Genomic DNA, 72089 nt, shown 5'->3' with positions numbered 1-72089 from the left:
TAGTCCCTGTATTTTCAAAAACACATGGTAAGGTCCCTAACCTTTTTCTCAGTGAATTGTTTAGTCTTTCCGTCTGTTTGTTAGATTTTTTACCGTTTATGATTTCGGAAATGAGTAAATTACCCTTTACTATTTACCTTCAAACTTCAGAAAAGGAAATCTAATTTAGAAGACAAGCTATTTGTATGGAGAACAAGAAAAAGAACAGACTCAATGCTTACGAATTTGCACGATTAAGAAGAAAATCAAGAAAAAGAACACTCAAAGTTGATTTCAGATGCATTAGAGTTTAAAGAAAAGGAAAATAAAGGAAAAGAATAATGCAAATCTAAATTCACTAACAGAATCTTCATAAGAGTCTAACGGCAGGGACTAAACAGTTCACCGACAAAAACGTTAGGGACTAAACTGTTCACCGAAAAAATGTTAGGGACTTTACCGTGTGTTTTTGAAAATACATGGACTAAACAGTATGTTTTGTCAAAATATAGGGACTAATAAATTAATTACCCTAGAAATTATTATAAAGTCCTTAACTTTTTTTTGAAGAGTAAAGTCCTTAATTTTTATTTTATTCAACAGTTTAATCTCACAAATATTTGAATTATTAAACAGTTTAGTCTTCATAAGAGATTAAACTATTGAATAAAATAAAAATTAAAGACCTTATAATAATATATTGTTAAAAAATATGAAGGCTAAATGATATCGTATGAAACGAATCAGGACACGTGGCATTAAAAAGACCATCAGATCAGACACCTCGTATCAAAACACATGCCTTTGGATTTGTCGAAATACTTCCATGGAATGTTTCCTATTAACGGCACGACCGGCCCTCGATATAGGTCAGGAGTGCGGCCGCCTAGGTCCGGGACAAAAGGGTTCAATTTTTTTATTATTATTATGTATATAGTAATTTTTTATTATAAATGAAGTTATAGTACTCATTTAGGTCTAAAATGACTAAATAATATGATATTTCAAATCTAAAATAGGTCCGAATTTTTATTTTAAATTTTTAAGTACAATTTGTTTAATATATTTTTTATTTTATAATTTATTTGTTGATTAATTTAAAAATCTCTATATTAGACATTTTAAATACTAACAGCAACAATTCAGTATAATTTTACCAAACACTAATAATTAAACAGCTAATAACAAACAACCAACAATAACAACAAACAGCTTACTAGAACTGCAAACAACTAACATCAACAGCAACATCTATTAGCTAACAGTTGAATCAAACAAGCCCTTAATACACCTATGTATGAATTGATTTACGGAAGGGCCTAATACACCCATATATGAAAGGTCAAGGGCTCAATGTGTCTAAATGAAAGATCGAGGGCTTAATACACCAAACAATGAAAGATCATGGGCTCAATGTGTCTAAATGAAAGATCGATAGCTTAATGCACAAAACTATGAAAGATCAGGAGCTCAATGTGTCTAAATGAAAGATCGATAGCTTAATGCACCAAACAATGAAAGATCAAGGGCCTTAGGATGCTTTTTGCCATGTAAAAATGTGAAACCACATGTTTTATTTGAAATTAACCCCTATTAGTCTCGGAACCTGATTAATGATTTTGATAGTTTAGAATCCTAATTAATTTTGAAGCTTTAGTTTGACCCAAATATATGTAAGGGTAAATAATTTATTAGTCCCTGAGTTTGTGCATATTAGACTACTTAGTCCATTTGTTTTTCGAAACACACTATAACATCCCTGAGTTTTGACAAAACTAACTACTTAGTCCCTCATCCATAAATTTTATAGAAAATGACAAATTTGCATTTCTACCACTAATTAACTTTCTTTTTTTTGGTAGGAAAAGGAAAGGAAAAGCAACAAAAAAAAAGACCTAACTCGGGATTAGTCTAGGGAAGCTAACCCCTATCACATCCTCCAAATGGAGAGAAGAAAGGAAAGTAGGAGGAGAAGAGAATAAACTTTCTTATATGTTTAATTAAGTTTTATCTAATTTTATTTATTATAATTAATTCAAGAATAAAAATTAATATTAGTAATAAAATTATACTATAATGTATTTTAAATTAAAAATAGATAATCAATTTTATAATAATTTAGTATTATAATTTAAATATATTATTTATATAATAACTATTTTATTATTGAGTTTCTAATTTATTAAATAATAATTGGTTAATTGAAATATAATTAAATAGTTATTAATATTTTTTAATCTAATGAGAAAATTAAAATTTATTGAAATAATTTCTAATCAATTTTATTACATACTATTTTAGTAAAAAATATTTTTATATAAGTTATTTGATTGCTCGGTTCAAGATTTCCTATAGGAAGATTTTCTTCCAATTAATTTTTTTTACGTATACTAAGGCTCGAACTTAAGATCTTTAGTTTACGCGACTTGAGGTTTTTTACCAATCAACTCAATATTAATTGGTTTAATAAAAAATAGTTAAATACTATACATTAATTTTTTAATATATTGATTTATCGAATATTATGAAACACTAAACTAATTTATAGTAGATTAATAAATTTATTATTTTATTTATAATTATTTATTAAAATAATTTTAATTATTGATATAAATAAAATTTGATACAACTTAATTAAATATAGATGAAAATTATAGTGATAGAAGGATAAACTTGTCATTTTTTATATAATTTATGGATGAAGGGACTAAGTAGTTAGTTTTGTCAAAACTTGGTGATGTTATAGTATGCTTTTAAAAACTGAGAGATTAAAAAGTGTAATGTGCACAAATTCAGAGACTAATAAATTATTGAGAAAATTACAAAACTGGGTCAAATGGGAGGCTTATTTACATATTTAACACATTTACTCAACCTATTACATATCTAGACTACAAAAATAACCTAATCTTTCATCTTCCCCTTCCCCTTCCTCTTCCAAATGCACGATTTCTCTTCCCCTTCCCAGTCTTCTTTTGAGATCGATCAAGATAAATCGTTCGATCATGCAGTCCAGAAATTAGAGATGGTCCAGCTTCCACTGGTTCTTATGACGATCTTATTTACTGTGAATGCATTCTCTTTGATTTATAAGTCCCTGGCAGGACGATTTTGCTTAAGACCGGAATGCTACCCCTGCTCTCTCGTTGAAAGAGGAAGATGCGGTGTGATCCGAACGAAGACTACGAAGTTCCACTCGCGAAGCCACCGCTATTTTTTCTGGAACCATCGATGTTCTTCCCGGAGCCATCGCTGCTCTTCTCGGATTTGCGAAGTATGCGAATTAGCGAATTTTTTTAAAAACACATCAAGACTTCGCATATGTTAATTAAAATCATCAACTAAACCAAACATTAGCTTCGCATGCTTCGTATATGCTAACTAAAATCATCAACTAAACCAAACATTAGCTTCGCAGGCTTCGCATATGCTAGAACCTGCAAAGTCAGACGGGAGGGAGACAGCCGCGCCGTAAAATTACAAACATATTAAGGGTATTATGGGAAAGTCACACAAAAACAATCTAGACATGTAGTAGGTTGAGTAAATGGGTTAAATATGTAAATGAGTCTCCCATTTGACCCAATTTTGTAATTTTCTCTAAATTATTTACCCTATCTGTAATGCCTAAAATTAATTATAACATGACATCTCACCAAATCAATAGTTGTAAACAGCATTAAAATTTTGGATTAAATGGAAACATCCATATGTCTGAAAATAATGTCAGAAATGCATAGCTTAGGTTAAGCATAGCTCCCAGTTTCCTGGACCTCAGTTTGTCCCTTAGATGTTGAAAGAAATTAAAGTTTTCCAAACACACAACCAGCTACCTACATACTTAACTGGATTAAACCTTTGAATGGTGTTAATTTAAAAAAAAATTCTTAATTCAAATATAGTTAAAATTGATTTCTTTAGAAGGGGCTGTTCTTAACCTTAGTTAAAAAACAGTTCCATTACGGCACTTTATCCACCGTAATGGTAGAAAAAACATTTTAATTTACCTCATTACGGCGCTGGCGCCGTAATGAGGCGAAAGTAGGAATCCCTTCTAAGGGATTCCTGCAGTCGTTGCAGTGGCATCACGTGATGCCACTGCAACGACTGCAGGAATCCCTTGCTTTTGCCTCATTACGGCGCCGCTGGCGCCGTAATGAGGTAAATTAAAATGCTTTTTCTACTATTACGGTGGATAAAGTGCCGTAATGGGACTGTTTTTTAACTAAGGTTAAAAACAGTCCCTTCTAAAGAAATAAATTTTAACTATATTTGAATTAAGAGTTTTTTTTTTAAATTAACATCATTCAAAGGTTTAATCCGTGGCGTGAAGCCACTGCCCACTAACTGGGATTCCTGTCTAATGCTCATTACGGCGCCTTCTGCGCTGTAATGAGTAATTAATTTGAAAAAAAAACATATTTGTCACCATTACGGCGTATTTTTTGCCGTAATGGTACAATTCTAACCATGGTAAAAAAACAGCCCCTTGTAGAGAATAATTTTTTAACTGTAACTAACTATGAAATTATTTATTATTTTTGTCCCAAACAGAGGTTTAATCCTACTTAACTTATCACTATCCTTTGGTTAGGAATCATCATGGACATTTTTAGAAGGTTAACGTATGAATATTGAATACTCCGATGTATACTGTTTTTGTATTTAGTTGTTACGAAATAAACAAATTTAGGGAGTTGATGAAACAGTTATAAAGTTCTGGAAGCTAATATGTTTTTATGGACAAGTTCAGAGAGTTGGTGATACCATAGTTGTTAGAATCGTAAGAGTCGCGAGTCGACTCATACGATTCGATTCGATTCATGAAGAATTCGAGTTGTATCTATGGTACGACTCAGAAGCTTCATTCATGAATCGGCCAAGTTACCACCGATTCACTGGTCATCCGATTCGATCGATTCAGGCAACCATTTAAAAAAATCAATCTTTAACAACTAAAAAACGTACAGCGGAAGAAGTTTCGAAGAAGATGACTATTCACTTTACCAAAATAAAGAATATACAAAAGTTATGAAATACAAATAAGTTGGGGATGAGAAAACGATGCCGTGTTTCATTTGGAGCAAGAAACCAGAAGGAGATTCTCAATTGGGGATGACGCCGTTTATGCTAAATAACTAAGTTTGTTAGATTAGGGTATAATTGTAGGGTTGTGGAAAATTGAGGGATAATTTTGTGGGTTTATTTGATATAAGAGCATATCTGTTTTTTCGTGATAATACAAGGGCAAATATGTGTATTAACAACTATGGGTGATACAGAATAATCAAGTTCAAGGAACTGGTGAGACATTTGTAAAATTTAGAGAATCAATCTACTTTTATAGACAAGTACAGGAAGCTAGTAATGTATTAGACCTTTTATTTTTATGAATTAATGACTTATTATATATATATATACATATATAGGGTGTCCTGTCATACCCGTGTCTCACATTTTTTAAAAATACCATTTGCAACACCATCATCCGTATGAAATACGTCGTAATTAGACATGTTTATAAGTGTGTTGGTCGATTCAACTCAATAACGATTTATGGTTAGAGAGATATGCGCATCCACTAATCGTCAAAAAAAAAAAAAAAAATTTGAAAAACGTCATACAAGTTATGTACAGAGCTTTAAGTATTTCTACTAAAAAAACATTAAAAAAATGGTAATTAATTTATTAGTCCCTATATTTTGATAAAACACACTGTTTAGTCCTTGTATTTTTAAAAACAGACGGTAAGATCTCTAACCTTTTTCTCAGTGAACTGTTTAGTCCTAACATTTTTCTCGATGAATTGTTTAGTCCCTGCCGTTAGACTCTCATGAAGATTCTGTTAGTCAATTTGGATTTGCGTTCTTCTTTTCCTTTATTTTCCTTTCCTTTAAACTCTAATGCATCTGAAATCAACTTTGAGTGTTCTTCTTCTTGATTTTCTTCTTAATCTTTCAAATTCATAAGTATTGGGTCTGTTCTTTTTCTTGTTCTCCATACAAATAGCTTCTTCTTCTAAATTGGATTTCCTCTTCTGAAGTTTGAAGGTAAATAGTAAAGGGTAATTTAGTTATTTCCGAAGTCATTAACGGTAAAAAATCTAACAAACAGACAGAAGGACTAAACAGTTCACTAGAAAAAAGGTTAGGGATCTTACAATGTGTTTTTGAAAATACAGGGACTAAACAATATGTTTTGTCAAAATATAGAGATTAATAAATTAATTACCCTCAAAAAAACAATTAAGCAAATGTAGATCACCCCAAACACTCCTTATTAGTGAATCCTGATCTGTAATTGTCCAACTGGGGATGACAACGGGTAGGGTACATACGGGTAGTGTTAATACTAAACTCTTACCCATTTACTTTTTCATTACATGTACACGTCTCATTACCTAATGGGTATACTTCATGAATCTCATTCTCGTCTCATTTAAATCGTGGGTACACTTACCCGTTAAAAATCAATAAATAAAATAAAAAATATTACGAATTTAACAAATGATAAATTTAATAAACCATACATAAATAATTCATCTACAAATTTAACAAATATTTCAAATTAAAAAATTCTAAATCACTCCAATTATCAAGAAATTAAAATACACTAATTATGTGAAATACATTAAAAATTCTAAATCACTGGAATTATCAAGAAATCGCGACAGATATTGGATAACGGGTTACCTGTTACCCATCAAATACAGGTACCGAGCAACGGGTACTCGAAAAAGTATTTCCATACTCGTCCCGTATCCATTACAAGTAATTTTTTTTTAAACTCGTACCCGTTTATACAGAGTACGAATGATCCTATTAGAGTCAGATAGTATCAGATATCCACAGGTACAGTGCTCGTTGTCATTCCTGGGTCCAACTTGTTCTTCATTGGATGAGTCTGAACTCTCTCTCTCTCTCTCTCTCTCTCTCTCTCTCTCTATATATATATATATATATATATATATATATATATATATATATATATATATATATATGAGGTATTCCCGTCATACTCGTATCACATATTTTTTAAAAATATTATTTGCCCATCCAGAGGGCGAGCCTTGGCGTAACGGTAAAACGTTGTTGTCGTGTGGCCGAAGGTCATGGGTTCGAGTCTAAGGAGCGGCCTCTTGCCAAAAAAATTGGCTAGGGAAGGCTTGCCCCCAGTACACCCTTGTGGTGGGACCCCTCCCTGGACCCTCGCTTAGCGGTACGCGTAATGCATCGGGCCGCCCTTTTTAATTGTTTGCCCATCCAGTGGCGAATACAGAATTGCTCGCATACAGAAAGTCAAATTCACCATGCTTAGCAGGAACAGGGACACCAGATGACATGGACGGAGGAGATGATGTATTTGATTTTTATTTTTTATTTTAGAGTTTATTTTTAATAATTAGATAATAAAGAGGTTAATTTATAAAATAAAATAAATATAAGGATAAAAGTAACTCTTTTTCCTTTAAATTTTAACTTTTTTTTAACACTGTTAGTTAATTTGGACTGTGTTTGCTAACGGAATTAACCTCAACGTACCTGTTTATCAACTTTTAAACCACACAGTGTATGTTTGAAAATGATCCAAACCATAAGCAACATTTGATTTTATTTGCTACTCTCTTATAAAGAATAGAGAGAGAGAGGCTCCTCCATCTCTCTACCCTTTTTCTTCCCCTTTGCTCCTTTTCTTTTCAAGCTTCCGTCAGCGTCACCGTTTCGCCCCCTTCTTTTGTTCAGATTCTTTTAGAGGAGGAAGGAGGAAGCTTGTTTTCATTCTTCCTCCTCCTATTTATGTTTTTGTTTTTGTTTTTTCAGCTTCAGTTTTATCTTTTCTTCCTAGTTTGAAGTCTATATACTTTCTCGAATCTCTTTTCCGTCAGACCTACACATGTTAGCTATACTTTTATCGTTTATTCTTTTTTCGGTCTTAGCAAGAGCGGAAAAGGTTCATCTTGTCCGCAGATCTATAGATCTGCGTGATTGCAAAAAAAGGAAAGGACTCAGATCCGAATGTCCGGAATAGGCTAGATGATGAAGAATGGATTACAGCTGTTTTTCAATGGGATTCGACTTCCGAGAAGTATATGATTTCTATTTTGTTGTATTTGTACCCTTTGTGGTTTTTTATTGCTCTTTGTAGTCTTTTTCTTACTCTTTGTAGTCTTTTTCTTGCTCTTTGTAGTCTATTTTCTTCCCTTTGTGGATCTTATACTGACTATAGCCTGTATGGATGAGAAGTTTTATTGTGTTGTATTTGTACTTTATGATTCTATGGAATGAAATATAGCACTTTTATATATAAAAAAAAATGATCCAAACCATAAAGTTTATTTTTGTACTTTCTCATATTAATTAATAGGTTAAACAATTTATTAGTTTCTACATTTTTACCTAGCACATTATTTAGTCATCGTATTTTAATAATATATTATAAAATCCTTAAATGTTTCCTATTAAGGGCAAAATCGGCCGTCGGCATAGGCCAGCAGTGCGGCCGTCCAGGCCCATGGTCAAAAGGGCTCAATTTTTTTTATCATGTATATATTAATTTTTTTTATTATAAATGTAGTTATAATATCAATTTAGGTCTAAAAAGGGACCAAATAATATGATATTTTAAACCTAAAATAGACCCGAATTTTTATTTTAAACTTTAAAGTACAATTTTTTTAGTAAAGACTCATTATCTATTATTTCGCTAAGGGCCCATAAAATATTAAGACCGATCCTGATTAAGGTAAACCCCCATACGGCTAGGTCAGAGACTCCATATCATGGAGAACTTCTCCTGAAGCCAGACTCATAATAGAAGAATGAGTCCTAATACAAAAGGGGTTTCTAGAAGAAAATGGGTTCAGTCAAACCTTATAAATAGACAAGTGTGAGCACACCAAAAGATACGTTAATATTACTATCTCACAACTAATCTTTACTACTTAAACCCTTCCTACACTTACTCACTTAAGCATCAGAGCTTGTTTGCTGGACTCCGGCCCCAATCTGATCTCTTGTTTTGTTTTATAAGTTTAACCTTGGAAGACTCAACATGAACTTTGGCCATGCAGTAGTGATTATTACTCTAAATAATGTGATGGATAAAAATGTAAGGATAATTGATATTAATAAAGGTTGATTTCAAATAAATGTCATGTGCTTTTATATTGTTTGCGGATCGATACCTGTGATTGGTAAAATTTTCATTTTTCTGAATTTGACCGCTAACGATCTCAAAATGAAAATTTTCAAGAATTAAAGTTGTCTAGTATCATATTTACTATGGATCCGTATTTTTTATTTTTCAAAATCATCATTTTTTAAAATTTCTCTCTCTAAACATTAACTTTATCTCTCATAAAAAAAACAATACATAAATAACCTCAAACCTAAAAAGTTGAAGAGTTAAAGTTTTTTAAAATATTATTTCATCCTTGAAATTTTTTTATTTTGTGATCGTTATCAATCAAATTTGGAAAAATGAAAATTTTACTAACCACAAATACCGATGTAAAAAAATGTGAAACCACGTGTTTTATTTGAAATTAACCCTATTAATAAACATAGATAAATTTCAATATGATACTCTACATAAAATTAGGGATAAAGTGTAAAAATACCCCTAACGTTTATAACCAGGAGCAATTTTACCTCTAATGTCTAAAATGGTGCAATTTTACCTCTAACGTTGACCGTCAAGAGCAATTTTACCCCTAATGTTGGCAAGTTGGACCAATTTCAGACATTATTATAAAATACAGATATTTTGTTCCTTATTCTGCACCAATTGCACATCAGTTTGTTTTAAAAAATTCATACTTTCTATGATTTAATAATAGAATTAGAGATTAATATTTATGAATTCGGTAATATTTTGATTTTTTTTATCTAATTCGTACAACAGACAATATATTTTTTATTTTAGTTTTTAAATTTTTTTCACGTCTAATCATATGTTTATGATCTGTTATTAATGAGTGATAAAATAACTCACATGTGAAGTGAAAATGACAAGATTCATAACTGAGAATACACTTTCATGAATTATTTCTCAAATTGATCCAACTTGACAATGTTAGGGGCAAAATTGCTCTTGGCTGTCAATCTTAGGAGTAAAATTGCACAATTTTTGACGTTAAAGGTAAAATTGTTCATGACTGTAAACGTTAAGGGTATTTTTGTATCTTATCCCATAAAACTAAGGGTAAATAATTATAAGGTCCTTGTGTTTTTACCTAATACACTACTTAGTCCCTGTGTTTTTAGAAATAATGATATAGTCCTCCAGTTTTTGTCTTTGTTAACTCCTTAGTCCTTATGCTTGGGTCAATGGTCAAACTATACTAAATAAATTTTAAAATACCAAAATTACCCTTTACTTTATATTTTAATAATAAAACATCTATTTTTCTTATTTTATATTTTTTTCTCTTTTTTCCTACATAATCACAATCTCTCCAATATAAACTCGAATATAAAGTAATTGATTTATTAATTTTTATAGGGTAATTAATTTATTAGTCCCTATATTTTGACAAAACACACTGTTTAGTCCCTGTGTTTTCAAAAACACACGGTAAGGTCCCTAATCTTTTTCTCAGTGAACTGTTTAGTCCTTCCGTCTATTTGTTAGATTTTTTGCCGTTTATGAATTCAGAAATGATTAAATTACCCTTTACTAATTATCAGTCAAAAACAATTCACACCTCTATGCATTTCTCTCACAAAAAAAACGAAGAAATAATTGAATCCCTAACCCATAATCGAATCTCTCATGCCCACTCTTCCTGTTTGAATTAAAATTGCTTTTGATTTTGAGGTGTTTGGTTCTATGATTGATATGTGGTAAAGGGTAGTTAAGACATTATATTTTTATTTTAACTAGAGTTTGACTCAAATTCAAATTGACTAACAAAATCTTCATGAGCGTCTAACGACATGGACTAAACAGTTCACCGAGAAAAACGTTAGGGACTAAACAGTTCATCAAGGAAAATGTTAGGAATCTTACCGTGTGTTTTTGAAAATATAGGGACTAAACAGTGTGTTTTGTCAAAATATAGGGACTAATAAATTAATTACCCATTTTTATATAATTATAAAATTTTAATTTAATAACGTAAAATTTATTGATTAAAAAATGACTGAAAAATATTTCAAAAATTATTAAAATAGGAGTAAGACTATCATTGTAAAAAGTTTTTACAATTCTAATAAATTTTACCGAATGAAGAAAAAAATATATGATTTTCAAAAAATTTATAATAATATTTAGGGTAAATTCCAAAAAAAACTCCTGTGGTTTCATGTTCTTCCAAAAAAACCCTTGTGGTTTGTTAATACAAAAAAAGGACTGTGGTTTGCGCCGTTACCTGAAAAACGGAAAATGGCTTAACACCGTTAAAGTGCTGTGGTTTGGAAAATCGAATTTTTTTTTATTTTTTTCCCTCTCTCTCCTCTTCTTCTTCTTCCTTCTTCCTTCTTCCTTCTTCCTCTTCCTCCTTCTCCTTCTTCTTCTTCTCTCTTCTTCTTCCTCCTTCTTCTTCCTTCTTCTTTCTTTCTTCTTCCTTTTTCTTTTTTTTCCTCTATTCTTTTTTTTAAATTTCGGACACTCTGAAATTTTCCATAAATCTGGAAAATTTCCGGATTTCTAGAAATTTCCAGATTTCCGGAAATTTTCTATTCTAGAAAATTTCCAGATTTCTGAAAATTTCCGGAAATCTGGATTGTCATTGTTACGGAAGCCATCATAATAAGCTGAAAATGAAAACAGAACCAATTAAACACGATCTCTCATACTTCTAGAATTTTACAAGTTTCTTGAATTGATAAACTGAAGTTATCATTCATGAGCACTACTTGTTGCTTCTTTCTCTCAGAAAAGATTAAGAAAGCTAAGAGAATTTCACTCACTTGGATCATGCTGAAAATGTAAGCAAATGAGTTTCTCTTCATGAGCAAAAATTCTCTTGCAACACAAGCTTTCAAGAGTTCTTTCTTGCTGACACCATATTTTTTAGTTGTTAGAGCAGCAGGATGTGCTCTGGACTTGTCAAAAGGTGCAGCAAGTTCATCACCTAGTCTTCGTCCAACGTGGAATGATTGAAATGCTTCAGCAAATTCCTTCACAGAAACAAAGCTATAACCCTCATCTTTACGTGTCCAGTACTGTTCTTGATCTTTCTGTTCCAGATTTCCGGAAAATTTCTAGATTTCTGGAAAATCCAGAAATCCAGAAATTTTCCAGATTTCTGGAAATTTCCAGAAATCCGGAAATTTCCCAGATTTCCGGAAACTTAAAAAAAAAAAAAGGAGGAAGAATAAGGAGGAAGAAGGAGAAGGAGGAGAGAAGAAGAAGAAGGAAGAAGAAGAAGGAGAGAAGAAGGAGAGAAGAAGAAGAAGAAGAAAGAGGAAGAAGGAAGAAGAAGAAGGAGGAGAGAGAGGGAAAAAAATTAAAAAAAAAATAAAAATTCGATTTTCCAAAATTACCCATGTGCCACGTCAGCACTTTAACGGTGTTAAGCCATTTTCCGTTTTTCGGGTAACGGCGCAAACCACAGTCTTTTTTTTTGTATTAACAAACCACAAGGGTTTTTTTGGAAGAACATGAAACCACATGGGTTTTTTTTTGGAATTTACCCTAATATTTAATGTTAGTTTAAAAGTATTATATTAAAAAATAAAAAAAACAATTACAATTTAAGAAAATTAATAATATATTTTTGGGAAAAGTACAAAAATAAACCTTGTGGTTACACCCATTTTCGAACAACACCCGTGTGGTTTAAAAGTTTGCAAAGTGGTACCATGTACTTCATTCCGTTAGCAAACACATACCAAATTGACTAACGGTGTTAAAAGTCAAAGGGAAAATAGTTAATTTGGTCCTTATATTTATTTATTTTTATAAATTGACCCCCTTATTATCTAATTATCACAAACAAACCCCAACATAAAAAATAAAAATCAAATATATCATCTTCTCCATCTTTAGCTTGAAGATACTTCTACAAGGACTGTTTTTTAGATTTTTGAAAGGGAGATTAATGAATGTATATATATATATTGAAAGTGTTGATGGTGGTAACCTTATTTTAGAGAGAGAAATTAAGAGAGAGGAGAGAGAAAGAAGAAAAAAAAGTAAGAAATTAAAGAGAGATGGAGAAGATGGTATATTTGATTTTTATTTTTTATTTTAGGGTTTGTTTGTGATAATTAGATAATAAGATGGTCAATTTATAAAAATAAATAAATATAAGGACCAAATTAACTATTTTCCCTTTGACTTTTAACACCGTTAGTCAATTTGGTATGTGTTTGCTAACGGAATGAAGTACATGGTACCACTTTGCAAACTTTTAAACCACATGAGTGTTGTTCGAAAATGGGTGTAACCACAAGGTTTATTTTTGTACTTTTCCCTATATTTTTTCAAGTATATTAATTTCGGTGTATATGTAGTTCAAAAACTTCATTAAAATTAAGGGTAAATTCCAAAAAAAAATCCATGTGGTTTCACCGATTTCCAAATAAACCCCTGTGGTTTGTTTTTACCAAAAAAAAAAGGAGCGTGGTTTACGCCGTTACCCGAAAAACGGAAAATGGGTTAACAGTGTTAAAAATGCTGACGTGGCAAAGGGTAAAGTTGGAAAAACGATTTTTTTTATTTTTTATTTTTTCTTTCTTCTTCTTCTTCTCTTCTTCTTCTTCTTCCTCCTCTTCCTCCTCCTCCTCTTCTTCTTCTTCTTTCTTCTTCTTCTTCCTCCTCCTCCTCTTCTTCTTCCCCTCTCTCTCACTCTTCTCTTTTTCTTCCCCTCTCTCTTCCCTTCTTCTTCATTTTTGTTTTTTTTTTTGTTTCGATTTCAGATTTCCAAAATCGGAAATCTGGGAATTTCAGATTTCCGATTCTGGAAATCTGGAATTTCTGGGTTCTGGAAATTTCAGATTTTCAGAATCGGAAATCTGGAAATTTTCAGATTCCTGGAAATTCCCAGATTTCCGATTTTGGAAATCTGGAATTTCCAGATTTCTGGAATTCCACAAATCTGGAATTTTTAGATTTCCGACCGAAATCGGAAATCTGAGATTTTCGATTAAAAAAAAGAAGAAAAAGAGGAAGGAGAAGAGAGAGAGGAAGAAGAAGAAGGAGAGAAGAAGAAGAAGAAGGAAGGAAGGAAGGAAGGAAGGAGAAGAAAAGGAAAATAAAGAAAGAAGAAGGAAAGAAAAAAAGAAAAAGAAGAAGGAAAGAAAAAAAGAAAAAAGAGAAAATTAAAAAAATTCGGAATTTCCAATTTTACCCCTCATTTTTAACACTGTTAACCCATTTTCCGTTTTTCGGGTAACGGCGTAAACCACGCACTTTTTTTTTTTGGTAAAAACAAACCACAAGGGTTTATTTGGAAATCGGTGAAACCACAGAGGTTTTTTATCGATCAAATTTAAAAAAATAAAAATTTTACCCACAGACACCAATGTAAAAAAACATGAAACCACATGTTTTATTTCAACCTAACCCCTATTAATAAACATAGATAAATTTCAATGTGATACTCTAAAGATACTCTAAATAAAATTAAGGCATAATACTCATTTAGCTCTTTAAATTAAATCTTCAAAATCAATTAAGACCTTAAACTATCAAAATCATCTATCAGGTCCCTAAACTAACCAAAAATTATCAATTGAGTCCTCATTTTAAACAAAAATAATTAATTGATGTCTGATCGAAAATCATTCGTTTGAACAGTTTCACATCCTCTTCTCCAAACTCATTTCGAACCAACACATAGATTATTACAATCTATATCAAATAGTCACAGTTTCTCATTTTAAAATAGGATTTGGACTCAATTGATGATTTTTGCTTAGTTCCGAAACCAGATTGATGATTTTAATAGTTTAGAGTCCTAATTGATTTTGAAGCTTTAGTTTGGGGACCCGAATGAGTGTAATGCCTAAAATTAAGGCATAATAATACTCATTTAGCTCCCTAAACTAAGGCTTCAAAGTCAATTAGGACCTTAAACTATCATAATCATCAATCAGATTCCTAAACTAACTAAAAATATCAATTGGGTCCTCATTCTAAACAAAAATCATTGATTGAGTCCTGATCGAAAATCATTCGATTGAACAGTTTCACACCCTCTTCTCCAAACTCATTTTGAACCAACACAGAGATTATTATAGTCTATATCAAATAGTTACAATTCCTGATTTTAGAATAGGATGGAGACTCAATTGATGATTTTTGCTTAGTTCTGGAACCTAATTGATGATTTTGATAGTTTAGGATCCTAATTGACTTTGAAGCTTTAGTTTGGGGACCCAAATGGGTGTAATGCCTAAAATTAAGGCACAACACCCATTTAGCTCCCTAAACTAAGGCTTCAAAGTCAATTAGGACCTTAAACTATCATAATCACCAATCAGGTCCCTAAACTAACCAAAAATTATCAATTGTGTCCTCATTCTAAACAAAAATCATCAATTGATACCTGATAAAAAATCATTCGGTTGAACATTTTCACACCCTCTTCTCCAAACTCATTTTGAACCTACGCAAAGATTATTACAGTCTATATCAAATAATCACCGTTTCTGATTTTAGAATAGGATGGAGACTCAATTGCTGATTTTTGTTTAGTTCCAAAATCTGATTAATGATTTTAATAGTTTAGAGTCCTAATTGATTTTGAAGCTTTAGTTTGGGGACCCGAATGAGTGTAATGCCTAAAATTAAGGCATAATAATACTCATTTAGCTCCCTAAACTAAGGCTTCAAAGTCAATTAGGACCTTAAACTATCATAATCATCAATCAGATCCCTAAACTAACTAAAAATCATCAATTGGGTCCTCATTCTAAACAAAAATCATTGATTGAGTCCTGATCGAAAATCATTCGATTGAACAGTTTCACACCCTCTTCTCCAAACTCATTTTGAACCAACACAGAGATTATTACAGTCTATATCAAATAGTCACAATTCCTGATTTTAGAATAGGATAGAGACTCAATTGATGATTTTTGCTTAGTTCTGTAACCTAATTGATGATTTTGATAGTTTAGGATCCTAATTGACTTTGAAGCTTTAGTTTGGGGACCCAAATGGGTGTAATGCCTAAAATTAAGGCACAACACCCATTTAGCTCCCTAAACTAAGGCTTCAAAGTCAATTAGGACCTTAAACTATCATAATCACCAATCAGGTCCCTAAACTAACCAAAAATTATCAATTGTGTCCTCATTCTAAACAAAAATCATCAATTGATACCTGATAAAAAATCATTCGGTTGAACATTTTCACACCCTCTTCTCCAAACTCATTTTGAACCTACGCAAAGATTATTACAGTCTATATCAAATAATCACCGTTTCTGATTTTAGAATAGGATGGAGACTCAATTGCTGATTTTTGTTTAGTTCCAAAATCTGATTAATGATTTTAATAGTTTAGAGTCCTAATTGATTTTGAAGCTTTAGTTTGGGGACCCGAATGAGTGTAATGCCTAAAATTAAGGCATAATAATACTCATTTAGCTCCCTAAACTAAGGCTTCAAAGTCATTTAGGACCTTAAACTATCATAATCATCAATCAGATCCCTAAACTAACCAAAAATCATCAATTGAGTCCTCATTCTAAACAAAAATCATTAATTGAGTCCTGATCGAAAATCATTTGGTTGAACAGTTTCACATCTTCTTCTCCAAACTCATTTTGAACCAACACAGAGATTATTACAGTCTATATCAAATAGTCACAATTCCTAATTTTAGAATAGGATGGAGACTCAATTGATAATTTTTGCTTTGTTTTGGAACCTAATTGATGATTTTGATAGTTTAGGATCCTAATTGACTTTGAAGCTTTAGTTTGGGGACCCAAATGGGTGTAATGCCTAAAATTAAGGCACAGTACCCAATTAGCTCCCTAAACTAAGGCTTCAAAGTCAATTAGGACCTTAAACTATCAAAATCATCAATCAAGTCCCTAAACTAACTAAAAATTATCAATTGTGTCCTCATTCTAAAAAAAATCATCAATTGATGTCTTATAAAAAATCATTCGGTTGAACAGTTTCACACCCTCTTCTCCAAACTCATTTTGAACCAACGCAAAGATTATTACAGTATATATCAAATAATCACAGTTTCTGATTTTAGAGGATGGAGACTCAATTGATGATTTTTGCTTAGTTCATGATTTTAATAGTTTAGAGTCCTAATTGATTTTGAAGCTTTAGTTTGGGGACCTGAATGGGTGTAATGCCTAAAATTAAGGCATAATAATACCCATTTAGCTTCATAAACTAAGGCTTCAAAGTCAATTAGGACCTTAAACTATCATAATCATCAATCAGATCCCTAAACTAACCAAAAATAATCAATTGAGTCCTCATTCTAAATAAAAATCATTAATTGAGTCCTGATCGAAAATCATTCGATTGAACAGTTTCACACCCTCTTCTTCAAACTCATTTTGAACCAACGCAAAGATTATTACAGTCTATATCAAATAATCGCAGTTTCTGATTTTAGACTAGGATGGAGACTCAGTTGATGATTTTTGCTTAATTCCGAAACCTGATTGATGATTTTAATAGTTTAGAGTCGTAATTGATTTTGAAGCTTTAGTTTGGGGACCCAAATGGGTGTAATGCCTAAAATTAAGGCACAATTTCCTTTTAGCTCCCTAAACTAAGGCTTCAAAGTTAATTAGGACCTTAAACTATCAAAATCACCAATCAGGTCCCTAAACTAACCAAAAATTATCAATTGTGTCCTCATTCTAAACAAATATCATCAATTGATGTCTGATCAAAAATCATTCGGTTGAACAGTTTCACACCCTCTTCTCCAAACTCATTTTGAACCAACGCAAAGATTATTACAGTCTATATCAAATAATCACAGTTTCTGATTTTAGAATAGGATGGAGACTCAATTGATGATTTTTGCTTAGTTCCGAAACCTGATTGATGATTTTAATAGTTTAGAGTCGTAATTGATTTTGAAGCTTTAGTTTGGGGATCCGAATGGATGTAATGCCTAAAATTAAGGCATAATAATACCCATTTAGCTCCCTAAACTAAGGCTTCAAAGTCAATTAGGACCTTAAACTATCATAATCATCAATCAGATCCCTAAACTAACCAAATATCATCAATTGAGTCCTCATTCTAAACAAAAATCATTAATTGAGTCCTAATCGAAAATAATTCGATTGAACAGTTTCACACCCTCTTCTCCAAACTCATTTTGAACCAACACAGAGATTATTACAGTCTATAACAAATAGTCACAATTCCTGATTTTAGAATAGGATGGAGACTCAATTGATGATTTTTTCTTAGTTCTGGAACTTAATTGATGATTTTGATAGTTTAGGATCCTAATTGACTTTGAAGCTTTAGTTTGGGGACCCAAATGGGTGTAATGCCTAAAATTAAGGCACAACACCCATTTAGCTCCCTAAACTAAGGCTTCAAAGTCAATTAGGACCTTAAACTATCATAATCACCAATCAGGTCCCTAAACTAACCAAAAATTATCAATTGTGTCCTCATTCTAAACAAAAATCATCAATTGATACCTGATAAAAAATCATTCGGTTGAACATTTTCACACCCTCTTCTCCAAACTCATTTTGAACCAACGCAAAGATTATTACAGTCTATATCAAATAATCACCGTTTCTGATTTTAGAATAGGATGGAGACTCAATTGCTGATTTTTGTTTAGTTCCAAAATCTGATTAATGATTTTAATAGTTTAGAGTCCTAATTGATTTTGAAGCTTTAGTTTGGGGACCCGAATGAGTGTAATGCCTAAAATTAAGGCATAATAATACTCATTTAGCTCCCTAAACTAAGGCTTCAAAGTCAATTAGGACCTTAAACTATCATAATCATCAATCAGATCCCTAAACTAACTAAAAATCATCAATTGGGTCCTCATTCTAAACAAAAATCATTGATTGAGTCCTGATCGAAAATCATTCGATTGAACAGTTTCACACCCTCTTCTCCAAACTCATTTTGAACCAACACAGAGATTATTACAGTCTATATCAAATAGTCACAATTCCTGATTTTAGAATAGGATAGAGACTCAATTGATGATTTTTGCTTAGTTCTGTAACCTAATTGATGATTTTGATAGTTTAGGATCCTAATTGACTTTGAAGCTTTAGTTTGGGGACCCAAATGGGTGTAATGCCTAAAATTAAGGCACAACACCCATTTAGCTCCCTAAACTAAGGCTTCAAAGTCAATTAGGACCTTAAACTATCATAATCACCAATCAGGTCCCTAAACTAACCAAAAATTATCAATTGTGTCCTCATTCTAAACAAAAATCATCAATTGATACCTGATAAAAAATCATTCGGTTGAACATTTTCACACCCTCTTCTCCAAACTCATTTTGAACCTACGCAAAGATTATTACAGTCTATATCAAATAATCACCGTTTCTGATTTTAGAATAGGATGGAGACTCAATTGCTGATTTTTGTTTAGTTCCAAAATCTGATTAATGATTTTAATAGTTTAGAGTCCTAATTGATTTTGAAGCTTTAGTTTGGGGACCCGAATGAGTGTAATGCCTAAAATTAAGGCATAATAATACTCATTTAGCTCCCTAAACTAAGGCTTCAAAGTCAATTAGGACCTTAAACTATCATAATCATCAATCAGATCCCTAAACTAACTAAAAATCATCAATTGGGTCCTCATTCTAAACAAAAATCATTGATTGAGTCCTGATCGAAAATCATTCGATTGAACAGTTTCACACCCTCTTCTCCAAACTCATTTTGAACCAACACAGAGATTATTACAGTCTATATCAAATAGTCACAATTCCTGATTTTAGAATAGGATAGAGACTCAATTGATGATTTTTGCTTAGTTCTGTAACCTAATTGATGATTTTGATAGTTTAGGATCCTAATTGACTTTGAAGCTTTAGTTTGGGGACCCAAAGGGGTGTAATGCCTAAAATTAAGGCACAGTACCCATTTAGCTCCCTAAACTAAGGCTTCAAAGTCAATTATAACCTTAAACTATCAAAATCATCAATCAGGTCCATAAACTAGCCAAAAATTATCAATTTTGTCCTCATTCTAAACAAAAATCATCAATTGATGTCTGATAAAAAATCATTCGGTTGAACAGTTTCACACCCTCTTCTCCAAACTCATTTTGAACCAACGCAAAGATTATTACAGTCTATATCAAATAATCACCGTTTCTGATTTTAGAATAGGATGGAGACTCAATTGATGATTTTTGTTTAGTTCCAAAATCTGATTAATGATTTTAATAGTTTAGAGTCCTAATTGATTTTGAAGCTTTAATTTGGGGACCTAAACGGATTTAATGCCTAAAATTAATTAGAATATAACATCTCACCAAATCAATAGTTCTAAAAAAGGCAAAGAGCATTAAAATTTAGGATAAAATGGAAACATCCATCCATGTCTGAAAATGACTAATTGCCCAATTCCAATTTGCCTTTCTATTCTATCTTTGTCTCTATGCATACCTATCATTAGAGCTTAGGTTAGGTTAAGCATAACTCCCACTTTCCTGGACCTCAGTTTGTCCTTTAGATGTTGAAAGAAATTAAAGTTTTCCAAACAGAGTCAGCTACCTACATAATTATTCAGTAGTACCCTCTCAATTTAGGGGAAGTACCGACACTTCTAGAAAGTTAACGTATGGGAATGTTGAATAGTTTGACATTTCGAGGATAGGTAGGGGATACATACCAAACATTCCAAAATAAGGGATTAACGGTTAATTTGGTCTCTGAAATCGATCAATAAGATTAATGTATGAGCTATGGTATAGGGACTCAAGAACTCGTATCTGATACTGGTAGAGATCTGAGTATCCAGTATGGTAAGTTTGAAAATTTTGGATAGGGGTACGGGATATTGGATTTAGTGAAGATTTTAGAATGTAGGAGCAATTGGGGTTTAGGAGGGAAGAGGAAGAGTTAGAGAATTAAAGAGACTGTTTGTTTTTTATTCCTAAGGTACAAGACGCTTCAAACTCTCCAAAGTTACAGAACACTTCAAATTCTTTAAAGAAAATAACTGCTCTCCAAAAAGAATAATTGTATCATATCTTCTTCAATCGTGTCTGACACATATTTTATACCCGTGTCAGTGTCGTGTCGACATTAGTATGTCAGCCAAAATGGAAGAGTTCGAGTATCATATTGTATGAGTATTGAACAGTCTGACATTTCGAGACATGCAAAGATAGGTACAAATTCAAGGGGGTTTAGAGGAGGCTTGAACACTCAATGGCAGGGGGCAGAGACAGGGAGAGGCTTGGAGGCTCTGGTCTCTCTGGCTGTCGGAACCACTCATATTATGAATAGTTTCAGCCCCCGATCATCGGAAACACCCTACTATGGATGGTTTCGACCCCTTGTTTTTTACAAATTAAAATTGAGGTGCTTAATTAGCTCATTGAGTATGTACTTAGTTACAAGATCCAACTTGATTAATATATAATAGAGGATAAATTTCTTTAAGTTTATTCAAAACGACTCAATTTTTCTTTTATAGTCCAAATTTAGTTTAATTTTGAGAAATTTTACAGTGGTACGGAAAAATTAGTTCTGTACCACTCATCTGTTAACATGTATATATAAGAAAAATATTGAACGAGTTCGATTTAGCAAATTTTTTTACGCATGTAGATGTAAAATTGGACCCCAATGTACCAATCTTGTATTCGCCACGCCCACTGGTCGGTAAAAAATGCCAAATTTTTTGTGTAAACTGTGAACGGGGCTTTAAATTTTTTATGTAATAACACTAAAAAATATCAATTTAACATCATAAATCATGATAAACACCCCCTCAGTGAATTCTAGATTTGTCATTGTGTAGAGATACACACCAAACACTTCAAAATAAGGAATTAATGATTAATTTGGTCTCTAAAATTGGCTAGTATGATTAATTTAGTCCAAAATCAAGTTTGAGTATCAATCTGACGAATCAATATATATGATTAGTAGTTATTTGATATGTATCACTTTTTCATGCTAACACGTGTCATTTTGGACTAATTTGATCGCAAATGTCAAGTTAAGAGTCATATTGGTACTCCAACTTGATTGAGGACTAAATTAACTTACTAGCCAATTTAAAAGACCTAATTGTTCCATAATTCCTAAAATAAGTGCCCTCGCTTTTTTTAATATATGGGGACACTTTGAGAACACGGTTTCTAAGTTAATTAAGTAGAATATATGAGTTTTTTGTTTACATAATTTACCCAAAAATAAAATTGATATATAAAAAAATAAAATATAAAACCTAATAAAAAAAATTTAAATCTAAAGAAAAGAATATAGCAACCGTCAGCAGCTTTTTATTAGTTTAAATAGTTTCGAATATTAAATATTTCTTTCTCATGAATTAATGACGTATTTTAAATATTAGTTATGGTTTATAATGACTTGTGGATGTTATATATACAAGTGTTCTCGTCGTACTCGTGCCTCACATTTTTTAAAAATATCGTTTGTCGCATGTGCGCTCGTATCGGTGGTTCCTAACTCTCAACTAATCCGTCATAAGACATATTTATAACTGTGTTGGTTGGGGATTTGAGCATCCATTGATCGTCAAGAAAACACTCCTTATTAGTGAATATCGGCTCCAACTAATCTAACCGGCCTTTCACATATTTAACATTTAACCAGGTCTGGTCTAAGCATGCACAAGCCCAAACATAAAATGAGTTAGATCTGAAATTTATCCGAAAATCTAGGCCGGATCTAGTATGTCCCACCTCACGCTTATATTATATTTATATGAGTAAATAATTTATTAGTTCCTAATATTATTATCTAACATAATGTTTAATCCTCGTATTGTCAATAATACATTACAAGACCGTTAACTTTTATTTTATACTTAAATTTTAAGACACTTACATTTTGATACCTGAAAAATCATTGAGTTTTCTCTTCTCATCTTCAGGTACCAAAGTGTCAACATGTTAAAGTTTAGGTACCAAAAATATAATTTATCTCTAGAAGCAAAAGGAAATTTGGTGATTTAAAAAGATAGAGACTAAACTGTTGAATAAAATAAAAGTTAAGGATCTTGTAATGTATTATTGAAAATACAATAATTAAATAATATATTAGATAACAATATATAGAATAATAAAATATAGAGTAAATTATAAAAATAACCCTGTAGTTTTTGTCATTTGCAAATAGATCCTGAGATTTAAAATTGTACAAATAAGTGTATGTGGTAAACATCGTTACTAAATAAAGGATTTTTTTTCGGAATTTTAAGTTATTTTAAAAAGAGATTACAAAAAAGTAAAAAAAAAAAACACACACACGAGAAATCACTTATTTGACAACCACGTTTACTGCAGATATTTGTTTTTACACTTTTAAATCTCAGAACCTGTTTACAGAGTAAATTACATTAATGGTATCTGAACTTTACCCTAATTCATACTTTGGTATCTAGATTACATTTTGTCTCAAAAATATACCCGAAGTAACGATGACCGGACAATTAAGTATATTTTACCGGTTAATAGCCGGTCAATGCGATTTTGACGAGTAAATTACACTGATGGTACCTGAACTTTACCCGAATTCACATTTTGATACCTAGATTTCATTTTGTCCAAAAAATACACTTCAAGTAAAGATGACTCAATATTTTAGTATATCTGACCGATCAGTGATTGATCAACCCGATTTTCACCATTTTAAATTAAAAATTGAGACCAATCATAAACTCAATTAATATAAAATTAAATACTGTCATTTAGCTCATAGATGACAATATTATAATTTTATGTTAATTGAGTGTATGGTGAATCTCAATGTTTAGTTCATGTTACTCGGTTACTAACCGATCAAATGAACTAAACCTTTCAGTCACCTTTACTTGTGTTATGTTTTTAGGATAAAATAAAATCCAGGTACCGAAGTGTGAATTATGGTAAAGTTCGGGTACCATTAATGTAATTAACTCATGAAACTCGCGTTGACCGATCATAACCGGTAAAAATATACTAAATTGTCCGGTCATCGTTACTTCAGGTATATTTTTGGGACAAAATGTAATCTATGTACCAAAGTGTAAACTGTGTAAAGTTCAGGTACCATTGGTGTAGTTTACCCTTTTTTTACTCTACCCTAAATTATATACCCTATTTATATTTATATTTGATATTTTTATTTGGAGTAAATTACACGCATTGCCATTGAACTTTATCAATTTTTACGGTACGACTTCAAAATGTAATATAAAAGTCACTGAAATTTACACTTTATTTACATATATGGCCACTAAACTTCAATCAACGCCTCAAAATAACCGTTGACATAAAAATAAAATTTAATAATAAAATTTAATAATAAAATTTAATATTTTTAATATAAATATATTAATTGTAGAAGTACACAAATAAACTTTGTGGTTTGACCAATTTACAAAAACAGTCCTTGTAGTTTAAAAGTTTGCAAAGATAGGTTATGTACTTTGTGTAGTTTACAAAGTCAGTCATTCTGTCAAAAATTATCATAGTGACTCTTAATGGAGTGATTTGGAGCAATTAAAAAATCAGCTTTACAAATTACTCAAAATACAATATTTGATTTTACAAAATTAACTAAACCACAAGTATTGTTTGATTGAGAAATTGACTCACTTATCTTTTAACTGCGAAATTCACAAAGCACAGAACCTCTCTTTACAAACATTTAAATCACCGAGTCTATCTATACAAATCGATTAAACCACAAGATTTATTTTTGTGCTCCAAGTCACTGAACTTTACACTTTGTTACACTCATACACTCGTGGTCCTAAACTTTATTCAACGCCTCAAATGGACTGTTGACATAAGAATAAAATTTAATAATAAAATTTAATTTTTAATATAAATATATCATTGTGAGAAGTACACAAATAAACTTTATGATTTGACCGATTTACAAAGGCAGTCTCGTGGTTTAAAAATTTGCAAAGATCCTTTATATACTTTGTGTAGTTTAGCAACTCACTCATTCTGTCAAAAATTATCGTCGTGACTCTTTACCCCGAAATGGAGTGATTTTCAAAATACAAGGTCTAACTTTGCAAATTAAATAAACCACAAATATTGTTCGATTGAGAAATTGACTCACATTTCCTTTAACTGCAAAATTCACAAAGCACATAACCCTTTTTGCAAACTTTTAAACCACAGAGACTATCTTTGCAAATCGATCAAACCACAAGAATTATTTTTGTACCTTTCCCTGTATTGATTGAGTGATTTGGACAACATTTAGGCCATGTTTGGTAAGAGGTTTTTAGAGTAAAATTAGAGGTTTGAGCCACTTTAAAGGTTTTGACTAGTCAAAATATTAAGGGTAAATAATTTATTAATCCCCTGGTTTTTACCTAACACACTGTTTAGTCATCCTATTTTGAAAAACACATTTTAAGGTCCTTATCTTTTACCAATATTAACCCTGTGGCCCTTTTATCTATTTTTTTATATTTTTAACCAAACATATCTTAGCTTTTAGGACAACCACAGTATAATACAAGTTGATCATGTTACTTTGTTATTTTATATATGTCTATTTATGCTAAAATATAATGGTTACAAGTCTAAAAAAACTAGACACAAGGACCAAAGTGTTAATATTGGCAAAAGTTAGGGATCTTATAATGTGTTTTTCAAAATAGAAGGACTAAACAGTGTGTTAGGTAAACACTAGAGGACTAATAAATTATTTACCCAAATTTTAATATTGGTGTTTGGTGAAAAGATGTTTGAAAGTGCTTATTGGATCAAAAAAAATAAAAACTAAATTTGAAAACGCTGATTTTAGGAGCTTTTTCAATTAGCTTATTGCTCTATCTTTTTTTAATGACATTTTTATCCCTAATACATACTTTAACCCCAAATAAACGTTTTATCATATCCTTATTTATCATTTTACACAAACAGCTATTAGCAATCAACTAAGTTTTACTAACCAAGTTTACACAATCAACTAGTCAAATCGGCTAACAAAAAAGATAATCAACTAACAACTATTTGTCAAACAGGATCAAATTAATTAAATATTAAGCTAGATTAAACCCGACCCGAACCCGGATGGACCCAACCCAAAAGCAGGTCTAGGAATCATAATTAGGGAGGTTTAACTGAATAATGCAACTAATAAAGATGACATTAATGAAATCTCAATCTACCCATTTTTTTATAGACTTTCATTTATTGCCATTAGCCTGTTTTCTAGTGATTTTTCATGTGTTAGTTGAGCTTCCTTTAATGTTTTTTTTTTCTTCTCATTCTTTTGGATTTACATTGCTTCCTAACTGTCCTTTCCTCTTTCAATTTCTCTTACAACTTTTTCAATCAAAAGTCAAAAACGTCCCTAAAGTTGACAGTCACAATCAATTTAGTCCAAAATCGAAAAATTTAGGGGGTGTTTGGTTACTCATTTTCATGCTTTTGTTCGTCTTTTCATTTTGAAATTGAGAGTTTTAGGTGTTTGGTTAATGACTTCCTGTTTGTTTTTTACACTTGAAAAATAGCATTTTACAAAAGCCAACAGTAAACAGCAAATCGTAACAACAAACAGTAGCTAAAATAAACGGACCCATAGTTCTGAATTTGGTAAATTTTGACAAATTGATCTGAATACAATCAGTTTTAATACCAAAAATCTACGAAATTTGGGTCGATTTGTCAAAATTTGTTAACTTCGAGACTAGGTTGATACCTAAATATTAGGGTAAATTGGTCTTTTTTTTGCTGTCAATGTTAAGGATAAAATTGCTCTTCAACTGTCAACGTTGATAGTATTTTTACCCTTTATCCCGTGAATTTAAGGGGGTGTTTGGTTGCTTATTTTCACACTCCTGGTTGCCTTTTCACTTCAAAAAAGAGAGTTTTAGGTGTTTGGTTAGTGACCTTCTATTTGCCTTTTACACCTTAGAAGTAGCCTTTTATGAAAGCAGAGAAAGCTGGAAAAGCAGTTTTTTCCAACAGCAACGGCAAACAGTAGGTAAAACAAACAGGTCCTAACTAAACTTGGATAAAGTACTTAAGTGTCAAGCTCGGTTAAGCCCAACCCAAGCCCGATCAGACCAAACTCAAAAGCAGGTCTACGACTCATAATTAAAGGGTAAAAAACGTCTCTAAAATTGACACTCATGATCAATTTAACCCAAAATCGGCAAATTTTGACGAATTAAACCCAAATACAAAATCAGTTTAAATGCAAAAAAATCTACTAAATTTGTCAAAATTTGCTAACTTCGGGGCGGAATTGATACCTAAATTTAAATTTGGACTAAATTGATCATGACTACCAAATTTAAGGACCATTTAAAAATTGGATCTTCTACTTATACTGTGTCATATGAAATATAAACAGAGTCTCTTTTTCTTCACAAGTCTTGTGCATTTCTCTTAATACTTCATGCTTTTTCCATTCTTCATCAGAAAATTTGAGCTCAGGTGCTTTTTTCCTCTCCGATTTTTCGATTTTAATTCCGGTTTTTACGCGTTTTAACGCCTAAATTCAGATGTAATAACATGCTTTTACAGATAAAGATGGATATCAGTCCTCAAGGAGTAGAAGAAGATGCAGGAGGTGAGTCCAAAAAACTCGGTATCTACTTCATCGAATCCGATCATAGGCGAATGGCGTTCGGGCGTGGCTATACCGGAGGAACTACACCCGTAAACATCCATGGAAAACCTATTGCTGACCTCTCTAAGACTGGTGGATGGATTGCTGCTCTTTTCATTTTCGGTTAGAATACTACTTGACCGAGAATCATAAGCGTTTTTCGAGCCAAAAAACGCGTAAAATGGTGTTCATTTATGTATATGTCATAATGTTTTTGTCCGTTTTCGGTTAGAACACTACTTAACCGAGAATCATATGTGTTTTTCGAGGCAAAAACAGCTTAAATATTGTTCATATTTGTCCATTTTCGGTTAGAACACTACTTGACCGAGAATAATACATGTTTTCGAGTGAAAAAATTGCGTAAAATGGTTTTCATATATGTATATATCATATCATTTTTGTTCATTTTCGGTAATCAAAAGCGTTTTTAGCAAAAAATCGCATAAATAGTGTTCATTTATGTACATGTCATAACATTTTTGTCCTTTTTCGGTTAGAAAACTACTTGACCGAGAATCATAATCGTTTTCGAGCGAAAAAACTGCGTAAATTGTGCTCATAACATTTTTGTCCATTTTCAGTTAGAACACTACTTGACCGAGAATCATAAGTGTTTTTCGAGCAAAAAAACGCGTAAATGGTGTTCATTTATGTACATGTCATAACATTTTTGTTCGTTTTCGTTAAGAACACTACTTGACTGAGAATCGTAAGCGTTTTTTGAGCCAAAAAACGCGTAAAATGGTGTTCATTTATGTATATGTCATAACATTTTTTGTTTCATTTTTTGGTTAGAACACTACTTGACCGAGAATCATAAGCGTTTTTCGAGCGAAAAACCGCGTAAATGCTGCTCATATATGTATATACCATAACATTTTTATCATTTTCGGTTAGAACACCACTTGACCGAGAATCATGAGCGTTTTTCGCGCAAAAAAACCGCTTAGATGGTGCTCATATATGTATAGATCATAACATTTTTGTCCATTTTCGGTTAGAACACTACTTGACCGAGAATCATAAGCGTTTTTCAAGAGAAAAACCGCATAAATTGTGTTCATATATGTATATATCATAACATTTTTGTTCATTTTTGGTTAGAACACTACTTGACCGAGAATCATAAGCGTTTTTCAAGAGAAAAACCGCATAAATTGTGTTCATATATGTATATATCATAACATTTTTGTCCATTTTTGGTTAGAACACTACTTGACCGAGAATCATAAGCATTTTTCTAGCCAAAAAACGCGTAAAATGGTGTTCATTTATGTATGTGTCATAACATTTTTGTCCATTTTTGGTTAGAACACTGATTGACCGAGAATCATAAGTGTTTTTCGAGCCAAAAAACGCGTAAAATGGTGTTCGTTTATGTATTTTATCATAACATGTTTGTCCATTTTTGGTTAGAACACTACTTGACCGAGAATCATAAGTTTTTTCGAACAAAAAACCGCCTAAATTGTGCTCATATCTGTATATGTCATAACATTTTTGTCCATTTTCGGTTCGAACACTACTTGACCAAGAATCATAAGCCTTTTCGAGCCAAAAAACGTGTAAAATGGTGTTCATTCTGTATATATCATAACATTTTTGTCTGTTTTCGGTTAGAACACTACTTGACCGAGAATCATAAGCGAAAAACCGCATAAATGGTGTTCATATATGTATATATCATGACATTTTTGTCCATTTCCGGTTAGAACACTACTTGACCGAGAATCATAAGCGTTTTTCGAGCAAAAAACTGCGTAAATGGTGCTCATATGTGTATATATCATAACATTTTTGTCCATTTTCGGTTAGAACACTACTTGACCGAGAATCATAAGCGTTTTTCGAGAACACGTAAATGGTGCTCATATGTGTATATATCATAGCCTTTTTTTGTCCATTTTCGGTTAGAACACTACTTGACCGAGAATCATAAGCGTTTTCGGGCGAAAAACCTCATTAATGCTGCTCATATATGTATATATCATGACATTTTTGTCCATTTTCGGTTTGAACACTACTTGACCGAGAATCATAAGCGTTTTTCGAGCCAAAAACCGAGTAACATTTTTGTTGATTTCAGGGAATGAAATTGCAGAGAGAATGGCTTATTTTGGCCTCTCGGTGAACATGGTGGCATTCATGTTTTACGTGATGCATCGTCCGTTTTCGAGTTCATCCAACGCAGTTAACAACTTCCTCGGGATTTCGCAAGCATCCTCGGTCCTAGGCGGATTCCTCGCTGATGCGTATCTCGGTCGGTACTGGACTATAGCTATATTCACAACTATATATCTTGTTGTAAGTTCATATACTAAAGTTTCTGTTTAAGCTATTGGAAGTGAACTATAGATGATGATTTTTTTCGGTTTTCGGTTTCGGTTTATGTTTACGGAGGGTTTGACAGGAATAACAATATGCGCATCGATGGATACGTTCATGCCGAACCAAGAACAATGTGATCAATTATCCTTGCTGCTCGGAAATTGCGAGCCCGCGAAATCATGGCAGATGCTCTTTCTTTACACCGTCCTTTACGTCACCGGATTCGGAGCTGCGGGGATTAGACCGTGTGTTTCGTCTTTCGGGGCCGATCAATTTGACGAAACAAGTGCGAATTACAAGTCTCATTTGGATAGATTTTTCAACTTTTTCTACCTTTCGGTGACGATTGGGGCAATTGTTGCCTTTACATTGGTTGTCTACATTCAAATGAAACACGGATGGGGCTCGGCTTTCGGGTCGTTGACTATCGCTATGGGAATATCGAACATGTTGTTCTTTATCGGTACTCCGTTGTATCGGCACAGATTGCCCGGCGGCAGCCCTTTAACAAGAGTTGCACAAGTTCTAGTTGCTGCATTTCGGAAGCGAAACACTAGTTTTTCGAGCAGCGAACAAATAGGCCTCTACGAGGTTTCGGGGAAACATTCTGCTATCAAAGGTAGCCGAAAGATAACTCACACCGACGATTTCAGGTATAAATTTTTTTCTCATTTACGAGACTATTTTCACCTATGTTGCACGGAAACACGGAAACTGTTTTCTAGTAGCGTTTCCGCGTTTTATGTCGGTTTCCATTACCGTTTCCTAGGGGTGTGCATCGCTGCGGTTTAAACCGCATACCGAACCGATTGAATTCGGGTTTTCGGTTCGGTTTTTGACACTTCGGTTCGGCGCCGATTTTGTTTTTTTGCTGCATTTCGGTATTCTGTTCCGTTTGACGAAAAATGTAAAAAAAACGAACCGCACCGAATTACACATTTTCTATATTATTATTTTTTTATATATACATATATTTGAATTTACCAGTTTAATTTTGTTTATTGTTGTTGAGATAATAAGCTAATATGAATATATTTTGAAAATATTTTAAATTTTTTATTGTTGAGGTAAATTTAAGGGTAAATAATTTATTAGTCCCCTACTTTTTACCTAACACATTGTTTAGTCCTCTTATTTTGAAAAACACATTATAAGGTCCCTATCTTTTGTCATTGCTAACCCTTTGGTCCTTCTGTCTAATTTTTTTTAGACTTTTAACGGTTATATTTGGCATAAACAGATAGACTGAAAATAACAGAGTAACATTGTCATTTTGTATTGTACTATAGCTTTCTTGAAAGCTAAGATAAGTCCGGTCAAAAATCTAAAAAATTAGACAAAAAGGACCAAAGGGTTAATATTGACAAAAGTTATGGACCTTATAATGTGTTTTTCAAAATATGAGGACTAAACAGCATGTTATGTAAAAATGTAGGGACTAATAAATTATTTATCCTAAATTTAATGATGAAATATAGTGATTTTATTTATTGTTTGTATTTATTTTTAATTAAATTTGGTTTGTTCGGTTTAAAACCGAACCGAACAGAATATTTTGGTTCGGTTAGATTTCGGTTTTATATATTATTCGGTTCGGTGTCGGTCTGAATTATTTTAGTAATTTCGGTTCGGTTCGGTTTTGAACCGATGCACACCCCTACCGTTTCCTAGCTATTTTTTTTTTAAATAACGTTTCCTGTTGTCCTGTTTTCACTGCAGATGTTTGGACAAGGCAGCTCTCGAATTAAAAGAAGACGGACCGGACCCTAGTCCGTGGCGCCTCTGCACCGTAACACAAGTAGAAGAAGTAAAAATCTTAATACGACTCATCCCGGTTTCGGCCTGCACAATCATGCTCAATCTAGTCCTAACAGAATACCTCACACTCTCAGTACAACAAGCATACACAATGAACACACATATGGGACGTCTAAAGCTCCCCGTTACGTGTATGCCCGTGTTCCCCGGGCTAAGCATTTTCCTTATACTCTCACTATACTACTCAACATTCGTCCCAATATCCCGTCGAATCACGGGCCATCCTCACGGAGCATCTCAGCTACAAAGAGTAGGCATTGGCCTAGCAATTTCAATTATTTCCGTCGCTTGGGCGGGGATTTTCGAAAGCTACCGAAGAAATTACGCTAGAAAACACGGGTACGAATTCAGTTTCTTGACTCCGATGCCCGAGTTAACAGCGTACTGGCTATTAATCCAGTACTGTTTGATTGGTGTAGCCGAAGTATTCTGCATTGTCGGGTTACTCGAGTTTTTATACGAGGAAGCCCCGGATGCTATGAAGAGTATAGGCTCAGCTTACGCTGCGGTAGCCGGGGGTTTAGGGTGCTTCGGAGCGAGCATTTTAAATACCGTCGTCAAATCAGTAACAAATGATCGTAAAAGCGCGACGCCATCGTGGCTGTCGCAGAATATAAATACGGGGCGATTCGATTATTTTTACTGGCTACTTACAGTTTTAAGTGTGGTAAATTTCTGTGTTTTTTTATACTCAGCAAACAAGTATAAGTATAGGGCAGAGCAAAAGTTTGGAATAGGGGAAGAAATTATAGGCAGTAAACAAAGTACTCCAATGGCTACTATTGGTGAATAGGAATTTACGGGTGTTTGTTTCGGCTTTTAACGTTTCACTGTAAACAGCAAGAAATATAGTATAAAACGACACGTTTTAGCTTTTTGGATGGAAACGACAATGTTTTTGAGATTTTAATGAGAAATTGTTTGTAATTTTATTTTCGTTTTAATATACATGAGTGTTTGTTTCAGTTTTTCAGAACAGGATTTAGCGTTTCACTCCAAACAGTAGGAAATACAGTGTTTGGTTATGTTTATAAAACGGTAGGTTTTAGATTTTTGGATGGAAACAATAGCGTTTTAGAGCTTTTACTGAAAAGTTGTTTGTAGTTTCATTTTCATTTTTAATATAATGGAGAGTTTGTTTCGACTTTTCATAACAGCTTTTAATGTTTCACTTCAAATCACATAAAATATAGTGTTCGGTTAGTTTATAAAGCAACAGTTCATTGTAAACCGCAAGAAATATAATATAAAACGGCAGGTTTAAGCTTTTTGGAAGGAAACGACAATGTTTTTGAGCTTTTAATGAGAAATTGTTTGTAATTTCATTTTCATTTTTAATCTACGAGAGTGTTTGTTTCAGTTTTTCGGAACAGAATTTAGCGTTTCGCTTCAAACAGTAGGAAATACAGTGTTTGGTTATGTTTATAAAACGACAGGTTTTAGATTTTTGGATGGAAACAACATCGTTTTGGAGTTTTTAGTGAGCAGTCGTTTGTAATTTCATTTTCATTTTTAATATGCGGAAATGTTTGTTTCAGCTTTTCAGAACAGCTTTTAGCGTTTCACTCCAAACCGTAAGAAATATAGTGTTTGGAATAGGGGAAGAAATTATAGGCAGTAAACAAAGTACTCCAATGGCTACAATTGGGGAATAGGAATTATAAACTTTTGTATGGCTAAGTGCCACTTTTGTTTTTAATCTACGGGTGTTTGTTTCACTGTAAATCGCAGAAAATATAGTGCTTGATATGATTTATAAAGAGACAGGTTTTAGCTTTTTTTTTTTTTTTTAGGGTAAATTTTAAATAAAACCCTTGTGATTTCACTAATTTTCAGATAAAGGACTGTGGTTTACTTTTTGTCAAAACGAGGATTGAGGTTTCGCACTTGGATTAATGCTATTAAAACCATCTTTAACGATCTGAAAATGAAAATTTTCAAGAATTAAAGTTGTTCAATGTCATATTTTTTATGGAACTACATTTTTTATTTTCGAAAATCATCTTTTTTAGAACTTTCTCTCTCTAAACATTAACTTTCTCTCTCTCTTTACCAAACATCATCTAAATAATCTCAAAATAAAAAAGTTGAAGAATTAAAGTTGTTTAGAATATTAGTAGTTCTTAAAATATGTCATTTTTGAAGTCGTTAAGGGTGATTTTAATAGTATCAATCGAAAAAGTCCTTATTTTGCTAAAGTTGAAAACCTCAATCCTCGTTTTGACAAAAAGTAAACCACAGTCCTTTGTCTGAAAATTAGTGAAACCACAGGGGTTTTATTTAAAATTTATCCTTTTTTATGGAAATAACAGCATTTTGGAGCTTTTTTTTTATTTGTATATTATATTTTTTATTTTTAAAAGTTATTTGTTGCTTAACTTTTTATATACTAACAACAACAATGTCGTCTGGACTGTTTAGATGTTCAAAATCGAGAATCTGTCCCGATTTTCTCCGATTAGTCCCTCATGACGTTTTTTTTATCCTTAGGCAATTTATAGCCGACTGGTGTCGTCGCTTAGAAAAACATTTTTTATTGTGAATTTATTTTTTGCTTTATTATAATTCATTTTGAGTTGATTCAATGATATTATTGTTGAAATGTTGATGTTTGCACATTTTTAATGATATATATTAGAAATATAAGTGTCTTTTATATTAAATAATTTTATATTATTATTTTTAAATAGTATAATATATATTTTAATTGAATTTATATGACAATTTATTTAAGGTAAATTTCAAATAAAATCCCTGTGATTTCACTAATTTTCAGATAAAGGACTATGGTTTACTTTTTGTCAAAACAAGGATTGAGGTTTTCAGCTTTAGCAAAATAAGGACTTTTTCGATTGATACTATTAAAATCACCCTTGACGACTTCAAAAATTACATATTTTAAGAACTACTAATATTTTAAGCAACTTTAATTCTTCAACTTTTTTATTTTGAGATTATTTAGATGATGTTTGGTGAAGAGAGATAAAGTTAATGTTTAGAGAGAGAAATTTCCAAAAAAGATGATTTTCGAAAATCGAAAATGTAGTTCCATAAAAAATATGACAATGAACAAATTTAATTCTTGAAAATTTTCATTTTCAGATCGTTAAAGATGGTTTTAATAGCATTAATCCAAGTGCGAAACCTCAATCCTCGTTTTGACAAAAAGTAAACAACAGTCCTTTATCTGAAAATTAGTGAAACCACATAGGTTTTATTTGAAATTTACCCATTTATTTATTGACAAATAAAATTATAAAAATACAAATCTAATTATCCTTGAGGGTCATGTCCACCCGACTAGCGCCTTTTACAACGTTGACAACAACAATCATAATTTTACCATATTAATAATTAATCACCTAATGGAAATCATCTAACAACAAATAACTAACTGCAATAACAAACAGCTAACAACAACCGCTATAATCTAAAAGAATCTACGGAACTTTGATTTTATTAAAATCATGTTAAGTTTTCATTTTGATATCCATATGAATGCTTTTAGGAGAGAAAAATGGAAAGGGGAAAGTGAAGTTTTAACAAAGATAAAAGCTTCCGGTATAAAGCCATGTTCTTTTTTACTGAAATTAAGTGAATTAAACTGAATTAAATGCTACTGAACTGAAATATAAATTTTATATATAAATAATTATAGTTATAATAAATAATAATAAATTATATATATATATATAATGATAAATAATAGATTATATATATATATATATATATATATATATATATAAAATTATAATAAATAATGATGAATTATATATAAAGAATGCTAAATTATAAATTATGATGAATTATATATAAATTATATTAAATTATAAATTATAAATTATATAAATTATGCCGAGAGAGGGGGTTGTGAAGCTGAATACTGATGGTTCCTGCCTCAGTAATGGTAAGATTGCTGCCGGAGGTGTTCTTAGGGATGCGGGAGGCGCCTGGCTTTCTGGGTTTACCCAGAATTTGGGTTTGGGTTATTCCTTCTCTGCGGAGCTCTGGGGCATTCTCTTTGGGATCCAGCTGGCGATTAGGCTGGGTGTTAAGAGGCTTTCTGTGGAGTCAGATAACTTGGAGGCCATCAATATGATTTTGGGTAGTCATGCCATGGGTCTTCATAGCCGCAACCTTATTAAAGCTATTAAGAGGCTTAGCCCCTCATTTGATATCCTTGAGTTCAGCCACATTTTCCGGGAGCAGAACCGTGTTGCAGATCACTTGGCGGCGGCAGGCCATGAGAGGGTGTTAGGTGTTTCTACCCTTACCGTTCCCCCTATCGCTCTTTCTCCTCTTCTTTTAGAGGATAGGATTGGGGTTAGCTTTCCTAGGCTAATCCCGGTGTAGTTGCTTGTTTTGCTTTGCTTTGCTTTCCTTTTCTACCAAAAAAATAAATAAATTATATAAATTATAATAAATTATAAAATCTATAAATTGTAATAAATAATTATAAATATAATAAATAATGAAATTACGGAACTGAACTGAATGCTATTGAACTGAAATTATTGATATTGAATTTAAGTAACAAAGAACAGACCTAACTTTTGCTATTTAATTGTTTTTTTTTTTTGTTAGTAGCAGATAAATATTAGCTAATTTTCCTTTCAAAATAGTTACGAACAACTGTTTCTCAATCCATAACTACTTAATGAGCTCTTCGTGAGCAAAGTTCGTGAATATAATTAACGAGCTTTTCGCAAGCAAAGCTCGTGAACAAATAAATGAACTGCCCGCGATCAAATAATTTTCTTAATAAATCGAGCTTGAACAATACGTTGAACTCGAACAAGATGTTAAACTCGAACTGAACTCGACCTCATCCATTTTCTGTCTCGAGTCCAACATGATCAAATCTCTGCTCGGCTCGATTACATATAAGTGACTTTGATTCTAGAAGTAAATTGAAATTTGAGGAATTTGGGTAATTTAATGCTTATTTTGAAAACGGTTAGAAAATTCAATAAGAAAGCATTAAAAATAACATGGTGCATTAAAGGGAAAACCTGATAATACAGCTATGCTTTGAAAATATCGGATGTTTTTTTTTCGGCTTAATATATCATTTGCTCCCTGAACTTGTTCAAAATGGTTGATTGGCCCCTTGAACTTTCAAAGTGTCTCGATAGCTCCCTGAACTTACATAAAATGTTCAGTTAGCCCCCTGAACTTGCGTAAAACGTAATCAATTGATCACTCGGTTGCAAAAAAGTAAGTTAAATACGGAAAATTTATTGCACGCGTCTTAAAAAAGTAAAACAATCAAGATCGGGGTATTACGGTTGTAATATTAGAGAATACAAGGTTCATAGTTGAGCAAGTAATAACTTCATTTTTACTCTATTCTTAAATTATGTAATAACATTTTAAGACACGTGGAATACATATTCCGTATTTAACTTACTTTTTTGCAACCGAGTGATCAATTGATTACGTTTTACGCAAGTTCAAGGGGCTAAGTAAACATTTTATGCAAGTTCAGGGGGCTATCGAGACATTTTAAAAGTTCAAGGGGCCAATCAACCATTTTAGACAAGTTCAGGGGACAAATGATGTATTAAGCCTTTTTTCTCTCGTTTCATATGATATCAGTAATGAACCATGAAATGGGTAGGACCTGTCTCTTTTAAATGTATAGCACAACTCTTCCTTTTTTCACGGCTGTATTAGTCTAGCGGAGTTTAACCTGTTCACACTCGACTCCTTAGAAAATTGATGCACTCGAACTCAACATTTTATTTGACACTAGCAGATAAATTACATACGTGGTATACAACCTTTATATTATTTTATACTTTGATGCGCTATTTTTTGGCGACCTCCTACTAAAGTGTACAACCGGTAATTATCGGTCAATGCAAAATCAATACGCTATGTCAGCAATTTTAACCTCCTTAAAAGTCAAAATTACTGACGTGACACGTTGACTTTGTATTGATCGGTTACGATTACCGGCTGTGCACTTTAATAGAAAGTCACCAAAAAATTGCACAAACAATATTTTAAAAACCGAACCGAAAGTCGAACCGAATTGACAACTGCATCAGGAGTCAACTGGTTCAACCGGTTAACTCAGATTGGTTGAACCAGATAACTTCATAAATAATATATGTTTTTTAATTTAGTTTAAATTATAAAATTTACTAACAATTTTAAATTTTATTTTATGTATATTTAAAATTTGAATACTAACTAAACTTTGTTTATATTGCAAGATCAATTAAGCTTTTAATAATATTAATAATATATAAAAAAATGCTAAATAATATTTTAAATTTTAAGTACTAGTGTAATATACAAGTATATAGTATTGTTATTTATCATAAATTGATAGCTTAGTGATAAGATGGTATATAACAATATCTAAAAATAGTAATATCAAATGAATTAATATATAAAAAAATATGTATTTATAACATATATCCACAAAAACGTGTTAAAAGAACATTTCAACAACAATGTATTAAGCAAGTAAAAAATAATGTCCACAAGTAATATAATTAAAACATTATTCTTAAAGTCTTCTATCATATCATGAAAACAAGCAAAGAACGCAATTAAATAAAAATATCCGAAAATAATACATAAAATTTACCACGACAATATTTAAAAGTGAATTATAATAAAGCAAAAAAAACCTTTTTTTTTGTTTTGATCGTCGCCCAGACGGCTCCTAAGTGGTCTCAAGGCGGCTAAAACACGGCCAGGGACCAAAAAAGCCCACGGAGCCTAAGCGGAGAAAATCGGAACAGACTCGAATTTGAACGCCTAGACTCATTTATAAATCGAGCTTTTATCGAGTCGAGCCGATCTCGCTATCAATACCTTGACCTAAAAAAAGTAATCCTTCTCGATAAAGTCGGTTGATTGGAATAAAATTTTATCCTTTAGAAACCGTACATACACCTTTTGATGCATACGGCTCACCAAGAAATCACAAACGGGAAATTTAAAATGCTCGAGGATGGAAATGAGGGAATGTCACTCATCTCATTTACAGCCCTACTTCTTTTATTCTGTTCACACATACTACCTGAGCTTCAAAAATGCTTCCCCAGAAATATCTCCATTGCTGCATAGGCATATAACACCCGTTGCTGCATAGGCATATAACACATCAAATTAGCAACAACCGAACCCGCAAAAAAAAAAAAAAAAAAAAAAATCAGTTACGTGAGATTATCTCTGATAATAAGTCCTCATATTTAGGCAGCCAAAATTTGCTTAAAGAGATCAAAAGGCTTTATTCTTCCTTTGAGTCCATCAGTTTTGGGCATGTGTTCAAAGAGCAGAACAGGGTTGCCACCGCCTTGCTGCCGAGGGCCGGAAGAGGATGCTTGGGGTCTCTACCTCGTCGCCTCCTGACTTCCTTTATTCTTTACTTTCTGCTGATCAAGTGGGGGTTAGCTTTCCCAGACTAATCCTGGGTTAATTCTTCTGGTTTTTGTTTTTTCTTCTTTCTTTGCCTACCAAAAAAAACAAAATAACTGAGTAAACTGTAACATTTCTCAACTCATGTTCTTTCTTTCCGAAACGCACAAAACGCAAATATAGACACTGCAATTATGATTCAAATTGTCCAGAAGTATCGGGTTCAAAACCTACCAAAGGCGGAAATATGGAGTCGCAACAGAACCAGGAACATCGTTACAAGCAGTGCAACAATTTATCTACGTGTGTGTCCGTGTGTATGCAGACAACAGTAAAGAGTAACTAATATTGATTAGTTTGCATGAGAATAATGTTTACAGTTGGTAACGGTAAATTTACATTGATCAGTAGTTTCGATAACGCAAAACGCGTAGCGCAAACGTTTTACGGTATAGTAGAATATTACAAGGTAGTGGTAAGTAAATTAAATGGACAATAACTTTCTTGTTCAAGAAAGTTAATAAGAACAGAAGGCTTTTATTTACAAGTCCCCCGTAAACTCTTGCGTCTTTACTCTGCAATGAGCTGCACAACTCAAGGGCTTTCGCAAAACTCCATCTCCTGAAATTCCATAAAGACGACATTCGTGTTAGGCGTGCCCAAAAACATCTATTGTTACTAATTTATTATCAGAACTATATCATATTAATTACTTCAATAATAACAACTAACATGAGAATTTTGTGGCGGTAAATTATAGAAAGAGAGATAAGAACAGGGGAATCTATAGGGATTTTATTACATGGAGACATTAACAAACAAGTCGAGCCTGAGCTTCCTTAAGTTCGGCTTGAAAGCTCATGAACCGTCTCGATTATTTTTTAATTACTATATATATCATTAATCTTTAATTCAAAATAAAAATAATTAATGACATGGAAAGAAAAGATAATGAGTAATTAGTCTTCGATTATGACTCTCAACTAGTCACAATTTACAAGGCCAGTAAAGAAAACTTAACGGTTCCTTTGGCTAGTCCGAAAATTAGGGATTCGAAATTTAAAATACAAATTCTAAAAACTAATCAGTTTCTCCGTCCTCAAGTTCTCTCTCTACTCACAACTACTGTCCATAGCAAGCATGTCAGCAATAAGGCCATCTATGAATTTAAATTCTCCGACCACCAATAGTAACTAATATTCTTGGAGCTCGGCCATAAATAAGTGATTATTTTATCTTTTTTTTAATCTTTTGAACTCACGTGGAGTATTTTATTTAGTTTTTTATGCTACTTATTCTGGTTAAAGCTCCGTAAAAGCTCGGCTTAGTCAAAGCTCGGCTCGAGAGGGCTTGACTTAAATATTAACGAGTCAATACCAAGCCTATCTAGGTTCAGTATTGGTTAGGCTCTTTAATGCCCCTACTTGGCATAAATATATTCGGTTAGGCCCGTAAAGAACACTTAACAGCTGCTTTGGCTAGTCCAAAAATTAGAAATTCGAAAGTTCAAAATATAAATCCTAAAGACTAACTCCTTTCTCAAGTTCTATCTCTACTTTGTCATCCACACTGATAGTACAAACAACTACAGTCCATACATAAGCATGTCGGCAACAAGGCCATATGCTATCTGTGAGTTTGTATTCTCCGACCACCAATAGCAACTACTATTCTTGGAGCTCGGCCACGAAGAGTGGTTATTTTTTATCTTTTAAACTCAAATGGAGTTTTTAATAGGAAAGTGTTTAGTTTTTTATGCATGTACGATGAATCTAGTTAAAGCTCGGCTTGGTCAAACCTCAGGTCGAGAGTAACGAACCAATACCGAGCCTACCTAGGTTCGGTATCGGTTAGTCTCGTTAATACCCCTACTTCAAGTCTATTCAGTCCATCATATCGAGTTAACATTCTAAAATATCAGATATTCAGAAAAAAAGAGGACTCACACGTACCTTGCCACATACTGGACAATTTTCACTTCTTTCCAACCATTCATAGATACAACCAAGGTGAAAATGATGAGAACATTTTGTTGGGATTTTAGGATTTTCTATGGTGTATTCTGCAAGAACAAATAATATTTTCATCACTGATAAGCAACTAATTAGAATCAAGGTTATAAAAGATGCAGGCGTTTGTCAGGCAGTCAGGGCCCTTGGGATTAATCCTGTATTTTTTAATTTTCTTATAATGCAATTAAAATATGCATTATACTATCTAAAATGATAATATAAAATGATTTAACTATGATGCACGGAAACTCTTCATGACATGTGTTTCCCCGTTTCCGGCAGATGTGGGAAACAGAAACTCTCAGAAACTGATACGAAACGTTTCCGGGCATGTTTCCGTAAGTATCCAAAATATGAAACACGTCTCTCAGTTTTTAAACAGTTTTCCCTACCTATTTCGATTAAAATTCTGGAAATTCAAACTTTTTATTTTGCGATTCCTATTCAATCTAAGATAGGGAAAATTGAAACTTCCTATTTGAAAGATAATTCCTTCCTTGTATCCTTCAATTTAAAAAACTTACCAATATTTCTTTCTCCTGTAACCCTTGTCGCTTGAATCTCGATTGAGCTTGGACTTTATTCATCTTGTTTTTTTAATATTTATAAATATGCCCCTATATTTTTAATATTTACACGTTTCCCCCACGTTTCCATATCCTATGTTTTTCAGAAATTAGGTTTCCCATTTCAGTTTCTGTATCCGTTTCCATTTCCGTGCAACATAGTGATTTAATATAGAAAACATGTAATTTGTAACATATATCCTTTAAAACGTGTCAAAAACTATGAAACAATGTCCTTCAAGTCTTCAGTCATATCATGGAAACAAGTAGAAAACGCAATTAGTAAAGAATATCCGAAGATAATAAACACAATTCACCAAAAAACATGGGACAATATTCAAAAGTAACTTATAATAAGAGTAAGTTCCAAAAAAAAAACTTGTGGTTACACGAATTGACAATTCATGTACCCACAGTAGTTTTTTTGGAATTTTACCCTTGTGAAAAAACAAAAAATCAAAATAATAATGAAAAAAAAAACGTTTTTTTTTTGTTTTGATCGCTGCCCAGGCAGCCCCAAGGAAGCCTCTCAAGGCCGCTTCGAGGCAGCCTAGGCGGCCAAAAAATGACCAGGAGGCCTAGGTGGAGAAAATCGGAATGGATTCTCGATTTTGAGCGCCTAGGCGGCCTTGTTCTTGAACACTGATTAGAATACAGTGCACCCATATATGCATTGGTATTATATTTACCTTCAAGACATGTAGGACACACGTCTTCATCTTCAGAAGACTGCTGCACATAACACTGTCCATACGCAACTTTCATTGCCGAAAATTTGTCGGAAGACTCAGAATGACTCAATTTATTTTCATCATCAGAATCACCCCCAATCCGTTTCTTCCCCAAACCAGATGATTCCAGCCCAGAATTGCTCATAGTTCTTCGCAATGGCTGTGATTCTTCTTGGAAATGAGTCATTGACTTCCTAGATACTAAACCGTCCCGCTGTAAACGAGCATATCGCTGATCAGCATCGAATGGTGCAGGTCTGGGCAATAAGACATGAGTATCACTTGTCGAACCGTCTAGTGAACCAATGCCGACATTCGTTGATGTTAACGAAGTACCTCCTTGGGTCGGTGATATTGGCCGACTTTCAAGTCTATGAAACATCATAACATACTGCGTTTGCATGAAGAGGATAACTTAAGCATGCCACAGAACTAAAATTACGTAAAAACGAGTAGAAATTACGGGAATGACTTTAATCAGATTCAAAGAGCCTGCAAAATTAGATGTATCACGAGTAAAAGACAAGGTGTTAAGACATCCAGGGAATGAATTTTCCCTTCATTTATCTCCTGGTGCTAACTTTTGTGAACCAAGATAATCATATTATATATCTGAACTTGGCCCCTGTCTCCAAAGTTTGAGCATAATGCAAATATAGATTTACTTCACAAATTGATTTTACATATTGCTGCACACGAATTGCCGAATTGGTGGGGACACAAAACACCATTACTTTTCCGTCACTAGTTTTCCCGTGTTTTGTGTTCGTTTCCATTTCCATTACCGTTTCCTAGCTATATTTTTTCAGAAACATGCGTTACTTTCCATTTCCATTTCGGTGCAACATAGCTAGACAGCCCTTTTAAATCCATCATTTGCCAACCAAACAACTAATTACAAAAAAAAGGTACATTTTGAAATTTGCACTTACTCAAATCCTCTTGGAAAAAACTTCCATGTAGAACGAGGCTCCACGAAACCACAAGATTATGAGTCGTAAAATGCACATATATGCTTAAGAAAATACACTACTTAAAGGGATGCCAGCTCAAACTTGGCTAAGCATTAAGCAACATTCTAAGAAAGTTTTTGCCCAAGTAGTGCAGTTGAGACTTGAGCAGTAGTATTTACGGCTGTAAATGAGCCGAGCCGCTAATTCGGCTTGATAAAAGCTCGACCGTGTTCGGCTTGATTTATAAACGAGCTGAGCTTGAATGCTCACGTGAAGACTCGTTTATAGGTTCATGAACAAGCTTGATTATAATGTTCACGTAACTTGTGCTAAAGAAATTTCAAATGAACATAATTAATGAGTTGTTCGCGATCGAAGTTCGTAAACAAAATTAAAGAGCCAAAGCTCGTGAACAAGCTCGCGAGCTGCTCACGAACAAGATGTTGAGTTCGAGCTCGTTAATTTTCTGACAAGCCGAGCATGAGCAGTCCAAAGCTTGGCTCGGTTCGAGTATTCAACCAGATTCAAACAATTGCAATAAGAACCTAGATCGATCAGTAAAGACATCTGAGAGTAAAATTGCTTAAAATTTCAATCCTTACCCCACAAAGTAACTGGTGGAAAAAGACTCTTAGACAGAGGCAGTGCCTATACATTGAATTTCCAGCATAAGCATATTCTTCAAATTCATCGTTGCACGGACAGCAACAGAGTGCACCCATTTTTAGGCTTCAAGCCCGTATCCAAAACAATTGAATTAACTGTTCCCAACCTGGAAATCAAATAGTTAAAACCAAAGATTCAGTATTCCTTACAATTCAAGTTCACAAAAAGCATTCAAATTTGATAGATAGTGTCGTGTCAGAAGTGACTACATATGTCAGCAGCATTGAAAGATCCTCGAATAAATGCTGCATTGGAGCATTATTTCATGTTGATTGCCCGGTTAGAAATAATGCTGTGATAATGCTCTGAAAACTAGGGTGAAATCATATAAAGAGTATTCGATTTTAAAATTGCAAAGAAGTCGGACAAAGATTGTCCGACTTCTTCACATAGATTCCCATCAAAAAGCAGCACGGACACTCGTGCTGCGTTTGGAACTATCTTCGTCCGACTTCCTTGTTAGATGTCGGACAAAACCGTGGGGTTAAGTACGATGTGAAGAAGGACAATCTTTGTCCTTTAAACTCGGATAATATCCGATTTCACTCAAGTTTACCTACCACTGTCACAGACATTATTCTAACCGGACAATCACCGTGAAATAACGCTCCAATTGAGCATTATCCAGAGCATTTATAGCATTATTTCAGGTTGATTGTTCAGTTAGAAATAATGCCTGTGATAGTGTCTGGCTTCTTGGCAATTTTAAAATCGGATAATCCAATTTCACACTAGTTCACAGAGCAGTATCACATCATTATTTTTAACCAGACAATCAAACTTGAAATGATGCTCCGATTGAGCATTATCCAGAGCATTTATTCGAGATCCTTGATAACATCAAAAAAATAAAATTAAAAAGCTCATCAACCAGTTTCCCCAAGAAGAAAGTCAACAAAGTAAAAGTAAAACTCCTAATTTGAGAAATACACAACACAAAACTTGCAGAAAACTGAGAAATTCTAACAGTGTCTGTAATTTTCATTACCAAAAGAAGCATTTACAATTACATAGCTATAAGACGAAGAAGAAATGCGAAGAATGATGAAATTGGGGAGTGAAACTCTAGGGTTTGTATTGTGGAAGTAAGAATAGAAAGAGGAAAAGAGTGCAGAACACATACCTTGACTTTGCTCTGGATAATGCTCCATTGGAGCATTATTTCACGCTGATTGTCCGGTTAGAAATAATGTCCGTGACAATGCTCTGTAAACTAGTTGCAAAGAAGTCGGGTAAATTTCACTGATGGTGTACAACCTTTGTCCAATTTCACACTTTGGTGTACAACCTTCAATTTGTCTCACTAATATATACGAACTTATAGGTGACCTCTCACTTTGGTGTACAGCAGGTAAAAATGACCGGTCAACGCGCCACGTCAGCAGTTTGACCGGTCAAAAAGTCAAAATTTAACTCACCTAATATAAAATTACTATTCTACCCTCTATTTCCTCCTCCCCTTCCCTTTCCCTTTCCCTTTCTCTCTCCAACTCCTCACTCCCTAAAGATCAACACGAAGAGAATGATCAGAGAAGATTTAACAATATAAACAATTAACGCAACAAGAAACAACTGGAACCAAAATCTATATTTCTACATATGAAAAATAAGTTCTCCTGCAACTATTCAATTTAAACCCTGATTTAAACAATCACTTTTCTATATTCAGTAATTTATTATATCTGCAGAAACTCATGGGTTGCTCCTCTTCTCTGCCATTTTTTTCTAAGTCCTCGACTTTATTGCTTCAAAATGACTGGGCTTGTATCATTGTGATCTAGTTTATTTTTTCTATTCTTTTTATCAAATTGGATGAACTGTTAATGATCAGATGTTAATAGAATTACAAGCTTGGGCTGTAACGGAAAAGATTACAGTGCGTAATATTGGAGAATTTCTTTTTAGGTGCAATTTACTGCTTTAAAATTTTTTATTACTTTAATCCCTTTTCCGATAAAACTGACAAAAAATTTCAGCTGAGAATCCCATTTATGGTGCTTGGCCGCTGGCGTCGTCGAAGAGCGTATTGATAAACAGAGGAGAAGAAGGCGAATCTTTGAATAGAGAATTGGGTAAGGCTCCTTATAAGAAATCTAAGACGAGACGCTTGTTCATACATTCAATTTGAAGGTAAAATAGTTACAGATGAAATTTGTTGAGAGAGTTTGTTAGTGGAAGAAGTTGTCGGCCAGCTACAAGGGCGGGATACTCTGGGTGTCTGCTTGGAAAGATGGTTTAAAAGGGGTAATTGGATATTATCTTGATTCATTACCTTCCTCCTCAAATTGATCTTCACTCTTATCAACAATATCACAGTTGGATCTAAGGGAAAGATGGAAGGAAGAGAAACAAAGTAGAGAGAAGTTAGAGGGAAAGGGAAGGGGAGGAGAAAATAGAGGGTATAATAGTAATTTTATATTAAGTGGGTTAAATTTTGACTTTTTGACCGGTCAAACTGCTGACGTGGCACGTTGACCGGTCATTTTTACCTGCTGTACACGAAAGTGGGAGGTCACCTATAAGTTCGTATATATTAGTGAGACAAATTGAAGGTTGTACACCAAAGTGTGAAATGAGGTAAAGGTTGTACACCATCGATGAAATTTACCTGAAAGAAGTCGGACAAAGGTTGTCTGACTTATTCATATAGTACATAACCCGAGCAATAATGCTCGAGTTACTGTTTTGTCCAAAAGCAGCACAGTTCTCCGTGCTGCTTTTGAGTGGGAATCTCTGTAATGTGAAGAAGTCGGACAATGTTTGTCCGACTTCTTTGCAATTTTTAATCGATTTCACTCAAGTTTACATACCACTATCACAGACATTATTCTAACCGGACAATCACCGTGAAATAATGCTCCAATGGAGCATTATCCAGAGCATTTATAGCATTATTTCAGGTTGATTTGTGATAGTGTCCAGCTTCTTGGTAATTTTAAAATCGAATAATCTTTATCTCAAGTTTACATACCACTATCACAGGCATTATTCTAACCGGACAATCACCATGAAATAACGCTCCAATGGAGCATTATCCAGAGCATTTATAGCATTATTTCACGTTGATTGTCCGGTTAGAACTAATGCATGTGATATTGTCTGGCTTCTTTGCAATTTTAAAATCATATTTTTATCCGATTTCACACTAGTTTACAGAGCAATATCACGGCATTATTTTTAACCGGACAATCAACTTGAAATAATGCTCCAATGGAGCATTTACTCAAGATCCTCATACAGAATGATTGATAACATCAAAAAAAAAGAAAATTAAAAACCTCATCAACCAGTTTCCACAAGAAGAAAGTCACCAAAGTAAAAGTAAAACTCCTAATTTGAGAAATAATCACAACACAGAACTTGTAGAAAACTGAGAAATTCTAACAGTGACTGTAATTTTCATTACCAAAAGAAGAATTTACAACTACACAGCTATAAGACGAAGAAGAAATGCGAAGAATGATGGAATTAGGAAGTGATTCTCTAGGGTTTGTATTGTGGAACACATACCTTGACCTTGCTCTGCATAATGCTCCATTGGAGCATTATTTCATGTTGATTGTCTGGTTAGAAATAATGACCGTGACAATGCTATGTAAAGTAGGGTGAAAATCAAATAAAGATTATCCGATTTTAAAATTGCAAAGAAGTCGGACAAAGATTGTTTGACTTCTTCATATAGTATGTAACCCGAGCAATAATGCTCGAGTTACGGGTTTGTCCAAAAGCAGCACAGTTCTGCGTGCTGCTTTTGAGTGGGAATCTCTATGATGTGAAGAAGCCGGACAATCTTTGTCCTACTTCTTTGCAATTTTAAACTCGGATAATCTTTATCTGATTTCACTCAAGTTTACCTACCACTATAACAACATTATTCTAACAGGACAACCACCGTGAAATAATGCTCCAATGGAGCATTATCCAGAGCAGTTATAACATTATTTCAGGTTGATTGTCCAGTTAGAAATAATGCTGGTGATAGTGTCCAGCTACTTGGCAATTTTAAAATCTGATAATCCTATTTCATACTTAGTTTACAGAGCACTATCACGTCATCATTTTTAACCAGACAATCAAACTTGAAATGATGCTCCGATTGAGCATTTATTAAAGATCCTTGATAACATCAAAAAAATAAAACTAAAAAGCTCATCAACCAGCTTCCACAAAAAGAAAGTCAACAAAGTAAAAGTAAAACTCCTAATTTCAGAAAGAATCACAACACAAAACTTGCAGAAAACTGAGAAATTCTAACAGTGGCTGTAATTTTTTATTATCAAACGAAAAATTTACAATTACATAGCTATACGACGAAGAAGAAATGCGAAGAATGATGAAATTGGGGAGTGAAACTCTAGGGTTTGTATTGTGGAAGTAAGAACAGAAAGAGGAAAAGAGAGCAGAGAGCACATACCTTGACCTTGACCTTGCAGAGTGGAGAAGAGAGTGAAGATGGAAGATCTGGCGGTGGAGGCAGAGTGATAATCTGGAAAAACGCGCCAAATGGGAGTGGAGATAGAGGAATCGGATTAATGGCGGAGATGAGATGGATAGCGTTGGCTGATTATAATTGTAATAAGTTAATCTATAATTAATGAAGCTAGTAGAAATGTGGATTTGGTGAGGGTGTGGACCAATTCTTATAAATCACATCAAATCAAATTCCATTTATGTCAATTTAGTGTTACTATTAAAAAAAGCAAAAAAAAAAAAAAAATTACACAGCGTATTGAAAGCAATTTATGTTCAGTGCAATTTTATTCCTAATATTGATAATTAAAAATAATTTTATCCATAATTTTGATAAGTTATATTAATTTTATGCAAATTATTATAATTATTCGGTTTTCTATATCAAATGAAGGGCCTCTCATACATATTTTGACACGTGTAACATAGACCCATATATATTATAAAAGACCTCACTATTTTAATTATTACATGAGGTCACACTACGCGTGTCCAAATGTGAATTGGGGATCTTTTGAGTGACATGAAAGACCGAGTGCTTAATATAAGAACTCCAATTTTAGACATTATTATAAAAACAGATATTTTATTCCATATTCTGCACCAATTACACATCAGTTGATTAAAAAAATCATATTCTTTATAATTTAATAATAGTATTGGAGATTACACATCAGTTGATTAAACATATTTGAAGTTTTTTTCTAACTCGTACAAAATACAGTGTACTTTTTTAATTTTTTTTTTACGTTTTGATAACTGGTGATGAACTTTCAACCGGATTCCTTCCCTGCGGGAGGTGTCGTTGGATTTGACGGGGGAAGCTCCGATGCCAAAGTCAGTATATAGTGACAAAGATAAACTGTAATGACAAAGTAGGGTTTGGGAGAGTGTGAATGTGTACCTCAATAGCTTGGAATGCAAGCTATTTATAGTCGTATAGTTGTAACCCTCGGTAACTGGAAAGTCTCCATTAATGCCTCATTAATGGCGGTTACTGATCTTATTCAAGTATGATCGTTAGCTCATTAATGGGTTATTAGTTGCCTTTATTGAGGATCGGCTCAACCGTTCGACGGGCGGATCGAGGTATGATGGCGAGTCTCCCGTAGGTTTGACTATGGATAGCGTGTGGAGGAATCTACGTGATCCGCCACTTTGATGGCTTGCTCGATACGCCATGGCTTTCCTGGTCGTCCGAATACGCAGTCGTTTTGGTTAATATCCCTTTCAGTCCCGTGGATAATATCTCAATATTATTAGAAGTCCCCCCAAAGTAACGTTAAAGTTTTCCTGGCGTGCCGTCAAGAGCTGACGCATTTATTATTGCTCTGTTCCAGACCATCCACCGTGTGACAGGTGTCCGGGACACTCCGCTCGAGGTACATGACGGCACCTTTTCAAACTCTTTCTTTCTCTTTCTTCCTCATTTGCTAATTTTCTTTCGATCTTGTTTGCATTTTTCCAGAGCTTTTCCGGCGTCAAGAATCTTTGAAGCTTCCGATTTTCCATGTAAGTTAACCTTCTTGTCCTATTCTTGTTGTCATCTGGGTTTTTATGAGTTCCTCCTCTAGTTCTACCACTGAACTCTTCGATTTGACCACTTCCTCCGAGCCTTTGTTTAGTTGGACTTCTTCCGAGAGCCCTAATTCCTCCGAAAGTACCCCTAGTTGTGATTTAATCGAGTTACGCAATACGGTGAGGGAGAGTAGGAATTAGGGGTGGGCACGGTTCGGTTAACCGGTCCATTAGACAAATAAATTAACCGAACCGAAAATATCGGTTTTTTAACCAATGGAACCGAAACCGGTCCAAACACATCGGTTAACCTTACAAACGGTTAACCGATAATTTCGGATAGGTTTTTCGATTAACGGTTTTTAACCAGTTCTCAATGGTTAACCAAAAATCAACGGTTAACCATAATTTTACCCAAACCTAAATTTTAAATAATATTAAAACATAAATAAATTCAAATAACTTAATAATTAAAGTTCAATAATTAAATTTCTTTCAATTTTTTAATTACACATATCAATACGGTAATATAATAATTACATTACATTACATGCATCAGTAAACATAATTTTAATGTGATGTTGATCCAATGTTGGGCTTCATAGCATCCACAACCGAACACATAAGAGCTATATAACATGAATGAATCAATGCAGCTGCTGCCACTAGGAGTATGAGAGAGGATGGTTATAGGCCCCATGGTGTTCAATTTATTCCTCTTAACGCAGGATAAAACAAAAAATCTTCATGATGTACACAATTGAGAGAAAAATATCAATTGTCAGAAGATTTTGACCAATTTTTAAGTGCATGATTTGAATAATCTCATTATCCTGAAGTATGTGTATGTGACAAGAACAACTAAGTGTACAAAAATACTGCACTCCTACATTCCATAGCAACCTGGATAACAACACATGCATCATGTAAAGCTCCAACATGCACTCACTCAGCATACGAAATAAGATAATCTGTAAAAGGGTAACCAGAAAAAAAGAAACACACTAAACTGAACAAGCATGGATGTTGAAGATATAAAGATTTCAGGTTGACAAATATAATTTTATGCCCTTCATTAAAATACATCTATTTAGTGGACTGCTTAACATTTTTGATATGGAACGAAATAGGTACAATCAACCACTACTTCACAACATAGATTCTCCTACAGAGAACAAAAATAACATCCAGATCGTAACTCATACAGGCAAGCAGCAATTCGAAAATCTGTGCAGCAGAACTGCAGGCTAAATTGCAAATAATTTTAGAACAGCAAAAAACATTTCAGATATACTTAATTGAAACAAGTTTGATAATAAACCATAAACAAAAACTTTACTTTTTTTTATGAAACAAAAACTTTACTGAAACAACAATATCCATGATGGTTTAAACAAGCTGGTTGGTCTAGGACGGTTTAAACGGGTAGTGCAAAAGCAGAGAAGCAATTATTTCTGAGATTTACCATATACAAAACAATACATCGAAAGATTCTACGATGCACTTGTGTCATTAATTTTCCTCAAAGTTCAAGTGATTCAAGTTCCTTTCTAAGTGGTGGAAGCTCATCTTCTAAGTCAGTTGAAAAGCCCTCTTATTTGCTTGTTTCTGGCCCTGTTGCAGCAAATAAGCTTAAAATCAACCCCCCAACTCCCAATGAACAGAAAGGAACATGCATTATATTCATCCATACACAAAATTATACCCCAGATCAAATGAACACAATAACTGCTCAAACTTCCCATCATAAATCAAAATTATACCCAAACCAAATGTATAGCCCTGCATAAACCCAAACCAAATGAATAGAAATAAAGAAATAAGGAGATCGCATCATAAACCATACTCGATAACTTATTAAAATAGAAACTGACCTCAACTGCGTGATTTCTCAGTTGGAAATCGAAAATGGAACTAGAAATTGAAGTTTTGCGATGAAGGACCGACGGCGGTGAACTTCTGTCGTCGAAGGGAAGTGAGCGATCGGGATGAAGGGAAGTGAATCGGCTGGAACTGGTTAGTCATATGATGATGAAGGAAAGTGGTGAGCGATCGGGGCGGGATGAAGGGTAGTAGGCTGTGTCGGCTGGCTGGGTGGTAAGGTGAGGTCTCTCTTTCTTTAGATTTAGGTTTTGTATAATTTTGTACCAGGAATGACAAAAATGGGTTAAGTAAATAAGTATAAAATATAGTTTTTCTGGAAGAATATATAAAATTATAGCTAAGTATAAAATTACAATAGTTTTTTTATATATTCAAATAAATTACAGTAGTTAACTATAAATATAAAATTATAGCTAATTATACTTAGTATTAAGTATAAATATATTATATAAGTATATAACGTTAAATTAGAGTTTTAGTTTTAAAATTATTTTATATAAATATTAAACGGTTCGGTTAACCAAAAACCGCGGTTTTTTAACAGTCCAAACCGAAACCGAAACCGAAACTAGTATATATTTTCAACCCTAAACTGAAACCGCCGGTTCGGTTAACCGCTTTTTTCGGTTCGGATTACCGGTTTACGGTTCGGTTACCGGTTTGACCGGTTTTTTTGCCCACCCCAAGTAGGAATCGTCGCCCTCGTTTAATTGAAATCCAGAACCCTTCCGCCGATGTAGCTCATACCGCTCCGGCGATAGACCTTAGGATCTTTTCGGGAATGGAAGCTTCCCCTTCAACTCCGATTAGAAAAAAGAAGCCTCGGGTGGAGATCACTTTGTCTCGCATGAGTGCCGCAGATCTTGCCGATTTGGCAGATCGCTATCCGTGGATCAAAAATTACGAGACTGAATTGGCGGCTGCTCATCAGCGACCTTCCTGTCCCCCTATAGGATACCTGTCCGTATATAGGAGTCATGTGGAGAGAGGATTCCGCCTTTCTCTTCCCCAGATGATGGGGGATATTTTGGAGTTCTTCGGGATCACTGTCTGCCAGCTGCATCCAAATGGCTGGTTGGACATAGCTCTAGATTTTTTTAGCTTCGAATCTGGGGGTAGTCTGTACTCCCCGTGTCTTCCGATCTCTTCACAAACCTTCGAAGCGTCAAACTGAATCTTTCTTCACGTTTGTCAAATTCAAAGGTTATTCGCCTTTTGTGATAAGATGTCAAACGTCCATCTCTGGGACGAAAAGTTTTTCTTTGTTAAAGCGAAAAAGGGCGAATCACTTGGATTCCCATTAAATTGGAATGCTAAACCTCAACATATGGCTGGGGACTTGCGTATACTGACTGATAGCGATGAAAAAGTGGCGGATCTCATGAAGAGCATCAAAACAGATGTTTAGACGTATGCCGACGCTCTGGAATTCATGATGAATGACATTCCCCTGGTTTCCCGAGTGGGGGATGAGATTACTTACGTGAAGTTCACTCAACTTGATGAAGGTACCTTTGTTTCTTCCTTGAACCTTGATTGTTTTGTTGTTCCCTTATCAGGGAGTTGTCTGAAACTAGTCGCACCCTTGTAAAGAAGCGTAGAAAACAGAATAAGCTGAAGGCCTAAAAGAATGCGCAAGTGGAAAATCCTAGTAAGAGGGACGAGAAACGCCCTCTAGAGGGGGCCGCGAATCCCCCTAGTAAGAAGACGAGATCAGCCGTTGCTAGTGGAGAGAAGTTGCTGGCGAATGCCTTGAAAGCCGGGAAGCCTAGGATGGACTGGTTTAGTTCCAACCAAGAGCAGGTACGGTCGTCTTACTTTTCTTGTTCCTTGGCTTTATAGATCCTCATATTTTGCTTGGATAGGTGATCAAACCTGACTTGGGGAAATACTGGCTTTCCAAGTATGGTGCCAAGGGGTCTCTGCGGAACGAGGTGATAGTGAACGACTTGGATGAAGCCATTGGCCAGCTTGGAGAGGTTCACGAGAACTAGACGAAGTTCTCTGGGTCTGACCATGCTAAAATGGGGAAAAGGGATCTCCTTTCAGTAAGCTTTTCTCTTCTTGTTTTACATTTTTGGATGAAAGAGTGATCTCTATGAGGGAGACTTTGTTTATTAAACGGTCTTTTTATCTTGTCATGACTATGCTCATATGCGTGCAATGGAGGCAGATCTTTTCTAGGGAGTTGCGGATAAGGCTACTATCCAGAGGCTGGAGAATGAGGTAGCAGTGGCCAATGCCAATGCAGCTGCTGCCATTGCACTTAATCGAAAGAAGGATGACGAGATCCGCCAGCTGAAAGAGAAGATGGCGGAAGACACTGAGAACCATAAAGCGGCCTTACTGAACTCGGAGATTATGGCGGGTAGCCGTGCTTACTACTACGGTGAGCGGATCATGGCCTATGTTAAGCTTACCTACCCCGAGATTGATTTTGTGGATCCGGAGTACGTGGTCCCTGAGGTCGAGGATGCCATTAGATATGACAGGATATCGAACGTTAAAGATTTTATCCGCGATCAAGTTCAGAAGGAGCTGAATGGATCGGGCGAGGAGAGCAAACCTGTTGTCGACCTTGAATCGGATGATCTCAACAAAGCATCCAAAGAGGCGGGTGACAAGGCTTATGACGCGGTGATTGGTAGTACGGCTCCTCAGGTGGGAATTGTCGTTACAGAGAGTGAGGCTCCTCTCGAGGGCGCATCTTTAGAAAAAGATACTAAGGAGGATGTCGCTGTAAACATTTAGTTTATTTGTGAATGTAACTAAGTACAATTGTTATTTTTCGATTAATCCTTTCTCGACCATTAACTTTACCTTATGCTTTATATCTTTCAGCGAGTAAATTTCTAGGTTTAGGACTTTATTTTGCTAGCTCAAGGTAGGTGGCCAGCCATACTTTGAAGTGTGAGCCTTTTTGAAGGCTTTGAAGCTTTTTATTCCTTTTGAGGAAGTTAAGCTGCCTTAGGCGATCGATTTGCTTCCTATCTTTGAGGTGAATCGATCCGCCACCAAGTCTTGTAACTCTTCTTTGGGAAGAATATTTGAGGATGTAAATATCTCACGTCTGAGAAATGTTTTAACCCTGTCTCTGTCAGTGATCAATTATTTCCTATCTTTGAGGTAAACTGATCCGCCGCTGAGATTATTGTTCTCCTATCTTTAAGGAGAAGGTAGTCATGTCATGACGGCATTATTCTACCATGGGAATGCTTTTGTTACCTCCCCATTTTTTGAATCTGGAATATTTATATTGCTGCAAGAAAATACTTTAAGAAATAATTTACTGTTGAAACACATTTCCACAAGATTTTGATTTGACAAAATCATCCATGATTAAGAGACAATTAAATTTAAGTGCTTTGATTTAATTGTACTAATCCGTTTGTTCAATGTTGAGTACAAATATGAATGCAAAAGGAAATAAAAATAAGACAGGACAAAGACACAGCGTAAGCTGAGTAAAGAGCAACTCAGCATCATAAAAGATAAGTCATCATCACAACAACAGGCTAAGAATAAAGATGATCTGAGAAGCTGAGTAGAACGGAACTCGGCATAAAAGAAGAAATGTCTGCTTCAGAATGAAGTCTTACAGAATGAAGCTGACCTTGGAAGCTGAGTATGGGAGAACTCAGTATGAAATCTGGCAAACAATCAAAGGCAGTGGACAACGAAGTCAAGGTGAGTTATCCTCAAGACAGCATGAAAAGTCCGTTGGCTAGAAGACAAAGACTGCCAACCCTCTGCGCCAATAATAGAAATCTCGGAATTACGCAAAAGCCAAATTCCAAGATGAATGGGTCAACTGTCCGTGGCTGAAAGACGAACTGCCGCAAAAAGACAAAGTCTGTAGGAAGAAGACAAGCCTGACGTCTGAAGAATTCAGGATTGGCCTGCACATCTGAAGCTGACCAGAGATTTGTCCCCTAAAAGAGTCGTTTTGGACTCAATGGACAAATCAAACTTCAAATGATTTGTTTCCTACATTTCAACTATAAAAGGGACAAAGGTTTCATTTGGAAGATTGCCGATTTACAGAAAATCATAAGGGAGAAAGATACAAATCAAAAGCACTCAAAAACAAGAAAAAGATCTTACACCAAACTTCCATTCTTTGTGTAAATGCTAGATTGATTGTAATCATCTAAAGTGTTCCTTGTTTGAAAGGGAACAAGTTCTTATCAATTGTAATATTGAGAGTGTATGCTGAGTGTTCGGTGTTGAGTACTTAGTGGTACAAAAAATCTGGGTGTTCGGTTATAGCATTCAGTAGGAGTTGAGTAGACGAATAGAGGAAGGTACTCTTGCATATTCAACTGCCTTGTAAACAGTTTGTGCTCTACCTTTAAAGAGCTCAGTATTGGATTCTAAAAGCCTGGAGGACTCTGGGGACTGGACGTAGGCAGAGAGGCCGAACCAGGATAAGTGATACTGAGTAATCTCTAACTATATATATATATATATATATCTGTATGTGTTGTATGGTAAACTTACTCAGCATCTAAACTGATTAAGCTGACTCTGAGTAAATTAGAGTGCTAAGTTGAAAGCTGGCCTCTCTGAGTGGCAATTCTCAACTTACAAGTAAAACAGTTCTAGTCAATGTCTGACTAAAGCTGTCTTACGCTAAATTCGGCCAAGCTGACCAAAGCTGAGTTGACAAACTTACCAAAACTATTAAGTTAGCATAAATAATTAACGAAAAAGTTATATTAGTTTCTAACCCCCCCCCCCTTGGAACTAATCACACGGGACCAACAAGTGGTATCAGAGCCTAAGCTCACTACTCAAAGATATAACTATCTTGAGCGGATCCCTATAAATGGCTAAGAACAGCACTCGGTTCCTTCCAGAAAACCAAACAACACAAATACTCCCTGAGGGATTATCAATTACTAGGCCTCCCCTATTCTTTGGGTCTAATTATACATTCTGGAAGAATAGGATGAAAAACTTTATTCAAGCCACAAACATGAGTGCATGGCTTGCGATTGTTCAAGGTCCACATGTGCCATATAAAACTGTTAACAATGAGAAAATTGTTAAAAGCGAAGCTGAGTGGACAGAGGATGACCTTAGAAAATTACAAAATAATGCTTCAGCTATAAATATGCTTCACTGTGCTTTAGATGCTGCAGAATACAATAAGATTTCAGGATGTGAGTCAGCACAGGAGATTTGGAAGAAGCTCGAGGTGACCTATGAAGGCACAAGCAAAGTCAAAGAGTCAAAGGTGAATCAACACATGAGATTGTATGAGCTGTTCGAAATGAACGACAACGAATACATCTCTAGCATGAATGCTAGATTCACCAATATTATAAATGAGCTAAAGAGACTCGGCAAGAACTTCACCGAAGAAGAACAAGTGAAGAAAATCTTGAGAAGCTTACCAAAGAGCTGGCAAGCAAAGAAAACTGCAGTAGAAGAAGCTCAGGACCTGACTACGTACAAGTATGATGAGCTAATCGGATCTTTGCTGACTCCTGAAATCTCAATGCAAAACTTTGAAGCTAAAGAGAAGGAAAGGTCAGAAGACAAGAAACAAAAGTCACTGGTCATGAAAGTTGACTCGACCGAAGCTGACTCAACTGATGATGAGGAAATGGCCATATTCACTAGAAAGATGAAGAAGCTGTTCAGAAGAAATGACAGGAGCAGCAAACGGCCATACAAAAGAGGTGACAGATACAAAGCTGAGTCGAGTGACAAATACAAGAAGGACAACTCCAAGTCCGTCACATGTTTTGAGTGCCACCAAACTGGGCATATCAAGCCAAGCTGTCCGAATCTCAAAAAGGATAAGAAGGGAAACAATAAAGCAATGGTAGCAATATGGAGAGACAGTGATGAGTCAACCTCATCTGAAGCTGAGCAAAATGAAATTGCCAATATATGTTTCATGGCAGATGATGGAGCTGACCATTCTCAATCTGAGCAAGCGGACCTCTCTGATGAAACTGACCAGGAGGTACACAACAATGAGGTAACACCCTTACTCTTGTTTAGAAATGAGATGGTAAATGCCCTGAGTGATTTATACAAGCTAACTAAGAAATGCCATAAGAAAATAAAATCACTCAGCAGGAGATGTGACGAGATTGAAGAGGTCAAGCTGAGTGACCTCTGATATCTTCTCCAAGACAATTCAGACTTACATACCAACATGCAAATAATGCATAAGTTTGTCACGGAGGTCCAATCTGAGTCAAAGAAACTAAGAAAGGACATTACAACCTTACAGAGTTAAGTAAAAGGCTCAAACAGAAATAAACCCCATACTGAGTACGCAAGTACTAATCAGCATAAACAGTTCACTCAGTGTGACTGTTGCGGAAAAAGGGGACACATGAAAGAAGTGTGTTGGTTCAACAAGCGGATTGTCCAATGTGACTTCTGCGGAAGAAAAGGGCATACTACTAAGGTATGTTGGCATGCTCAGCATAACAATGCTGACTACACTCAGCATTACCCCCAAAGGGCAACTTATTGTGACTTCAGTGGTAAAAATGGCCGTACTATAAAAGTCTGTCGTCACAAACTAAAATATGACTTTGCACCTGTTTATACTAACAAGAAAGGACCCAAAAAGAATTTGGTACCTAAAGATGAATAGTTTAAAATGCAGGTTAGCTTGACATGCGTGGAGAAGTCAAAACTTTGGTACATAGATAGCACATGCTCAAGACATATGACAGGTGATGAAACACAATTCATCACACTAGAGCTTAAACGAGGTGGAAGTGTAAGCTTTGGAGACAATAAGAAGGGTAAGATAGTCGGCTCAGGTACTATCGGAGGTAACCCAACTATTGAGTCAGTCTCCCTAGTTAAAGGTCTCAAATACAATCTGCTGAGTGTAGCTCAACTTTGCAAGAGCGGCCGAAAGGTTGTATTTGATGACACTAAGTGTCAAATACTCGAGGGAAATACAAATGAATTGATTTTAACTGCCCCTCGTGTAGACAATGTATACATGCTAAATTTAGAAAAACAGTTTTTTGAAAACATATGCTTAGTGTCTAAAGAGGGTAACTCCTGGCTATGGCATAGAAGACTTGGGCATGTCAGCATGGACCTTCTTGCCAAATTAGCTAGAAAGCAATTAGTTGAGGGTTTACCCAAATTAAAATTTGAAAAAGATCAATTGTGTAAAGCTTGTCAGCAGGGTAAACAAACCAAAAATTCATTTCAAAGTAAAAACATTGTCTCAACCAAGAGACCATTGGAATTACTACACTTGGATCTTTTCAGACCTATCCAGCCACTCAGCTTGGGAGGTAAGAGATTTTCCTTGGTCATTCTAGACGATTTCTCTCGGTACACTTGGATCATCTTGCTGAGTAGCAAGGATGAAACATTTGAGATGTTTACCACATTGATTAAAAAACTTGAAATTGACAAAGACCTAAAAGTAGCTCATATTAGAAGTGACAATGGTGGAGAATTCAAAAACTAACAGTTTGACGAATTCTGTGAAACCAGTGGTATTGACCACAATTTCTCTGCTCCCAGAACACCTCAACAGAATGGGGTTGTTGAAAGGAAGAACAGAACTATTGTCGAAATAGCTAGAACCATGCTGAGTGAAATAGGCTTCCAAAGTACGTCTGGGGCGAAGCTGTCCACACAGCATCTTACATACTTAATAGGGCTCTAGTTAGACCTATACTTAAGAAAACCCCATATGAACTTTGGAAAGAACGAAAGCCCAACATTGGCTAATTTCGTGTCTTTGGATGTAAGTGTTTTATACTCAATACAAAGGATAACCTTGGAAAATTTGATGCTAAAGCTGACGAAGCGATCTTTTTAGGGTACTCAACAAACAGTAAAGCATATAAAGTATATAATAAAAGAACTCAGGTTGTAGAAGAGTCTGTACATATTGAGTTCGATGAAGCTGACCCTACAGGAAAGTTAGCTCAGCTCGAAGAAGATGTACCAAGCTCAGCTTCCGCTGATCATCCAGGAGCCTCTGAGTTATCAATACAAGGGCTGACCAAAGGTAAGCAAGAAGTTGAAATTACATTTGCTGACCAATCTACTCCTGTAGAGATTGTAGAAACACCTGTTTCAAACGACTCAACACTACCTAAGGAAATAAAAATTCCAAGAGGACACTCAGAAAAATCTATTCTTGATGCTGCTGACAACAAGCTGATGACAAGAGATCAGCTTCGGAAGTATCTAGGCAATGTGGCTTCTGTATCAGTACATGAACCAAAGAACTTTGCTGATGTTGAGCACGATGAATATTGGATCAATGCTATGCAAGAAGAGCTAGACCAATTCACAAGAAATGAGGTTTGGGATTTAGTACCTAAGCCTAGAAATCAAAAGTCCATAGGAACTAAGTGGGTCTTTAGAAACAAACTAGATGAGCATGGAAACGTAGTTAGAAACAAAGCTCGACTTGTAGCCCAAGGCTATAGTCAGCAAGAGGGTATTGACTATGGTGAAACTTTTGCACCAGTTGCTAGGCTAGAAGCCATACGTATATTGTGTGATTATGCTAGTTTTATGAACTTTAAATTATACCAAATGGATGTTAAAAGTGCATTTCTTAATGGCTTTATAAACGAGGAGGTATATGTTAATCAACCTCCTGGGTTTGAAGATCCAAAATTTCCAAACCATATTTATAAACTCAAGAAGGCCTTGTATGGCCTGAAGCAAGCTCCAAGAGCTTGGTATGAGAGGTTGACAAACTTCCTGCTAACCAGGAACTATGTTAGAGGAAAAGCTGACACAACCTTGTTCATTAAGAAAAAGGGTAAACATACCCTACTTGCACAAATTTATGTAGATGATATAATATTTGGTGCTACTGACGAATCTTTGTGTAAAGAGTTTAGCAAACAGATGCAAACTGAGTTCGAGATGTCCTTGATGGGTGAACTCAACTTCTTCCTTGGACTTCAAATTAAGCAAGGTAAGAATGGCATCTTCATAAGTCAGTCCAAGTACACCAAAGAGATGTTAAAGAAATTTGATATGGAAGATTGCAAACCCATATCAACCCCAATGGGTACTGATACTGTCCTATGCAAAGATGAGAAAAGTAAGTCAATAGATAGTAAACTTTATCGAGGTATGATAGGTTCCTTACTTTATCTCACAGCTAGTAGACCTGATATACAGTACTCAGTATGTTATTGTGCAAGATATCAAGCTGACCCCGGGGAATCTCACCTAATTGCTGTAAAAAGAATTTTTTAGATATTTGTAGATCTCAGTTGATGCAGGTTTATGGTATCCAACCTCAAATGACTTCACACTCATTGGATATACTGATGCTGACTACGGACGAGACAAGCTAGAACGTAAGAGTACTTCGGGAGGATGTCATTTTCTTGGAAGCTGTCTAGTATCTTGGTTCAGCAAGAAGTAATCATCCGTAGCCCTGTCTACAACTGAAGCTGAGTATGTAGCTGCTGGAAGCTGTGTTGCTCAAGTCCTATGGATAAAGCAACAGCTTGAGGATTATGGAGTAAAAACAGAAACAATAGAGATCAAATGTGACAACAAAAGTGCCATTGATCTATCCAAGAATCCAATCTAACACAGCAGGATGAAGCATGTCAGCATAAGGCACCACTTCATTAGAGATCACGTACTAAAGGGTGAGATCAAGCTAACCTATGTGCCAACAGATAAACAGCTTGCAGATATCTTCACCAAGCCATTGGCTCGTGAACAATTCAACATACTAAGGGAAGCTATCGGTATGTCTAATCCTCTTCAATAACTCTATGGGTAAAATTGAATGTTGAATGAATGCCATGCTGAGTGAATTCAAAATTAGTAACTGCTACTTACTGGGCTTAAAATGTAGAAGACCACTCCATGCTCAATAGATATACATGTTGAAGTGATTATCCCATGCTAAGTTACTAAGAGAAGAAATTCATTTACATAGAACAAGGTACTCAGCATCACAAATGCTTCGAATTCTAGCAAAGCTGAGTTAAAACCCACTTGCACCATTAAACGCTAACACGTGTAATAAATAGCACCTAGGATAACACAAGCCATAAATGGGAAAACCCATGCACCGAACGTGTCATAAATGACAGAATCTCTGTCGATTGAACGTCCCAAGGAGAAACGGCTAGTTCAACGAATAGGATCGATTTCAATCTCTATAAATAGTGAAAGATTTCCCACTTAATCCTCTTTACGCTTGAATCTTTTGGTATTCGAATTCCTCTCTCTCTAAATTTCAAAATTCCTAAGAATCTCTTAGAAGAAAATGTCGAACCCTCAAAATATCTCCGGTGGTGATTCCGGCAAACATCACACCGATGAAAATCCAAAATCTCCTCCTCAGCTCAACCAAACTCCGAACAAAAACCCTCAAGCTGACCCAGCAAGCTCTTCAAAGAAGCCCACAAAAAGAAAAATGATCAAAGTTCACAAGAAGGTCAACAATCTGGAAGTTCTGAAATGTAGATGGTTCTCTCCGAGCTTCATCACCGCTGAAAAACCCTTCTGTGAGTGGATTGAGAAAAATGAATGGGTAAGACTCTTCTCTCTCTCTGGGAAAACCTATCCTAGATTAGTTAGGGAATTTTACTCCAACCTTTTTGTTGACGAAGAAGATGCTGACTACTTGGAAACTTCCGTCAAGGGACACAAGATAACAATCACCCCATCTTACTTAGCAACCCTACTCAACCTGTCAGAAAAAGGGAAAGAATTTAGGACAACCAAAGAAAAGCTTGACCATGTCAAGGGATTTTGTAAGCCAAAGAATCACAAGGGAGAAATACCCAGTACCTGTATGGGCCAAAATCAGAAGATGGCTCATTACATATTGACTAACTTCATCTTCCCAAAGCTCAGCTCAGCATCATCGGCATCCAATTTCAAGCAGTGCTTCATATGGCACATGCTGACCTACAACCCACTAAATATGCTTGTGTTCCTAGTCGGTGCACTTCAACGGGGAGGTAAGAAACTCAGACTAGGCTCTCTAATCACCAAAATCCTCGAGGATCAGAAAATAGAGACCATCAATGATACTGACAGTTTGGGAAGTGAAATCACAGCGGCTCTGCTATTCGGGTTGTTATTCAACCAACCTTTGAAGGGGACTGAAGGTGCTGAGGAAGATGAGAAAGAAAATGATGCTGAACAAGAAGTAGAAGCTCAGCAAAAGCAGAAGCTGAGCAAGAAGTAGAAGTCGAACCTAAAGGAAAGAAAGCTACTGTTGAGCCAGCAACAATAAAGAAGAAGAGGAAAGCACTTGAAACGTGCTCAAGAGATGTTGATACTGTCCCAAGAAAGGTACGAGCAGTGTCTAAGGGGAGAAAGCTGATGCTGACCAAACTCAGGTTACACTTAAGTCAGCAGAGAAGAGAAAGAGGCAAGCTGAGCCCGGAGAAGAGAATGAAGAAACACCAGATCCACCTCTACAGAGAATAAAAAGCTCTGGTTTGAAAACTGTTGAAGCTGACCCCCTCAACTGGATTGTCACTCCCCAGTCACACTTCGTCAAAAGCCTTGGGATTGACATTGAAAAAACTCCTATTGTGCCAGGAGAGAGAGAACAGAGTAATAATGCCACTCAGCCTGACACTAAGGAAGCAGATCATGCTGAGCTAGATGATATTGAACAACATCAGGAGGAAAATGATGAACAACCAGGGAATGATGAACTTTTGAAAAATCATCGTCTAGCTCCAGTGAAGATATTCAAGCTAATCCTTCACCCCCAAAAGCTAAGGAATTTCGACGACTTAAGAAGAAGGCACACAAGCAAACACCTATCGATCTTCTGGATGATTCCCCACCTCGAGAGCCACTTACTGACCTCTCCGATATCCAATTCAAATACTTCTCACATGATACTGAGTCTCCTCCTAGGGAATCTGTGCAAAATCAAGCCTCTGTTACTCATATTGAAGAACAAGCCAAGACTCTGGAACATCCAAATTTTGCCGAGCAAGTGCTCGAAGTCCAAGTTGCTCAAGACGGGGAGACAACTATGGGACAACCTGGTCAACTTCCTCCTCATGATGAATAAGTCAACATCTCTGTAAGTCCTTCCCCTCAAACTCAAAATACACAGGATGTTGAGCACTCAATTCCTCATACTGAGCTACCGCCAGGACCAACAATTGTCTAACCTAGCCAAACTACCAAGCAGCCAACTCCACCACCTTCGAGCTCAACTTCAATTCCAGCCTCTGAGTCAACTCTTGCAGGCCAATTTGCCTATCTAAGTGCCACTGAGTCTGGGCACAGAATCATTGCCTCTGCTCAGTCTCTTCTTCAGGAATTGAATCCTCCTCATGCTGATGCTGCTAGGTCTGCGAATAATGAGTCCTCCCAACTTTCATCCATCACTCAGCTGCTGAGCGAAATTCAGAGTCTCAAAGATATCATAAGTGTAATGACCACGGTCCAGACACAGCAACCCAAGCAAGACCAAATTGCAAAGCTAACTGAATTATTGCTCATGTTGGTCAACCACATGAATTCAATTGAAGGCAAAATCCAAAGTCTATCTGCAATACATCCAGGGTATGCTACTTCTACTGAGCTTAAGGATCACTTTGCTAAGCTGACCACAGATCTGGCCAACATTGGATCTTCGGTTCATCCTGAGTATGCCACTTCTGCTGAGATTGAGCAATACTTCTCTAAGTTGACCTCTGACCTGACCTGCACACGTGAATTGATTTCCTCCACTTCTCAGTGTGCCATTGATCAACTGAGTGAAGCTGTGCGTCTTCTCAATGTCAACAAAGAAAAGATGGATGTTGACCCCATCACTAATGAAACCCTTCTGAGCTTCTCACAAACCATCCTTCGCTCAGTACACTACACAAATGCTCAACGCCAATTCTACGACTCAGCTCTGCTCAAGATGTACCATCAATCCTTTGCCCAGCTCACTGAGTCCATCTCCTGGATAAGCAAATCTCATGAATGTCTCATCAGTATGCTAAGTAGGTCCTTACGGGTTCCTCGAACTGTTCAAGATGACTGTGTTCCAGTTATTGATGGCCTAAGTGAGAGTACAAGAAGGTTGCAGCATTATTCAAACTCTCTGTCTGGTGCTGCTAGAAATGATACGTTCATTCCTCCTCCTTCCGATGATGGCAAAACGGGGGAGAAAAGCCAAGATGGAACTCAGCACGCCGGTGGTGCATCAGGAAGTAAAGACAAAGGAAAAGGCAAGTATGTTGAAGCCAGTCTGAAGAAGAAGTAGTAGTCTAGTCTAATATTTGTGCTTAATATTTGTGTTTCTTGTCAAGTAAATTTATGATAAGCATCACTTTATCTAACCTGTCTTAATACCATGCTTAGTAGTATATACTGATCTGTCCAAATTGAACAAACAAATCATAATACTCAGTATACATCTTCACACATAAGTAAACTGAAGTAATAAAATGACCATTTCTGAAAACTGACCTATCTGATCTTAGAAGATCTAGGATTGAACTTAGTCAGTACAAATATCTTTAATTTCTCTCAATTAAATCTTGGAAGGTTTAGAGTTAAGTTAATAAATGCAACCCTTACGGGGGAGCAAATTTCAGGAATATGAAAAATAAATCAATCATGGGGAATTTCAAAACTCAGTTCCATAATTATGTATTTTGCCAACATCAAAATGGGGGAGTTTGTTGAAACACCTTTCCACAAGATTTTGATATGACAAAATCATCCATGATTAAGAGACAATTAAATTTAAGTGCTTTGATTTAATTGTACTAATCCGTTTGTTCAATGTTGAGTACAAATATGAATGCAAAAGAGCGTAAGCTGAGTAAAGAGCAACTCAGCATCATAAAAGATAAGTCATCATCACAACAACAGGCTAAGAATAAAGATGATCTGAGAAGCTGAGTAAAACGAAACTCAGCATAAAAGAAGAAATGTCTGCTTCAGAATGAAGTCTTACAGAACGAAGCTGACCTTGGAAGCTGAGTACGGGAGAACTCAGTATGAAATCTGGCAAACAATCAAAGGCAGTGGACAACGAAGTCAAGCTGAGTTATCCTCAGGACAACATGAAAAGTCTGTTGGCTAGAAGACAAAGACTGCCAACCCTCTGCGCCAATAATAGAAATCTCGGAATTATGCAAAAGCCAAATTCCAAGATGAATGGGTCAACTGTCCGTGGCTAAAAGACGAACTGCCGTAAAAAGATAAAGTCTGCAGGAAGAAGACAAGCCTAACGTCTGAAGAATTCAGGATTCAGGATTGGCCTGCACATCTGAAGCTGACCAGAGATTTGTCCCCTAAAAGAGCTGTTTTGGACTCAACGGACAAATCAAACTTCAAATGATTTATTTCATACATTTCAACTATAAAAGGGACAAAGGTTTCATTTGGAAGATTGTCGATTTACAGAAAATCATAAGTAAGAAAGATACAAATCAAAAGCACTCAAAAACAAGAAAAAGATCTTACACCAAACTTCCATTCTTTGTGTAAATGCTAGATTGATTGTAATCATCTAAAGTGTTCCTTGTTTGAAAGGGAACAAGTTCTTATCAATTGTAATATTGAGAGTGTATGCTGAGTGCTCGGTGTTGAGTACTTAGTGGTATAGAAAATCTGGGTGTTCGGTTATAGCATTCAGTAGGAGTTGAGTAGACGAATAGAGGAAGGTACTCTTGCATATTCAACTGTCTTGTAAACGGTTTGTGCTCTACCTTTAAAGAGCTCAGTATTGGATTCTAAAAGCCCGGAGGACTCTAGGGACTGGACGTAGGCAGAGAGGCCGAACCAGAATAAGTGATACTGAGTAATCTCTACCTCTATATATATATATATATATATATATATATATGTATGTGTTGTATGGTAAACTTACTCAGCATCTAAACTGATTAAGCTGACTCTGAGTAAATTAGAGTGCTAAATTGAAAGCTGGCCTCTATGAGTGGCAATTCTCAACTTACAAGTAAAACAGTTCTAGTCAATATCTAACTAAAGCTGTCTTACACTAAATTTGGCCAAGCTGACCAAAGCTAAGTTGACAAACTTACCAAAACTGTTAAGTCAGCATAAATAATTAATGAAAAAGTTATATTAGTTCCTAACCCCCCTTGGAACTAATCACACGGGACCAACAAGTGGTATCAGAGCCTAAGCTCACTACTCAAAGATATAACTATCTTGAGCGGATCCCTATAAATGGCTGAGAACAGCACTCGGTTCCTTCCAGGAAACCAAACAACACAGATACTCCTTGAGGGATTATCAATTACTAGGCCTCCCCTATTCTTTGGGTCTAATTATACATTCTAGAAGAATAGGATGAAGAACTTTATTCAAGCCACAAACATGAGTGCATGGCTTGCGATTGTTCAAGGTCCACATGTGCCATATAAAACTATTAACAATGAGAAAATTGTTAAAAGCGAAGCTGAGTGGACAGAGGATGACCTTAGAAAATTACAAAATAATGCTTCGGCTATAAATATGCTTCACTGTGCTTTAGATACTGCAGAATACAATAAGATTTCAGGATGTGAGTCAGCACAGGAGATTTGGAAGAAGCTCGAGGTGACCTATGAAGGCACAAGGAAAGTTAAAGAGTCAAAGGTGAATCAACACATGAGATTGTATGAGCTATTTGAAATGAACGACAACGAAGACATCTCCAGCATGAATGCTAGATTCACCAATATTATAAATGAGCTAAAGAGACTCGGCAAGAACTTCACCGAAGAAGAACAAGTGAAGAAAATCTTGAGAAGCTTACCAAAGAGCTGGTAAGCAAAGAAAACTGCAGTAGAAGAAGCTCAGGACCTGACTACGTACAAGTATGATGAGCTAATCGGATCTTTGCTGACTCATGAAATCTCAATGCAAAACTTTGAAGCAAAAGATAAGGAAAGGTCAGAAGACAAGAAACAAAAGTCACTGGTCATGAAAGCTGACTCGACCGAAACTGACTCAACTGATGATGAGGAAATGGCCATGTTCACTAGAAAGATGAAGAAGCTGTTCAGAAGAAATGACAGGAGCAGCAAACGGCCATACAAAAGAGGTGACAGATACAAAGCTGAGTCGAGTGACAAATACAAGAAGGACAGCTCCAAGTCCGTCACATGTTTTGAGTGCCACCAAACTGGGCATATCAAGTCAAGCTGTACTCCAGATATCAAGTCCGAGATAAAAGGTCGCCCCAAGATGATATTGTATGCCAAGTGACCGTCTATGATGGAGAACTCCAGATCTCCCATCCACACCTGATCTTCATCTGCTAATTCTCATTCTAGTGTCACTTGTCCCTTTGTCTGGATTATGTGACCTGTTACTCCCAGGATATCCATAATGGTGGTTTCTACTTGAATAGGATCGACCTTGAGCTTGGAGAATGCTCCCCTAGTGATGACATTGCATGAACTTCCAGTATCAATCATTACTCTCTTCATTTCCCATCCTTCCACTGTCATGGTGATGACGAGAGCGTCTGCATGTGGGGGGATCACTGGACCAACATCTGCAAAGGGGCGATTAAGCGATGCTCTATCTAGAGTGATAGTTTTCGCCTTCTTTACCATAGGCTGGTACCCTGGTCCGTCGGCGATGACATTAATGACCCCCTTAGCCTTTTTCTTCGGCTCATCTCTTGGTTTATCGCCATCTCCTTTCTTGTCATTCTGGACGGACATGTCTAGTTTTCCTCTCTCAATAAGCCTTTCAATTTCCATTGCCAGCTCCCAACATGCATCTGTTTCGTGGCCATTCCTCCTGTGATACTTGCAATAATTCTTGGGGTTTCTCCCCGTATTGGTGTACTCTTCCCCTTTTGGTTCGGGGTATGAAATGCTCCGTTTGTGTTGGCTGTTGTCTATCCACATTAGCACTTCACTTTTGGAGGCGTTTAACGGCATAAACAATGGTGTATATGCTGATTTGTTCCTAGAGCCTCTTCGCCTATTTCGGGAGGATGAGTCAGGGAGCTTTTCTTTTTCCTTAACCCGCCTTCGGGATTCGCCTTTTCCTCTCTTAGGTGGGGACGCCGACCCTCTTCGGATATCATCAACTTCCATGAAATCCTTACACCTTTCCATCAGCTCCGCCATAGTTTTTGGTTTGTTTCTGATTAGATCCACCTGCAAGCTCTTACAAGTTGTATTTTTTACCACTGCTTCAACTGCCATGGAGAGATCCACATCCACCACGCGGATGCACAACTTATTGAAGTTGTCGACATATTCCCGAAGAGACTCATTTTCTTTTTGCTTTAGCTCGAAGAGCTTTCGCGATTTAATCACTGGCGGGATGCATCCTGCAAACTTTGCGCAAAATTCCATACTCAACTGATCCCAGCTATTGATAGGGGCATTTTATCCCTATCTTTTAGCGTGAATTACAGTTTAATTATGGACTAAATAAGTGAGTTTAGTTACAAAAATAATGTGTTTTTAATAAAATAACAAAATGAAAATGAATTTTATGCTTTTGATTGATTTCCCTTGTTTTTAGTTAATTTCGGAAAAATAAACGTCAAGCTAACTCGGCCGTCGAGAATTGTACTTCGCAGGTACAAGCAAAGGAGTAAAATCCACCATCCACGTAGGGCGTCTCTATCAATACGCGGGGCATATAGGAGAAATTCTTCAATATAAGTTTCAGAAGCTCAGTTACGCGGGGCCTGTTCCAAGCCACGTGAGGCGTAAAAGTCATGATTCGAGCAATTAAACTTCAGAGGCTCAACCACGCGGGGCGTACTCCAACCTACGTGGGGCGTGGCTATGACAAACAGTCTGAATCTGATCAACACGCAGACAATTATCAACAGAATGGGAAAATACGCGGGGCGTCTGCCTGTCCACGCGGGGCGTGTTCATGACATCAGGCCTGAATCTGATCCACACACAGTCAATTATCAATGGAATGGGTGTTAAGCCCAAAATATACCTAAAATATCATTAATATTTACATCATTTTTATTACGAATTTGTGTTATTTATATCTGTTTAGATTACTTTTACTTTCGAATATCTTTCTTTCTTGCAAGGCACTTGAATATTTGGTAAAATCCAAATAGGAACGAAAAAGGATCTAAAACATAAGAGAAACCCTACAAAAGGAGTCAAAGATGACGTAAATCGAAAGCGCCAAGTCGAGGACACGAACGAAAGCAAGAAGTAAGAAAACTTGCCGGGCCGCGACAGTGGATCCTCAATCCGTGGCCGCGACACGCGTGGTATAACCTTTTCTCCCCTTCGTCCGTCACTCAGCTCAGTGCTACGTCATTCACGGCCGCGGATTACTATCCTCGGTAAGTGTAGAAAATTCACCAAGAGCATTTAACACATGCTGAAAATCCAAGAAACGCGTTCGTTCAAGTGGATAAAGACGTCCTTTCACAACGGACACGACTCTTAACCAACGGATACATCACTTCAAACACAACCCTTCAACATCTATAAATAAAGAGTTGATGTTGAGAAAAAGTGTAATGAAATGCTATAATATAAATATAGAAATCAGAGCGTAGAACTTATGTCGAAGTTCTAAGTAAAAACATTTCGAGAGTTAGAAATTAGATTCTGTACAAAACAAGATGAGGTACACATATTGTTTATAGTTTAATTACAACTCAGTAGCGTTTAGACATTGTTCCAGTTTTAGTTTGCATCATGGTAGTGGCCGACCGAATCCCTATTACGAAGTTACAGCGAGAAGATTGAGTAAAGTGTTCGCCCCCGAGCCTGACAACCTCCTAGGAAACCCAAGGAAGCGGAACCGATCAAGCCCTTCACTTGCACGCCCTAGAAGAACTCGATGCTCCTTATTCTCTGTAAACTTGTATCAATTTATATTTCATCTAATAAAGTCCGTTCTATTCGACAAATCGTTATGCAGCACTTATGGTAACCAATCCAATATAAGTGAGGCTGGTGTTTTCATTAATATGCACTTGAATTCAAAATCATTACAAGGAAACTTTGTTGAACACTTAGGCAAATTATCATCTCGAAAGAGTTTTAATTTGAGTAAGGGCAACTATCCCGAAAGGGTTTTGTCGCGTTCAAAGCCAATTAATTAGAGGTTCCGTCATTTATTTCATCATCATAATCGATACAAAGTTTAAGTTGTTTTCTTTGCTTAATGCAAATGAACAAATTCATTCATTTTTCTAATAAGTTCTAAATGTTCCTGTTTTGTAAAATTCATCCTTAAAATCAGATGATCTTTCTAACAATCGATTTATTCTAAATACATAATCTTATTCCAGCATTTTCAAATACTCAAAGTTCACAAATTCAATCAAATAAATTTCCTAAATTCAATTAATCCAATTTTCACTTTTCATTTACATTTAATAATAAATCCAACAAGTTCGAAATTAATAATTCAAAAATAAGTTTTTTCGTTAAAAAAACGTATCCCTGTGGGATCGATATTTTTATTACTACAAGCGAAACCGTGCACTTGCAGAAATCGCTCAACAAGTTTTTGGCGCCGTTGCCGGGGATACGCCAAAATTTTTGACAAATTTTTATTTTTTTGTATTTTATTTTCGAATATAGGTTTATACATTATTTTTATACAATTTTTATATTTTATTTATTTTTCAGTTTATATAACACATTTTGTTTTCAATTTTGTTTTGAAGGTAGTTTGGCTCGTGTAACAATTTCAAGTTCATGCGCAGTTCGCGAAATTCGGGCACGCCACCAGATCCTTTTGATCCAGAAATTGAAAGAACACTTAAGAAAAACAACAAAAACAAAGACAAAACACCCTTAAAAACCAAAGTAGTCCAGCCAGAAATCATGGCCGATCCACCGACACTTATGGATTATGCTAGGCCAGGAATGGCCGGTGTAACTAATAGTGTAGTTAGACCCCGTATAAACGCAAATCAATTTGAAATTAAGCCTGCTTTGCTTAATATGTTGCAAAACAACGTAACGTTTTACGGATTGCCTAACGAAAACCCTAATGCACATTTGACAAATTTCTTAGAAATTTGTGACACTTTTAAAATTACTGATGTAACAGCCGAAGCAATCAAACTTCGCCTCTTTCCTTTCACTTTGAAGGATAAGGCAAAAATTTGGTTAACTTCTATGCCTG

General features: G+C 35.1%; 2 protein-coding genes and 1 long non-coding RNA gene across 7 annotated transcripts; 1 reads left to right on the top strand and 2 right to left on the bottom strand.

The window, feature by feature from the left end:
* Positions 1-27414: 27414 nt before the first annotated feature.
* On the top strand, positions 27415-32801 carry LOC136205261 (protein NRT1/ PTR FAMILY 6.1). Of its 2 annotated transcripts, none has more exons than XM_065995782.1 (5): positions 27415-27512; positions 27603-27810; positions 29777-29950; positions 30101-30671; positions 31738-32801. In XM_065995782.1, the coding sequence occupies exons 2-5, from the start codon at positions 27609-27611 to the stop codon at positions 32627-32629; spliced, it is 1839 nt and encodes a 612-aa protein (XP_065851854.1). In that variant the 5' UTR covers positions 27415-27512; positions 27603-27608; the 3' UTR covers positions 32630-32801. The 2 variants fall into 2 exon arrangements, with proteins under 2 accessions (XP_065851854.1, XP_065851853.1); XM_065995781.1 differs by having other exon boundaries at positions 29777-29994; positions 30091-30671.
* A 6744-nt stretch (positions 32802-39545) lies between these two features.
* LOC136205787 (E3 ubiquitin-protein ligase At3g02290-like) lies at positions 39546-48730 on the bottom strand. Of its 3 annotated transcripts, none has more exons than XM_065996572.1 (5): positions 48556-48730; positions 44078-44247; positions 42481-42913; positions 41166-41275; positions 39546-39834 (listed from the first exon to the last, which is right to left on the bottom strand). In XM_065996572.1, exons 2-5 carry the CDS (start codon positions 44195-44197, stop codon positions 39808-39810), a joined length of 690 nt encoding a protein of 229 aa, XP_065852644.1. In that variant the 5' UTR covers positions 44198-44247; positions 48556-48730; the 3' UTR covers positions 39546-39807. The 3 variants fall into 3 exon arrangements, with proteins under 3 accessions (XP_065852644.1, XP_065852645.1, XP_065852646.1); XM_065996573.1 differs by lacking the exon at positions 48556-48730 and adding an exon at positions 45265-45508; XM_065996574.1 differs by lacking the exon at positions 48556-48730 and having other exon boundaries at positions 42481-43014; positions 44078-44214.
* Positions 48731-50578: 1848 nt separating this feature from the next.
* Positions 50579-52296, bottom strand: LOC136205252 (uncharacterized). 2 transcript variants are annotated; one of them, XR_010675870.1, is made up of 4 exons: positions 52004-52296; positions 51835-51911; positions 51595-51743; positions 50579-51032 (listed from the first exon to the last, which is right to left on the bottom strand). It is a non-coding gene; the product is annotated as an uncharacterized lncRNA (long non-coding RNA). The 2 variants fall into 2 exon arrangements; XR_010675869.1 differs by lacking the exon at positions 51835-51911 and having other exon boundaries at positions 52004-52292.
* Between the last annotated feature and the right edge of the window lie 19793 nt (positions 52297-72089).

This window comes from Euphorbia lathyris, chromosome 9 (genome assembly GCF_963576675.1).
Source record: "Euphorbia lathyris chromosome 9, ddEupLath1.1, whole genome shotgun sequence".
NCBI classification, from domain to species: domain Eukaryota; kingdom Viridiplantae; phylum Streptophyta; class Magnoliopsida; order Malpighiales; family Euphorbiaceae; genus Euphorbia; species Euphorbia lathyris.
Note: the sequence above shows the minus strand (reverse complement) of the source record. Positions and strands in the feature narration are given on the sequence as shown.

Excerpts from the sequence above, each read along its gene's own strand:
- LOC136205787 (XM_065996572.1), bottom strand. The coding sequence starts at position 44,197 with ATGGGTGCACTCTGTTGCTGTCCGTGCAACGATGAATTTGAAGAATAT. Across the intron at positions 41,276-42,480 it reads GTGTCCTACATGTCTTGAAG|AATACACCATAGAAAATCCT; the intron begins GTAAATATAATA and ends TTGTTCTTGCAG. Across the intron at positions 39,835-41,165 it reads ATTGTCCAGTATGTGGCAAG|GAGATGGAGTTTTGCGAAAG; the intron begins GTACGTGTGAGT and ends ATGGAATTTCAG.
- LOC136205261 (XM_065995781.1), top strand. The coding sequence starts at position 27,609 with ATGGATATCAGTCCTCAAGGAGTAGAAGAAGATGCAGGAGGTGAGTCC. Across the intron at positions 29,995-30,090 it reads TCACAACTATATATCTTGTT|GGTTTGACAGGAATAACAAT; the intron begins GTAAGTTCATAT and ends ATGTTTACGGAG. Across the intron at positions 30,672-31,737 it reads ACTCACACCGACGATTTCAG|ATGTTTGGACAAGGCAGCTC; the intron begins GTATAAATTTTT and ends TTTTCACTGCAG.